The sequence below is a fragment of the Oncorhynchus tshawytscha genome, linkage group LG33 (genome assembly GCF_018296145.1).
Source record: "Oncorhynchus tshawytscha isolate Ot180627B linkage group LG33, Otsh_v2.0, whole genome shotgun sequence".
NCBI classification, from domain to species: domain Eukaryota; kingdom Metazoa; phylum Chordata; class Actinopteri; order Salmoniformes; family Salmonidae; genus Oncorhynchus; species Oncorhynchus tshawytscha.
In genome coordinates, this window is record NC_056461.1 from 14,830,731 (window position 1) to 14,892,575 (window position 61,845).

At 42.0% G+C, this 61,845-nt stretch overlaps 2 protein-coding genes across 4 annotated transcripts; one reads left to right on the plus strand and one right to left on the minus strand.

Annotated features, from left to right (window-relative positions):
• Positions 1–6,124: 6,124 nt before the first annotated feature.
• LOC112214242 (podocalyxin) lies at positions 6,125–21,829 on the plus strand. The gene is made up of 8 exons (XM_024372849.2): positions 6,125–6,601; positions 17,578–18,123; positions 18,331–18,527; positions 18,630–18,656; positions 19,611–19,743; positions 19,954–19,997; positions 20,130–20,249; positions 20,410–21,829. Exons 1-8 carry the CDS (start codon positions 6,559–6,561, stop codon positions 20,602–20,604), a joined length of 1,305 nt encoding a protein of 434 aa, XP_024228617.1. The 5' UTR covers positions 6,125–6,558; the 3' UTR covers positions 20,605–21,829.
• A 1,974-nt stretch (positions 21,830–23,803) lies between these two features.
• LOC112215015 (muskelin) lies at positions 23,804–60,715 on the minus strand. 3 transcript variants are annotated; one of them, XM_042311139.1, is made up of 18 exons: positions 60,613–60,715; positions 52,754–52,823; positions 50,965–51,107; positions 50,784–50,872; positions 50,501–50,610; positions 49,663–49,855; positions 49,193–49,270; positions 48,875–48,940; positions 45,471–45,583; positions 44,872–45,084; positions 44,268–44,489; positions 43,720–43,849; positions 30,296–30,443; positions 29,387–29,501; positions 27,682–27,821; positions 27,225–27,327; positions 26,922–26,976; positions 23,804–26,570 (listed from the first exon to the last, which is right to left on the minus strand). In XM_042311139.1, the coding sequence occupies exons 1-18, from the start codon at positions 60,690–60,692 to the stop codon at positions 26,449–26,451; spliced, it is 2,190 nt and encodes a 729-aa protein (XP_042167073.1). In that variant the 5' UTR covers positions 60,693–60,715; the 3' UTR covers positions 23,804–26,448. The 3 variants fall into 3 exon arrangements, with proteins under 3 accessions (XP_042167073.1, XP_042167072.1, XP_042167071.1); XM_042311138.1 differs by having other exon boundaries at positions 49,154–49,270; XM_042311137.1 differs by having other exon boundaries at positions 49,136–49,270.
• Positions 60,716–61,845: the final 1,130 nt, after the last annotated feature.

Genomic DNA, 61,845 nt, shown 5'->3' on the forward strand with positions numbered 1-61,845 from the left:
AAGCTGGGACCAAGAGACTGAAAAACAGCTTCTATCTCAAGGCCATCAGAATGTTAAACAGCCACCACTAACATTGAGTGGCTGCTGCCAACATACTGACTCATCTCTAGCCACTTTAATAATGAAAAATTGATGTGATAAATGTATCACTAGCCACTTTAAACAATGCCACTTTATATAATGTTTACATACCCTACATTACTCATCTCATCTCATGTATATACTGTACTCTATACCATCAACTGCGTCTTGCCTATGCCGTTCGGCCAACGCTCATTCATATATTTTTATGTACATATTCTTATTCATTCCTTTACACTTGTGTGCATAAGGTAGTTGTTGTGAAATTGTTAGCTTTGATTACTTGTTAGATATTACTGCACTGTCGGAACTAGAAGCACAAGCATTTCGCTACACTCGCATTAACATCTGCTAACCATGTGTATGTGACAAATAACATTTGATTTGATTTGTCTAACAGAACACAGAGGGTGTTCTTAAATGGAAGCCTCTCAAATATAATCCAGGTAGAATCATGAATTCCCCAGGGTAGCTGTTTAGGCCCCTTGCTTTTTTCAATCTTCACTAACAACATGCCATTGACTTTGAGTAAAGCCAGGGTGTCTATGTATGCGGATGACTCAACACTATACACATCAGCTACTACAGCAACTGAAATGACTGCAACACTCAACAAAGAGCTACAGTTGGCTTCAGAGTGGGTGGCAAGGAATAAGTTATCCCTAAATATTTCTAAAACCAAAAGCATTATATTTGGAACAAAACAATCACTGAACCCTAAACTTCAACTAAATATTGTAATAAATAATGTGGAAATTGATCAAGTTGAGATGACTAAACTGCTTGGAGTAACCCTGGATTGTAAACTGTCATGGTCAAAACATATTGATGAAGTAGTAGCTAAGATGGGGAGAGGTCTGTCTATAATAAAGTGATGCTCTGCCTTCTTAACAGTACAATCAACAAGGCAGGCCCTACAGGCCCTAGTTTTGTTGCACCTTGACTACTGCCACAAGAGGTCTCTTCACAGTCCCCAAGTCCAGAACAGACGATGGGAGGCACACAGTACTACACAGAGCCATGACTACATGGAACTCTATTCCACATCAAGTAACTGACGCAAGCAGTAAATTTAGATTTAAAAAACAGGTAAAAAACAATCTTATGGAACAGCGGGGACTGTGAAGTAACACAAACATTGGAAAAGACACATACACACACACACATACACGATAACATACGCACTTTACATACACTTGGATTTAGTACTGTAGATACAGTATGTGGTTGTGGTGGAGGAGGGGCCTGAGGGCACACAGTGTGTTGTGAAATCTGTGAATGTATTGTAATGTTTTTAAAATGGTATAAACTGCCTTAAATGTTGCTGAACCCGAGGAAGAGTAGCTGCTGCTTTGGCAGCAGTTAATGGGGATCCATAATAAATACAAACACACACACACACTTTAACTGAAACTATCAAGATGTCGCCTACAGACACGGCTGCCCTGTTTCTATTTCAGAAACGTTGATTTGGAGAATACCGTGTGTAAGTAAAGAAGGTGACTTCCCTTCAATTATATTTGTGAAATGTCCCTTTCTTCATTTACCTAGTTTAAATTGCATGCAATCCGTCAGCTACAGTGGGGCAAAAAAGTATTTAGTCAGCCACCAATTGTGCAAGTTCTCCTACATAAAAAGATGAGAGAGGCCTGTAATTTTCATCATAGGTACACTTCAACTATGACAGACAAAATGAGGGAAGAAAATCCAGAAAATCACATTGTAGGATTTGGTGGAAAATAAGTATTTGGTCACCTACAAACAAGCAAGATTTCTGGCTCTCACAGACCTGTAACTTCTTCTTTAAGAGGCTCCTCTGTCCTCCACTCGTTACCTGTATTAATGGCACCTGTTTGAACTTGTTTTCAGTATAAAAGACACCTGTCCACAACCTCAAACAGTCACACTCCAAACTCCACTATGGCCAAGACCAAAGAGCTGTCAAAGGACACCAGAAACAAAATTGTAGACCTGCACCAGGCTGGGAAGACTGAATCTGCAATAGGTAAGCAGCTTGATTTGAAGAAATCAACTGTGAGAGCAATTATTAGGAAATGGAAGACATACAAGACCACTGATAATCTCCCTCGATCTGGGGCTCCATGCAAGATCTCACCCCGTGGGGTCAAAATGATCACTAGAACGGTGAGCAAAAATCCCAGAACCACACGGGGGGACCTAGTGAATGACCTGCAGAGAGCTGGGAGCAAAGTAACAAAGCCTACCATCAGTAACACACTATGCCGCCAGGGACTCAAATCCTGCAGTGCCAGGTTGATACCTACATGTCCCCCTGCTTAAGCCAGTACATGTCCAGGCCCTTCTGAATTTTGCTAGAGAGCATTTGGATGATCCAGAAGAAGATTGGGAGAATGTCATATGGTCAGATGAAACCAAAATAGAACTTTTTGGTAAAAACTCAACTCGTTGTGTTTGGAGGACAAAGAATGCTGAGTTGCATCCAAAGAACACCATACCTACTGTGAAGCATGGGGGTGGAAACATCATGCTTTGGGGCTGTTTTTCTGCAAAGGGACCAGGACGACTGATCCGTGTAAAGGAAAGAATGAATGGGGCCATGTATCGTGAGATTTTGAGTGAAAACCTCCTTCCATCAGCAAGGGCATTGAAGATGAAACGTGGCTGGGTCTTTCAGCATGACAATGATCCCAAACACACCGCCCGGGCAACGAAGGAGTGGCTTCGTATGAAGCATTTCAAGCTCCTGGAGTGGCCTAGCCAGTCTCCAGAGCTCAACCCCATAGAAAATCTTTGGAGGCAGTTGAAAGTCCGTGTTGCCCAGCAACAGCCCCAAAACATCACTGCTCTAGAGGAGATCTGCATGGAGGAATGGGCCAAAATACCAGCAACAGTGTGTGAAAACCTTGTGAAGATTTACAGAGAACGTTTGACCTCTGTCATTGCCAACAAAGGGTATATATATATATATATATATAGTATTCAGATAAACTTTTGTTATTGATCAAATACTTATTTTCCACCATAATTTGCAAATAAATTCATAAAAAATCCTACAATGTGATTTTCTGGATTTTTTTTCTCATTTTGTCTATCATAGTGGAAGTGTACCTATGATGAAAATTACAGAGAACTTGCACAATTGGTGGCTGACTAAATACTTTTTTGCCCCACTGTATATGTAAAGTAAATATGTAAAACCTCTTGGATGCTGCACCAGCAGCTTTTTATACTTAGAAAGGCAGATACACACAGAAGAGTTACTCAATGTGTTTTATCCAAAAAGGATGTGTTTTCTGGTTCCAAGGGTGTGTGTTGTATAAAAGGTTGTGTTTGATATGTTGCGGATATTTTAACAAATCGTTACATTCTTGTGTGTCAGGGTGTCTCCCCCTCCATACCAACCCAGCTCTCCCCCTGACCTGCTCAGGCAGGGTGCAGTGGAGGTGGAATATTTTTTGGAGTACGTAGGCCTCAGATGCTGTCCCCCAACAGGGCTCTGGGATTCATCTACCCATGGAAAGGGGGGCAAAAATCCAAGAGTGAATGATGTACTAAAGCAAAACTTCTTCCTACACATACCTCAGTCTCCCTGATGTTACCGCAGCAGAGGACACATTGCCCAATTACAGACTAAAATTCCTGTACTTGAAGTCTTCATCAAGTCTGATTGTTTGATCACCTTCTTTGTTTTCTGGATGTAAATCAGGGGGGAGTTCCATCACTTTAGGATTGGAGACGTCCTAATGGAGATTGAATAGGGAAACATGTTGATGGAGAAGCTACCAAAAGAATCCATTGTTGTTAAGCACCTGTTGCACAATCTAATCCCGGTCAGTGTTTTAAAATGATCTCATTTTATGGGCTGATTCATTTCATTTCTATCACCAGTGGATACTCTGTGTTAGTCGGTAACTGAATCAATGTTTTGTTTACTTAGTAAACCTGGGCAACAGTGTCCACCACAGCAGCCCATATTCACATGGTCTAGGAAGATGGGGGGGGGATGAGGAGGAACGTAGTGGGATGTAGGTGTAAGTCGGACTTAGGGACTTGTAGGGGCGTTTGGGGTGCAAGGAAGGAAGGATCAAAAGGAGGTGTAGGGGTACAGGTGGAGGAAAGGACTGATGGGGGTGGATGGGATGTAAAGGGGGAGGAGTACCGAATTGAGAAGGGTTGTTGGAAAGGTGAGAGGGAGAGTGAGAGGAGAGAACCCGCGCACACATTCCAGGCATGCCCGCTCCATTGTAGGAGGCTAATGAGGCGAGTGAGTGCTGCTCCGGGGCGAGAGAGACAAAACCCTCCGGCACAGTAAAGTGAGCTAACGGGAGAGGAATTCCAAACACTGGACATAGGAAAGCATGGCTCAGAGCCAGCAGATCGCTCTCTCACACAGACACACAACTCATTGTGGTTAAGTAATCATGTCTTTAGAATGTGTATGAGTTCACATCAACTGGGTGGACACTATCCCTGGGTCGACTTCCCCTTTGTGACATAGAGACAGATGTTGGTACCAACAATCACATACATCACTTGGGACAGACACACAGTCACATGGCTAATCTGCCAAACTGACAATGATCTTTGAGGAGTTTTACAACGTAGCTTTTTTCATTTAAATCTAGTTTTAGAATGAGTTATAGTATTTCTATAATTCACCATCAATAGGAGTGGCCAAATGAAACAGATTAATAGATAATGACAGCTTTAATAAACAAAGACTAATTAAATGTACTAAATGTCCATAGGTGCTCACAGTCCTGGGCAACTTGGCACTGAAGGGAGCTGAGAGACAAAAATGACAGTTCATGGTTACATGACAGCTCAGACAGCAGCCCCACCGTGATACCCCTCCCAGCCCTGTGTCTGGCCAGCCTGGTGATGTGATGTGCAGCATCAGCCCTCAGTCAGATGATGGTACTGGAAGGTGTAACGTTTGAGGAGTTTAGAGGATCCCTAACACCAACACAGCATTTCTCTGACCAGCTGCTGGTATTAGGGACGATTGGTGGCAGTCACACACCAGCTCGCTCGCTCACACACACATGCACAAGCTCCATAGATTCGTACAGGTGTAAAAACACTTGTCGACTCTCTCTGCCACACGCACACACAGTCAGTCACCAACGAACAAGGGCACACACAGCGTGTATGTACACCACTCCACACTCATAAACTACACTAAACTCTTAAGTGTTCTTTCAATCAAATAAGTTGTATATTGTTGAAGGTAAATGTATAACCCAGACTGACATGGACCATGGGAGGGAGTACCATTATCATAGCTTTGAAAGCTCCACATCTAAACAGCTTAATAATGACCGACTATTTCAGTCCATAGAAACGCCCAGGAAAACCTCCACACCCCTGATCTTATCTCCACTATTTTCCCCCTAATTTCCCATCACCAGAGCAGCCACTGGATCTTATATCAGACACCATGTATTACAAGTAGGGTTTGATGTCGAAGTTATTCAATATATTAATTAAACATTGTCTAACACATGAAGCTGCCAGTTGAGGCAAATCAAGTATTTTTGCAAAAAAATAAAAAATAAAATCACATTAACTTGTGGATCCAGATGTCTTTGACTGACTGATCTTTGAAGAGGGCATATCAAAAGCGCTTTCGAAGCAATTCCAAAGAAAGCCTCTGAATACCCGTTGTCATGGCTTCTGAGTGGAATTAACTCAGCTCTCTCCTTAGGGTCAAACAGCCTGGCTTGGATTCCCAAATCCAAAAAACAAACATCACACCTGCTGGTTATATGCCACTTTCCCAAGCAAATTAATCTATCCTTGTTGGCTAATATGGTGAATGAATGGAGGACTATAGATATGAATGATTTGGGAAACATGTATTACCATGGTGTGTATCTGAAAGACGCAGCAAGCTAAGAATCGTCAGTTATTTATTTTCATTGACCATTATTGGAATAAGGCAAACTGAAGGAACATAAGTCTTTGGGAGTCGTTTCCTTTGTTATTCAAAGTGTTGGTCAGTTTGAGAGTCCACCCAAAACGCTTTCTATTGGATCTCCCCTGGCCTCGCATGACAAGCTGGAATGGGCAGTGCCATGGGCCTGTGAGTAACAGCTGAACACTTGTAAAGAAGACTGGGGTCTGGACTGGCCACGGGGCTTGCGCTTTGAAGGCACAATACGTTTTCAAGCCACTCCGGGAGAGGGAGCCAGCAACGACAACACAATCAGCGCAGCCAAGGAGACCGGTTAAAAACTTTCCTCCAAATTCCCGACTCAGAGAGGGGTAGAAAAGAAGGGGAGAAGCGCCAAACAAAAGCATTCTTAGCTTCCAGCAAAACAATAACTTTGGGAAAATAATTTACTTCAAATACAAATTCAATGAGATAGGCGTAACGGAACGCGTCTCCAGCAAGAATCCGCTACTTTTATTCAACATTCTGAATACTTAAAACCACGGATTGAGTGCTGCAGCAACACTGAATGAAACAAAGTTTCGTTAAAAAAAAACAGAATGGAAACGAAAATGCGAATCACGTGGGCACTTCTTCCACTTGGTAAGTGGCTATTCTTTGTATTTTATATATTTTATTTAATTTGATCAAAGTTGGTTTTATTTTTGGGGACCCACAAGACCCCATCACCACCTTTCCGTTATTTGAGCAATTGAAGACATTCAATGAGAGAAGTTAACATAGGAGATCACATTTGGTATCATAATTTATCAATTAATAATAAAAGAAAAACAACAAAATAAAACAATGTTGATTATGAGAGTTGTCTGTGTTTCTCCTCAGCAACAGGTGCGCACATCAATAGCCTACAGTTAATGGTGCACGGAAGTTTGTAGCCTAATCAGTAAATCTGTAAAACAAAATGGAATGTAATTTCCATTAAAAATTAAATCGTTTTCGTTATATTCCGTCTATATGATTGACATATTGTTGCTTGGAAGTAATAAAAAAATAACAAATATATAATTCCTATTAAACCGTTATCTTATTAGCCCTCTATCCCACCAATACTAGTGAGAGTCTATACCAGCTGAGCGCTTTCACAACATGCTGCTCTAATTTCGGTATCGAGGAGTGAGTGAGGGGGAGTTGCACTGTAAGTGCGAGGCAGAGACTGGCACCTGAGGGAGTGGCACCGGGGAGTCAGTGCCAGGGCCGCGCAGCTGAAACATCTGCCCCCTCTTCACGCCCGGGTCCTCTCCTCTCATACTGTGCTCAATAGCCGGGAGGCTGTGAGGGAGACAACGGGACCGCATAATGAAGTGCCCCCGTGACCCGCTCGAGACGACCCTCATGCCTAATGGTGAGGCAGAGTGTTATTCTTTAATTACGCGCAGGTCGCACCTGCCTCTTTCCACTGTAAATTAATGAAAAGTAGAGGCTTTTGTTTTTTTGTCGCGGAGCAAAAACAGACTGGATGTTCACGGTCAGCCCTTTTTCCCCAAACTTTTTTAGACCACATAATGAGTTAGGCCTAAAACTAACTTGACAAGCATTATTACCAAGCATTTAGGCACTAATAAAAAAAATGTCCTCCTTGGATACAAATCAACCTCCATTACCATTTGATAGAACATAAACCATTCATTTATGATATAATAAAACATTTTCAATCTGCAAACTAACCATAGTGCTATTAAAAGAAAAGGTTGAAAAAAGGTTAAAAGAAAAGGTTGAATATACCAGACCATATCCGTCCAGAGCCTACCCCACACACACCACTACCCAGTCCTTTTCATCCTCCATTTGGGCTCATGAAGGTCATGTCATGTGTTTTCCTAAAAGGTAAACCCAGCCAGGATCTCTGTTATGATCGGGACGCGGCTTGGCAGCCACGGCTATCCTCCCTATGCCCAGCTTATGGGAGAGTGCTAGTGGAGAACAATAGATAGGAAAAACCCTTTAACAACATCCCTGTTCCAAAGGAAGGTGTGGCACCAGATTCCCATCCTGAGAGGAGTCGGCCGTGAGCTCCCACCGTCTCCTCACACGCACACACAGCTTGGTTCACTCAAATGCAAGGACAGGGAGACGGAGTCCTCACTCCTTCACTCCCCTGGAAATTCACCTAATAAAAGTGTGGAGAAACAGGACAATAAACAGGCTTAGCGTCTGAAATGTCACTCCATTACCTCTATAGGCCACTACTTTTTGACCTGAGCCCTATGGGCCGTCCATAAGTAATACATTGTAATGTGTTCAGGGCCCATTACAGTGCTGGTCAAAAGTAATGCATTGTAATGTGTTCAGGGCCCATTACAGTGCTGGTCAAAAGTAATACATTGTAATGTGGTCAGGGCCCATTACAGCGCTGGTCAAAAGTAATGCATTGTAATGTGGTCAGGGCCCATTACAGCGCTGGTCAAAAGTAATGCATTGTAATGTGGTCAGGGCCCATTACAGCGCTGGTCAAAAGTAATGCATTGTAATGTGGTCAGGGTCCATTACAGTGCTGGTCAAAAGTAATGCATTGTAATGTGGTCAGGGCCCATTACAGCGCTGGTCAAAAGTAATGCATTGTAATGTGGTCAGAGCCCATTACAGCGCTGGTCAAAAGTAATGCATTGTAATGTGGTCAGGGCCCATTACAGCGCTGGTCAAAAGTAATGCATTGTAATGTGATCAGTGTCCATTACAGCGCTGGTCAAAAGTAATGCATTGTAATGTGGTCAGAGCCCATTACAGCGCTTGTCAAAAGTAATGCATTGTAATGTGGTCAGGGCCCATTACAGCGCTGGTCAAAAGTAGTACATTGTAATGTGGTCAGAGCCCATTACAGCGCTGGTCAAAAGTAATGCATTGTAATGGCCGGTGCCATTTCAGAGGCAGACAGGGGATTTACATCCACTATCGACATTCAGGGGATTGGGGTTTTAAACAGCAGCGTTGGGGAACAGTACAGGAGAGGGAGGCTTCCCGTTCCTCTAGGGAGTAAGTGTAGTAAAGCCTTGTGATTCATCACTGTCTGATGTGGATGATAAAGCTCCACCTCTATCTTCACCCCAGAGCAGCCTACACTCCTACATGTCCAGGCCAGGTGGACATTAATCAGGCCAGTGGCTGGCACCATGCATCACAGACCTTCACTCAGCTCCCCTCCTCCCTTCTACCGCCTCCCTGCTTCATGTCTCTCATATCACACATACAGGAACACACATGTACAAGGTCTCTCCCTCCCACTTTCACTCTCTCCTCACACTCCTTTCTCTGCCATGGCTGGCAACTCCCTTCTACTTTGCCTCTAAGAAAACAGAGAGCGGATGTTTCTTAATAAGAGCCAGGAAAACAAAACATGTGTGTATGTGTGTGTGTGTGTGTGTGTGTGTGTGTGTGTGTGTGTGTGTGTGTGTGTGTGTGTGTGTGTGTGTGTGTGTGTGTGTGTGTGTGTGAGTCAAAGAGTTGGCCTTAAGTGAAGTGTCGGTGACCACTATATCACTCCAACCTGTTCCATGATGTCAACTATTCCACACTGTTGTCTACCAACATTCCTCGCCTAATGTATTTACTGACAATAGATTAATAGCATACTACATAGCTTAGTTTAGCTCAAAGCCAGCCAACACACAGGACTAAAGACAATAGACGGGTCGTTCCACGAAATGAGTTCCTTTGATATTTTAAGTAGTAAAAACCTGTTATATTAAAATAGAACTTCTGGAAGATTTGCATACTTTTTACCCAGTAGTTCTGAAAGTAGCGCACAAGAGCAAAAATGGGTCCCCGAAAATGGTATACTACATCATATGTGCCTCATTGGATAACGCTGGGCAGGCCTGGGACAGCCTTATTTCACTGTGTAACTTGTGGGCTGGCCAATCTTGCAGCACTCAAAATGGTGCCACACAGCTTCCAGAAGCTTTCTAACTAGGGATTTCATGGCTAATTGAGATATAACAGTAATTCTGCTAATAGATTATGCATGCGTGAACTACACATTGGCACATCCAGCCCAAGGTGAGAGGTTTAAAAAAAGACTTAGGTAGTCAACAAAGTTCCAGATGTCTCTTTAAATGTAGTGCCTGTTAATATAGACCACATGGAACATTCAATGAATTTGATTTTTATTATGAATAAAGATTTGCTAAAGTACCAACATTTTGCATTTTGACATGTCCCTCAAGATTTTAACCCACTTAACCCCAACATTTTTCCAAGCTTGGTAAGACTTTATTTGCATAGTCCATCTGTAACATTTCAACTATCTACTAACCTTTAACCCTTAATAACCCCTATCCTAACCCTTATTCTAAAGCTAACCCTCACCTAAACAAGCAGTTGCAAACCAACAGATGGTTTGCTGATAGTATGATAGTATTTATTCATGTGATTAGTGAATCATTTTAAAGGGGGGGGGGAATTGTCCCTCATTTCAAGGTCATCCCTGTTACGTGAACTAAACTCTCGTTTTAATATGGTGAAACTATTCCTTTGTAAATATTTTCGAAATTAACATTTGTAAAATCATAGTGTATTTTCTAGTGGAAAAGCGTGTTGAGCATAACATGTCTACCCTGTTACCCGTAGATAGACAGGATAGAACTGTTTCAACAACCCTGTCATGGGGATTTATGGCTGATTTATGACTAAATCGTCAACCCTGTTCATTTATTTGTCACTTAGTAGGCGCTTATTATATATATATATATATATATATATATTTTTTTTTTTTATTATTTAATCTCGATTAAAACATTTATTAAATTGCTGTTCATGACAGAATGTTAGATTAGGTGAAATCAAACTCTTTGTCATTCACTAAGTTACACTACCAAAAAGGGACTCATTTTGTGGAACGACCCAGACCTCTATAGACTAAAGTCCTGTACAAGTGCTGGACCATATGTGCACACCACAGCTCAACATAGACACAAACTAACCCATCACCCTGGCATCACAGGACTAGAAATGTGTCTGTGTTTGGGTGTGTGGACCCACGCCGTGTGGCAACTAATAATCTTCATCATGTCAGTTATGCTGTGGAGTCACAGACAGTTAAATAAAGGTGAAACAAAATAAAAAATACAATTTACACCATCAGACAGAGACCAACACCCCTTTTCCACCCTCACTCTCCTCTACCCACCTCCCCTATTCCCCATTCCTGCTTTCTCCCTTTTATTCATACAGTGATTTTACATTCACAGCCCCTCTCCTTAACGGAGGAGCCTATTGGATAAGTACTGTGTAAAGACGGCCTCCCTCCTTTTCTCTTCCCTTCATCTCCCTTCCCTCCCCCAGTTCCAATTCTGAATTACCCCTCTCAATGGGACACCCCAGGAAGGCGGGGGACTACTGGGTTCCTAAAAAGCCTGGGCCGCAGCAGGGGGCCGGGGTTGAGGGAGTAACCCCCTCCTGGCAGAGCCGAACGCGGGGCGAGCCAGGCTTTTGTGTGGGCCGTCACCCACTTAACAGGGTGGCTTTGTGCGTCCGGGGCTGGGGAGGGATAGCTACATTTATTTATTTACTCTCCTGCCACTGGCAGCGCATGGTGGATGTTCACGCTCAGACGCACATAAATCTGGCCTTATTATGGGATGGCCTGGCTGGCACACATACAGGGACAGAGATGAATACACACACAGCTAGACAGGATCACATACCCATGCCAGAACACAAGTGGACCTGCAGACACACACCCTTAGTACAGCATAAAGAAAGGCTCTTTATATTTTTAAGATGTCCACTGCTGGTGCCCAGGCTGGTCGCCATAAGCCTCTGCTCCCATCCCTCTACCAGTAGTCTGTGTGGGGCCTGGGGCCCAGAGGTTATTTTTACAATATGGCTGTCAGGAAGGCAGGACAATTCAACAAGTCTCCACCCTCCAGGCCGATTGTCATTCTGCTTTAACTGTGTATGGATGGAGGCTCTCACACTAAACATGATTGTGCTTGACGCCCGCCGGGACCCAACAACAGGACCCCCTGTGGGGAGGGCAGGGGAGAGGGAGACACACCTCTGACCCCATTACTGACTCGTTAGTCATAGTGGGACAGGCCAAGCCGTAACACTGTCGCAGGCATGAGTTAGGAACACAAACTCTGGGGAAGTTGGAGAACTCAACCCTATGGTAAATGGCATTTAGAGGTCTTATCATCATCTTGTTGCATTTTCATCTTGAAGATCTGGAAGTAACTGACTGTATTTTACTAGGTTTCTGTCTGTGTCTCTGTTAGTCTTGAGTCAGAGCAGGGTGTGTGTAGAGTGTTTCCTGCTCTCTGTGTTTAAGTCATGCACACACGTGAAGGATGTCACGCTGCTTGCTTAGCGTGTACCACTTCATCCTGATTCGGCTCACACCGAGGCTCGAATCCACGACCTCTGCCTTGCTAGCACACGTGACCAACCTCCTGAAGCGTCTTACCAGTTGGCGCCATGCAAAAGCTAGGTATTTGTGGCTTAAGTAGGGAAACTTCAGGCTGAGGAGGGAGTTTCACACATTTACATTTTAGTCATTTAGCAGACGCTCTTAACCAGAGCGAGTGTTTGCTTTTATTCGTACTGGTCCCCCATGGGATTCAAACCCACAACCCTGGTGTTGCAAGCTTCACGCTCTACCAACTGAGCCACACATCCCCATGTGCTACACACACACACACACACACACACACAGTGAGAGAGCAAAGAAGCCCATAACTTATTGCATAACAGAGTCAACAGGAAGAACCCTGGGGTCGGTTCTCACACCCTCTGACTACCGTCTGGCCCTGAGAGGGTCCGGGACACCGGGTCCCACCCCGTGGGAGAGAGACAGGCGACTGTAGTAGCAGACCCAACAGGACGTAACCGGACCCAATGACCTAGCGATCCATCTTAATAATAGCCTGGTGGAGGAAGAGGCTAATAAGACCTGGCTGCAGGTCAGTCTGTGTTGGCCCAGTTATGCTGTGTAGTAGTCACAGACAGACATCCAATACTTATGGGGATAGTAATGTAATCCTACTGTGGTATACAGGAACCTGCTCTGGTGTGCTCTATGAGTTACAACAAGGGAGCCTATGGCCGAGGAAAGGGAAGCTATGGAGATGGAACTTTCCATTCCATCTCCTGCCCCCCCCTCCTTTCTCTGGGAGGGGGGGGGGTTCATCATAAGGAATTCATGTTTTTGAGAGACTATAGGTGCCATCCTGGTGGGATGTGTGTGTGTGTGCTTGTGTGTGTCAGACTCAGGGGTGCTGCTGTCACCTGTTAAGAAACAGACACCCGGGTGACAGATGGGGTCAAAGAGGGTCACTCCAAAATATGACACCACAGCTAGAGGAGGTAGAGGAGGGGAGATAGTGGTGCAGACAGATAGAGACACACGTCTCACAACAACACAGAGTCTCAGAGGCAGAACACTGTGTGGAAATCACAGGAGCAGTTCACCAGTCCCAGGTCAAATGCATACTGTACATGGAATATCATGATCAGTACAGATGTTTAGAACAGTCCACTCCCAAGACATTGCATAGTGTATGTCAGAAATGAACTGTATCACTCCTGACTTACACATTTTCAAAAGCTGTCAAAAAATGTAGCAAAGAAATACTGTCTGTAAAACACATTTTTTCATTGTCTTTCAGTCCTGCTGGGATACTTCCACCTGTTAGACTACAATGTTGAAGCAGCCTCCTTTCTCGAGCTACCCAGCCTGGTCTCATAGACTAGACGTAACATTGTAAATATAAATCTGGGACACTGAAATTAGTCTGATATGTTACATTTGGTATGGTTACATAAGAGAGAAGGTTACTTATTAAAGCAAAAATGAGCGGAGGGTGGTTGGTCGTTTTAGCATTTTAGCTAATTAGCAAATGTAGCAAACTACTTACTACTTTTTAGCTACTTTCCAACCACTTAGCATGTTCGTTAACCCTGCCCTAACCATTTTATCTAACTTTTATCCTAACATATTGTACGTTCCGCTAATTCGTAACATTTATGATTCATAATTCGTAACATTTATGATTCATAATTCGTAACATATCAAAATTAATGTAGTGTCTTGTATTTACGTAAAGAATAATACGAAATGCTCTGAGACCAGGTTGAACCACAAGGGGGCATTACCAATGCTGAAGCAACCTCCTTTCACTAGCTACCAGGGGACATTACCAATGCTGAAGCAGCCCCCTTTCTCTAGCTGCCAGGGGACATTACCAGGAGTGTAAAAAACAGGCTGGGCCAGGGGGGAGGATTCAGAGTTTCCCCCTCCTATAGAGCTGTCCGTGTCTCTGGGTTCTCTCCTCATAGTGACTACTAAGCTGCTTAATGGAGCTTGATAACAATTGGCGTGTCTGCAGTTTAGGATGGCAGCCACAGTTTAGGCTGCCTGTCAAAAGGAAGAGATGGAGACAACAAGGTTTTACCTCTCCCTTCCTCCACCACCCCTCTAAAACAGCCTCTTATCAGACACAGATAAGAGGCTGTTTTAGACAATGTCTCCGTTGCCCCCGACAACCACGATTAATCACCATGACAACCCACCATGTCGGGATTTACATCTTTACATCCTATTTTCAGGTCTCTCATTTACATAAGTATTCATACCCTTTAATCAGTACTTTGTTGAAGCATCTTTGGCAGCGATTACAGCCTCGAGTCTTCTTGGATATGACGCTACAAGCTTGGCACACCTGTATTTGGGGAGTTTCTCCCATTCTTCTCTGCAGATCCTCTCAAGCTCTGTCAGGTTAGATGAGGAGTGTCACTGTACAGCTATTTTCAGGTCTCTCCGGAGATGTTTGATTGGGTTCAAGTCAGGGCTCTGGCTGGGCCACTCAAGGTCATTCAGGGACTTGTCCCGAAGCCACTCCTGCATTGTCTTGGGTGCGTACTTAGGGTCGTTGTCCTGTTGGAAGGTGAACCTTTGCCCCAGTCTGAGATCCTGAGCGCTCTGGAGCAGGTTTTCATCAAGGATCTCTCTGTATGCTCCGTTCATCTTTCCCTTGATCCTGACTAGTCTCCTAGTCCCTACCCCTGCTAAACATCCACACAGCATGATGCTGCCACCACCATGCTTCATCGTAGGGATGGTGCCAGGTTTCCTCCAGAAGCGACACATGGTTTCATCAGACCAGAGAATCTTGTTTCTCATGACCTGAGAGTCTTTTTGGTGCCTTTTGGCAAACTCCAAGAAGGCTGTCATGTGCATTTTACTGAGGAGTGGCTTCCGTCTGGCCCCTCTACCATAAAGGCCTGATTGGTGGAGTGCTGCAGAGATGGTTGTCCTTCTGGAAGGCTTTCCCATCTCCACAGAGGAACTCTAGAGCTCTGTCAGAGTTACCCTTGGGTTCTTGGTCACATCCCTGACCAAGGCCCCTCTCCCCTGATTGCTTAATTCGGCCGGGAGGCCAGCTCTAGTAAGAGTCTTGGTGGTTCCTAACTTCTTCCATTTAAGAATGATGGAGCCCACTGTGTTCTTGGGGACCTTTAATGCTGCAGAAATGTTTTGGTACCCCTCCCCAGATCTGTGCCATGACACAATCCTGTCTCTGAGCTCTACGGACAATTCCTTCGACCTCATGGCTTGATTTTTGCTCCAACATTCACTGTAAAATGTGGGACCTTACATAGAAAGGTGTGTTCCTTTCCAAATCATGTCCAATCAATTGAATTTACCACAGGTGGACTCCAATCAAGTTGTAGAAACATCTCAAGGATGATCAATGGAAAAAGGATGCACCTGAGGTCAATTTGGATTCTTATAGCAAAGGGTCTGAATACTTAAGTATCTGTTTTTTATTTGTAATAAATTTGCAACAATTTCTATAAACCTGCTTTTACTTTGTCATTATGGGGTATATTGTGTGTAGATTGATGGAGAAAAAAATATTTAATCCATTTTAGAATAAGGCTATAACATAACAAAATGTGGAAAAGGGGAAGGAGTCTGAATACTTTCCGAATGCACTGTATTTCTATGACAACAGGCGCAACTCCAATATTATCGTTTTTGGGTAAGTTGCCGAAATGCCACATATATCAGTGCAGTAGACATAGCACAAAAAATGAAAGGAAAATTCTTGAAAATCTGTTGAAGTTACATAAAAACACTTTTCTGACAATTAGAGGAGTTTAGAAAAAAGTAACAATGCATATAAACAAATTATTTTCTTTGAGAGCCGATAAAAACTAGTCTCTAGAGCGAAATGGAGAAAATGAACCGGCAGTTAAGCAAATCGGTCTCATCAGTTGCTCGTTCTATCTATTGTCTATCTAGACATTGACTGTCTCACTCTGTCAACCTAACCATTATGGAACTTCTATTCGGTCAAATAAGCCTCACGTATCACATTACCAATTGCATTTTTGTTGACCAAATTCGACACACTCTCATTGACCTCCATAAAATAATTACTCACGTCGTGGGCTTATTTTCGTGGACAGATTTTGGGTGGAGTAAAACTGCTTTGACCTCTTACTCTCTGATGACACTAAGCATGATGGGTTGTTAATCGCTTAATTAACTCAGGAACCACACCTGTGTGGAAGCACCTGCTTTACATATACTTTCTGTCATTTACTCAAGTGTTTCCTTTATTTTGGCAGTTACCTGTAGATGAAAACACTTGGGTGAACTGTTGGAATCCTAGAAACAGAATGATTTATATTAAAAAGCAAAAAAGTGTCATTGTTGTTGTTTGGAACAATCTGTTGACTGCATTTGACCTAACAGAACAGCATGCAAACTTATAGTGAATCTAAATAGGAGGAGGAGCTGCGCTGCTTGATGGGGCGGGGCTTGTGTGAGTGGGAAGCCACACATGGCTGAGCGGTGTTTCAAAAATATTGCATGCGATATGAATCTTCTTGCGACATGAATATTGCACCACAGTATTGCAATTTCGATGTGAATTCGATTAATTATGCAGCCCTATATGAAGTGACAGGGTTTTCTGCCTTTGAAATGTATGCTATTTAGTGTGCAGTGTGTTGGTAACGTAGGTACACGTCCTTATATACAGTATGAACATGCAAGATAAGAGAGGTATGAGTGTTTTTAGTGTGTGACTGTCCACCCAGGTATGCGTATGACTGAGTATGAGGAAGCAAGTAGTCATCCTAATGCTATGGTGTTACGTGTGTGTGGGTTGAGGATCCTATAGAAGCCATTGTTCTAAATCCCTAGGGTCCCAGCCTAAGAACGTGGTCCAGGATTGTTTACGGTGTGCTAGGGCAAGCCCATAGGTTGGGTGTGGTACTTCCTAGGTTATTGTGTGGAGCATCCTGTCCTGTTTACTATAAATAGAGAAACAAAGAGAACGACTACTGTACAGCTGTCTGGAGAGAAGGAAATAAACCACAACAGGTTTACACAGAGTTCACCACAGAGGCTCCTCAATATCTCATTGCTGATATTCTCTTGGAAATACAAAATATGTATAAAACTGTATGCAGCCCACATGGACGATGGACCATGTTCTAGAGATGGCTCAATTTAAATGGAAAAAATGGCAAGTAGATTACATTTAGTTAGGCATATGTAATATTTGTTTTAGATGAAACCGTTAATTCTGTTTTATATCTGTTCACTCCAGGTTTTCTACTTCACTGTACTCATGCGGATCCAACTCTCTTCAAGTCTACAACTTCAAAGGTCAACATAGCCACTATCCACACCCCTGTTTCTGATCCAGTCACCAACTCCACACAAAATGACATTTCCACCCATACAGTTACCTCCTCCAGTCTAATCAATGGGACCGGGACTACACGAGCCACCATGATTACTGCTGGACTGGACTCCACTAGCTCCACCGGAACCCACACACAGACCACCACTAGCTCCACCGGAACCGACGCCCAGACCACCACTAGCTCCACCGGAACCGACGCACAGACCACCACTAGTTCCACCGAAACCCACACCACCGCGCAATTCACTAGCTCCTCAGGAACCCTCACCCAGACCACCACTATCTCCACCGGAACCGACGCCCAGACCACCACTAGCTCCACCGGAACCGACACACAGACCACCACTAGCTCCACCGAAACCCACACCACCGCGCAATTCGCTAGCTCCTCAGGAACCCTCACCCAGACCACCACTAGCTCCGCCGGAACGCCTCACTCCACTGCAGGTGAGTCTCTACCTCCACCACCATTTCACCTCAAAACACCTATCACTCACCCAGCATAGAGTTTGGCTGTAGTCTAAAAGCTGAACAGTTCTTATAACATGCACCTCATACATGTTCATATGCGGTCATGTGTGATTACATGATGGAAGTGAAAGAATATTCCACTGACAAAATTGTCCATTCTCTTATTTATGCTTCTTGAAACAGTCACACCGGTGGGTGGGCGACATACTCCAATCCTTACAACCCCATGGTCAAGGTCGTCCTCTCCATCCCAGCAACCTTCCACATCCAGCCCTGTGAGTTCAGGAAGCAGTTTTGCTATCACCACAACCCGTGCACAGGGAGGAATGGTGTTAACAACCACGACGGCCACTACCACAAGTCCTCCCAAGAGCTTTATGGTAGGACAGAAAGACTTCTACTTAAAGAGACTTGTCAGGCTGGTTCAAAAAACCACAACACAAATATGACCTTAACTTTGTGATTGTTTCTGCTTTTTACAGTTTGTCATGTCCAAAAGAAATGAAGAGGTAAGTTTTTCTCCCTTCTACTGTCGTCCTAGATTTGCTTACGAGTTTAGGCCTGCGTTTACATTCGATGTCAAAAGACAAATGTAATGACAAATCTTCAGCTGCAGTTAGATCCATCTTAGAGCGCACCGTTAGCTGACAATGATGTGCATGCATCAACGGGACAGAAGTCAGTGTGTTGTGGTTCTGGATGGCCAGATGGCTAGCAACAATGACAAGAAGCTGCCATGTGGGGAATCGTAGGTGGTGCGTTTCAGCTCGTTGTATCTTATTGATACCATGTCTTGAAGTATTTTGACTGATATCATTTCTATTCTAATATGGCAAATATTCACTTGCTAGCAAACCAACAACTGTTCATTGTGCAAATATATTTATGTTTTCAATAAACATTTGGACAGAGTTGACATGTTGTCAACAATCTAAGCAAACCGTCTGTTTTGACCCATAAACAACCAACCCGTCTATTCTCAACACAGAACACAGAACGACACTTCTGTTTCCAAAGTCAGGACAGGAAGTAGTGCATCATGTCATAAAAAAGGATTCTGCAGGCATTGGGTGGAAAAAGTCTTAGTGGGAAACCTTCCTGACATTTCGCTAGATTCTATCTTTCCCACACCTCTCTCGCGTTCTCCCTCGCTTTCTGACTATGAACAGCTGCTCTACTTCAGAAAGGCCAAGAATAACTAACACCTCACTGCACGGGAAACGCTGACGTCCCACCTTTGACCTTTCCCTCGACTCACCACAACCAGCATTGTAGTGATGGCTGTAATGATGTCATGGTGAAATTACATCAGCTAGATAGATTGAGATTCACTAAACAAGGCATGTTGATTGTTTTTTGTCCTGTTCATAAACTATGAAAACATTTGCCGCAATCTACTAGAAAAAGTTGAAAACTAATGAAAAGCTTGATGGAGTCTTACAAACGTGTTTGTTTTCTCTCAGAATCATGAGAAGAAGGACCTGGAGGCGCTGTGTCGACACCTGATGTCTCAAATGCACGACGCTAACTGTACTCTGGCTGCGAGAGAGAACAATGGACAAACCACCGTTGACAGTGTGGTAATTACCGGCAAAGGTATGTAAACTACCCAGTCACCACTATTCATACGCTTCCAAGGCAATTAAATAGATCACACCTAATGTACCCCATTTCCTAATGCTAGTCTTGGTTGTATGAGTTGTGTTTTTGAATACATACTATTTGAGAGGGTTTGAGCCAATTGCTGTCAAGGTCAAGTACCAGAAGTGAACAGTTGTAAATTAAAGTTTCCTCTGATTCTTTTAGTGGACAACGCTGTCGTCCAGCAATACTATGAGAAAATCACCAGAGTAAGTCTAACATTGTGTACATATCTCCCTGAATGTCATCATAAACGTGCTACTGGAGAACATGTAAAGGTTGTATTTGGAGGGAGGCGTGTCAGAGTGGGTCTTTATTTACTTTTTCATCTATTCTGTCAGAAACAAAGTGACAACATGACCCTGATTGCCATTTTGGCATCCTGCGGAGCTCTGCTGGCCATGATTGTAGGCTTCGCCCTTTACGCCGCATACCACCGCAAGTCCTATCGGAAGAACCAAGTAATCCATTAGAAAATCAAACCTGAAAATCTAACTACTCTACAATCAATAATGTCTGTCCGTGATATGTCCACATTCTTCCTAAAATACTTACTAATAATAGTTGAGCTATGCTTTCGAAGGGTCCTCACCAAAATCTCCCCTTATCTTCTTTCAACAGCAACACCTGACAGAGGAGATGCAGACGGTGGAGAACGGTTACCACGACAACCCCACATTGGAGGTGATGGAGGTGCAGCAGGAGATGCAGGAGAAGAAGGTGGCCCTGAATGGAGAGTTCAACGACAGCTGGATTGTCCCCATCGACAACCTGCTCAAAGAAGACATGCCAGATGAGGAGGACACTCACCTGTAGAGGGGGACCGGAACAGACAGGGATGCTACTATATTCCCTCGACCAACTGACTCTCCCTTCCCTGCACCGTTACAAGGGCCCTGTTTAGTAGAGGGTTCTAGCTCCAAACGTTGCAGGTAGAAATGTATTCTATATAGAATGTATACAACCTTAAATAATGGGATTTGAGAAATTGCACAATTGTGACAGTTCTATGCAATGCATTTCTATCCGCAACACTTTTAATGTTCCTCCCCATTGAACCAGACCCAAGGCAACAACACACAGACACCACCTGACAAATCTGGAGAAAATAACACCCAGAGGATGACAGGTACTGGAAACCCATCCGGCCTAAACGGGTGTCTGAGTCCCATCGCTGTGGCCATGGAAAAGTAACAGGCCATTTGGAGAATACTACACCAATCAACATTGTGCCTAGTTTTAGGAGATATTCAATAAATATTTGGGAAATGTAACTCTCAAACATACACAATCCCATTTTAAGCGCCATTGAGTGTTTAAGGTACTTGATGTACCGCTACATAGTTATTGATTTAATTGGGAAAACCAAACACTCAAACCACCAATATTTCAGGGTGGAGTGTATGAACTAAAATCTGCATGTTCTTTATGCTGTAATCAATGTAATCCACAAAAGTGCATTGAATTGTACACCTGAGCACCTGTACATAGTATTTTCTTATATTTTCAGAGAAAATGGAAGCTGAAACTTTGTAATACTGTAACACTACTTGCCTTTATGGTTAAATCTCAATAGTATTGATTTAAAGAAAATGACCTCAGGATAAAGTGAAATAATCATCCTGGTGAATGAATTAAACTACTAGTGAATCTCAGCTCTGACGACCTGGCAGTGGCTGCTGTATAGAAGCCATATACTGGTGAAACAACGGGGTCCCTGGAGACACTGCTGGGACAGGAGCTTCTACAGATATAAAGGGGAAAAACACTGTAAATAGTCATTTGAAAGTTCTAAAGAATTTTACCTAGGGCCGGTTTCCTGGACATAGATAAAGCCTAGCCTTGGACTTTAGAGCCCTTTCAACTAGGCTTTTTAGTCTAGGACTGGGGTTACTCTATCAGGGAGGCTGGACCCTAAAGATACAGTTGAAGTCGGAAGTTTACATACACTCAGGTTGGAGTCATTAAAACTCATTTTTCAACCACTTCACAAATGTCTTGTTAACAAACTATAGTTTTGGCAAGTCGGTTAGGACATCTACTTTGTGCATGACACAAGTCATTTTTCCAACAATTGTTTAGACAGATAATTTCACTGTATCACAATTCCAGTGGGTCAGAAGTTAACAAAATTCCAGAATTGTGTCATGGCATTAGAAGCTTCTGATAGGCTAATTGACATCATTGGAGTCAATTGAAGGTGTACCTCTGGATGTATTTCATAGTCTAGAAACTCAGTGCCTCTTTGCTTGACATCATGGGGGAAATCAAAAGAAATCAGCCACAAGTCTGGTTCATCCTTGGGAGCAATTTCCAAATGCCTGAAGGTACCACATTCATCTGTACAAACAATAGTACACAAGTATAAACACCATGGGACCACGCAGCCGTCATACCACTCAGGAAGGAGACGCGTTGTCTCCTAGAGATGAACGTACTTTGGTGCGAAAATTATATCTACAGTAAAACAAGTCCAATATCGACATAACCTGAAAGGCCACTCAGCAAGGAAGAAGCCACTGCTCCAAAACCACCATAAAAAAAAGCCAGACTACAGTTTGCAACTGCACATGGGGACAAAGATCATACTTTTTGGAGAAATGTCCTCTGGTCTGATGAAATAAAAATAGAACTGTTTGGCCATAATGACCATTGTTATGTTTGGAGGAAAAAGAGGCTTGCAAGCCAAAGAACACCATCCCAACCGTGAAGCACGGGGGTGGCAGCATCATGTTGTGGGGGTGCTTTGCTGCAGGAGGGTCTGGTGCACTTCACAAAATAGATGGCATCACGAGGGAAAATGTTGTGGATATATTGATGCAACATCTCAAGACATCAGTCAGGAAGTTAACGCTTGGTCGTAAATGGATCTTCCAAATGGACAATGACCCCGAACATACTTCCAAAGTTGTGGCAAAATGGCTTAAGGACAACAAAGTCAAGGTATTGGTCATCACAAAGCCCCGATCTCAATCCCATAGAAAACTTGTGGGCAGAACTGAAAAAGCATGTGCGAGCAAGGTCTACATCCTGACTCAGTTACACCAGCTCTGTCAGGAGGAATGGGCCAAATTCACCCAACTTATTGTGGGAAGCTTGTGGAAGGCTACCCAAAACATTTGACCCAAGTCAAACAATTTAAAGGCAATGCTACCAAACACTAATTGAGTGTATGTAAACTTCTGACCCACTGGGAATGTGATGAAAGAAATAAAAGCTGAAATAAATCATTCTCTACTATTATTGACATTTCACATTCTTAAAATAAAGTGGTGATCCTAACTTAGCTAAGGCAGGGAATTTTTTACTACGATTGTATGTCAGGAATTGTGGAAAACTGAGTTTAAATGTATTTGGCTATGGTGTATGTAAAATTCTGACTTCAACTGTACATATTTTATTGTTTGCTGATGTTAACGTTGTGTGGTAATTTGTTAAACACCAGGGATGACTTGTTACATAGGCCTCTGCACATTTTCATTTTTGTTTGTTACCATTTTGTTGTCAAATCAACTGAATAGAAATGTATTTAAATATCCAATATGTGATTCTGGCAAAACATATTCAAATTCATGTAGAATTCACATGGACACAATAATTCAATTATATTTAAGCTGTAAAATCAACCAACACCAAAACAATCCACCACTTATTCTACACATTCCTATGTACTGTTTGTCATTAGTTATTGTGTACAGTCACTCACTCGTATTAGATATCTTTAACTTTTACACCAAAGTATTTAGCAGTTATTGTATATATTTATGGTTTGTTTGCTGATGAAGCCAAACAACAGGGGGTCTGACACACTGGAAGCTGTGCCTCATCTATCATGACCAGGGCAGCCATGTTTTCTTATACCAATAAAGATTTGCCAATAAAAACACTTATTTCAAACATGTGTTGTATTTTTTATAACTTTTCACCAATGGTAAATTGATGAAACAATCAAAATGCAAAATGTATAGTTGCATCCCAACTGGTTACAAACAAATCAAAAGACCGGAGTCATTTATTTATGAAAACCTGAACAAAATACAATCTTTATTCGTTATGTACATTACATACAATGCAATTCTACAATAGGCTCTCTACAGATTCACGTTATCCACAGAGTAGTGCTCATTCACGCACTCTAGAGTACTCCACATACTCCTGAGTCCCAGTTGGGGAGAAAAGGGGGCAGATGAAGAAAATAACATTCCATCATTTTCTGAAAATTATAATTTCCTTCCCCTCCCCAAAATAAGAAAAATAATTACTTGGCATTGTGTTATATATATATATATATAAATTCTTTTCTTCCAGAGGTGCCTCTTTATTTCATGTTTTCTTAAGTGTATTTTTTCTGACAAAGAAACTAATGCAAACATCGCAAAAGTCTGTGATAATGACCATAAACGAGTCCTTCCTAAATAACGGGTTTTACTACAAAGCTATGATGGTAAGTATGACACTCCTTTCTCTCTGGATCTCAGGTCAGAGAGCTAATATTTATTTTAGGTTAATATGATGGCAGCAGAAGACATACAATAGCAAACAGACACAAACAAGCACACAAACTAGTTAAGCTCACACACTGTAAGCAGACAGGTGTGTGCACCGTGCACACAAGCAGCAAACGCACACAGCACTGACGGATTCAAATTAAGCCAATACTGATTACTGAGGATATGAGTGCAAATGAACAGAGAAATCGGATCTGATCACTCATCTTCTAACAATTAGAGCAGATGTCTTCATGTGTATGCCTGTATGAAGAAACCAGATGTAATGAATCTATTGGGACGTAGTGTACAATCTGCCAATTTGATTAGGATTTTGATCAAGGAATTATAAGGATCTAACAAGAAAAAATCTCTAAAGTTTGACTACCACCCTTGACAGGAGTCAAGCACTAAGTGTTTGTCTCCTTGAATGTGAATAGTCCCTCCATCTCTGGTTATCTGATAGTGGAGTTGATTGATCTCAAAACAAAGGGGATGGATATTTCACAGACTCCATAGGCCTTTGCCTAGAGTGTACTCTGCATACTGTACAGCTGTCTCAGAAAAATGCTAAATATATAGACAATACACACAATGTAATGGAAGACTAGGCTGCTACTATTCTTGAGAAGGAGGGGAAAGGGGATCACTTCAATCATCTCTCCTACTGAGATTAATGGAAGAACAATATGAGGCAAATGTTTGTATTATGTTACACAGGTGGACTAGACAAAATACCCTGGCGATCTGAGACAAACACACATATTGACGGACACACACGCCAGCTATATTAAAGGGCATCCTCAGTTCCAGCATAATGATTATGAACCAATCAAAAACATTTCTTGTACATCAAAACTTTGGCTGGAGCCACAAGACAGATACCATTTGCTAACTTGGTGTTTAGAGATCACTTGTGAATGCTCCTATCGCCTTATTCTGAGTAAGAATGAAATCTAGTGTTCTGTATTTCTTTAGGTTAGAATTGAAGAATGTCTAGTCATCACTGTTTGCATAAGAAACAGAGAGAACACAGTAATCAGGCCATAGCTGCAGGGGGAGACTGGGCGCTCTCTCAATGAAAGCAATCATTCATTCTTCCTTTACCCATAAAATAAACTCCCATCGTCAAAGGAAGATACATCCCAGTCAATGAGATCATGCGAGTATAGATGTGTGTTTGTACATACAAAAATCTCCCTCTGATACAGCAGGAACATCATTTTGCAGTTCTTACAAGATGGAGTTTTGAGTTTAAAAATAATAACGTTCATACTTGGAAACTACATTTCCCAACATGCCTCAGTGACAGATCCATGATTACATCACACTAAAGCTACAGTAGCCATTACCAGAATCACAAGCTTTTGACAACTTGACAATGTTTTCCCCCAAACCCATGATTGATTTTTTTTTTTACATCGATAGGATTTAAATTGACATATATATTGTCTCTTAGGATCATTATTCTATTGTTTCTATATAACAAAATTAACATTTTGACACGTAGTGTGTAACAGCATGGCCGTCATAATTATAAATATGGGGTATATAATATGGCACCAATAATACAGGCAGAGCAAGCAAAAATCATGAGCTTGGTTGAAGGTATATTCAGCGTACAATGTGCTAACAGGGTGTCATTAAGTAACACAACTACTTTCACAAGCAGGTTTGTGTGCGTGAGTGTCAGAGAGAGACAGATGCAAGGCAGAGTGGAAAATAAGAGGAAGAGAGACTCCTCCTTGATCTAACAGGCTACTAATGCCAAACAAACTCAAAACGCAGCACGTAAAAGCATCATGTGAACCTCACAAATCAAATGAGTTGACACAGAAGATATGTTTGGCAGAGTTCTGGGTTATTTTAAACTGATAAATCAGTTTATTCAGCAAAGACCATCAGGCCCGGGGGAGTTTGTTTTTTATTTTATTTTTCCACACAGTGACATTCAGTATCAACCCCTTTAAATCGCAAGTGGTCTGACCCTCATTTCCCCTTTTAGTTCAGTTCCGCTGTTGAAGAACCAACGTCCTAAAGAGGGGGTCAGTCCGCGAGCAGAGCACCCCTGAATTTGGAAGGGTCAAGTGTAGAAAAATATGAAGTTTGGCTTTGGGCCAGCCAATCAGTCTTATTGGCATATGGTGGTGGTGCGTAGGGTTCTGGGGCGGGGCTAGAGTGTGATGAGGTCAACGAGGTTACCCTTGGGCGGGGTCATGCTGTCCGGGAAGAAGTTGACGAGCGTGTCAAAGAGCTGCGTGCGCTGGGCATACGTCTGGTCCACGTCTGAGAAACCTGAGAGAAGGAGGGGGAGATGAGCGTGGGAGGGAGTGTGACAGAAGGGAAGAACGGAGAGGGGAAGAGGGATGGAAAGGAATAAAGAGAGCGGGAAAGAAGGACAAGAGAAGGTGAAGGGGGAGAGAGTGGGAGGAAGAAAAGACTCACTTCAATTGCTCCACAGGAAGTCATATGAGCTCATAAAGGTCACATACGCGCTCAAAACGTTCATGTGGGAGGATCAAAATGAAAGTACGTCAGAAAGAATGGCTGAAGGGGGAAAAAGGAGGAGAGAATAATCCTTCCGTTCATTGGTTTTCATCTACTGTGTGTCCAGTGAAGTATGCAGATAACACAGCAGGCTCTTACCCAGAGGGATGAAGTCAGAGCTGGACTTGAAGAGAGCCGAGGGCAGGAGCTGGAACTGAACAGTCACATCGGAACACAACCTCTCAGTCACTGAACACTAACGCAACACCGCCAACAAATACACTGCCATTTCACTCCTGAGTAACTATGGTAATAATATCAAAACAATGAACATCAACAGACAGGCTTTGCATGTTACATTCTCAAATCATTTAATCCGTTTACTTGATCTAAAAGCAGTTTAATAAATAAAACTGCACAACGTGCAGGTACCCCTCTCCCCATCAGTCAACCCTCCCTCACCTCTTTGGTCTCGTCAGGGTTGGTGTGGTCCACGGTCAGAGAGAGGTCGTTCTGCAGGTACTTCAGAGCATTCAGAGGCTCCGACTGGGCCTTCTCCTCAAACCTAAAAAAAACAACACAAAAAAAAAACAAAACACACACACACACACACACACACACACACAAACAGATCTTCAGGAATACCTACAGAGAGCTAGAGGAAATCGTTTAGCCTAACCTACAGAAACTCTGTACCACACAAGGTGAAAAGATCACTGCAAAGACTGCAAAATGAGCGAGGGGAAAACCCTTCCCTACAATGGCAAGACATGGCCACTAGGTGGAATCAGTGTCAAAGCAGAACCCAAAACTAGAATTGTGTCATAACTCCTATACATTTGTATCCACCGTTTTGCTATATGGTACACAGAGGTTACGGTTCAGTTCCAGGTGTATAGTCCATTCTCTGGTTGTGTACCTGTACTTCCTGATTAGGTATCTGCAGTGTCGGAGCAGGTACTCCTTGGAGGGGCGACACAGCTTGAGGGACCAGAAGTCATCCAGACGCATCTTAGGAGAGCACGACTTCCCTGGGTTCCCTCCAAACAGGTAGTGTACCTGGACACAAAGAGGATATATTCGATATTATCCATCAATACCCTCAAAACTGCAGCTGGTCTCAGATCATAATGATATCCTGAAACAGTATTTAATTAAGACTTTTGTGCCCTTATGCTTATAGCATTTTGTAGAAGTGTGTGTGTGTGTCCATGTTCTTCACTGACATGCTGCTTGTTATATTGATGTACAGTGGGACAAAAAAGTATTTAGTCAGCCACCAATTGTGCAAGTTCTCCCACTTAAAAAAATGAGACCTGTAATTTTCATCATAGGTACACTTCAACTATGACAGACAAAATGAGAAGAAAAAAAATCCAGAAAATCACATTGTAGGATTCTTAATGAATTTATTTGCAAATTATGGTGTAAAATAAGTATTTGGTCACCTACAAACAAGCAAGATCTGGCTCTCAGACCTGTAACTTCTTCTTTAAGAGGCTCCTCTGTCCTCCACTCGTTACCTGTATTAATGGCACCTGTTTGAACTTGTTATCAGTATAAAAGACACCTGTCCACAACCTCAAACAGTCACACTCCAAACTCCACTATGGCCAAGACCAAAGAGCTATCAAAGGACACCAGAAACAAAATTGTAGACCTGCACCAGGCTGGGAAGACTGAATCTGCAATAGGTAAGCAGCTTGGTTTGAAGAAATCAACTGTGGGAGCAATTATTAGGAAATGGAAGACCTACAAGACCACTGATAATCTCCCTCGATCTGGGGCTCCACGCAAGATCTCACCCCGTGGGGTCAAAATGATCACAAGAACGGTGAGCAAAAACCCCAGAACCACACGGGGGGACCTAGTGAATGACCTGCAGAGAGCTGGGACCAAATTAACAAATCCTACCATCAGCAAGGGCATTGAAGATGAAACGTGGCTGGGTCTTTCAGCATGACAATGATCCCAAACACACCGCCCGGGCAACGAAGGAGTGGCTTCGTAAGAAGCATTTCAAGGTCCTGGAGTGGCCTAGCCAGTCTCCAGATCTCAACCCCAAAGAAAATCTTTGGAGGGAGTTGAAAGTCCGTGTTGCCCAGCAACAGCCCCAAAACAAATCACTGCTCTAGAGGAGATCTGCATGGAGGAATGGGCCAAAATACCAGCAACAGTGTGTGAAAACCTTGTGAAGATTTACAGAAAACATTTGACCTCGGTCATTGCCAATAAAGGGTATATAACAAAGTATTGAGATAAACTTTTGTTTTTGACCAAATACTTATTTTCCACCATAATTTGCAAATAAATTAATTAAAAATCCTACAATGTGATTTTCTTTTCTCATTTTGCCTGTCATAGTTGAAGTGTACCTATGATGAAAATGACAGGCCTCTCATCTTTTTAAGTGGGAGAACTTGCACAATTGGTGGCTGACTAAATACTTTTTTGCCCCACTATCTTGGTCTGGTTGATGTCATGTGTCTGTCTGAAACTGATGTGTTGATGCTGCTGTCTTCGTTCAGGTCTCTCTTGAAAAATAAATGTTCTCAACCAGACTAATCTGGTTAAATAAAGGTCCACATTTTTTTTTTAAGCATGTGTGCGCGCGTGTGTGTGACCTTGTGCATTTCATCATAGACCAGCTGGTGTGCGAAGCGTGGACAGGGCTCCTCCTCCTGCAGAGCCTTACTGGGGTTCTCCTTCACCGCCTGGTCATTCTTATACACACACGACCTGCAGCGTGCAGGGGCGGGCGGGCGGGCGGGCGCACACACACACACACACACAGTACAACAAGTTAGTACGCACATAGCCTTAACCCTGAAGAGGAACATCCATTGTGTTTCTGTACCTTAAAAAGGAAACACGCCCACACACCCTGAAGCAAATATTGGAACACACTTCTAGACAGCCTCCTACGGAGAAACACACACACAGCTTGAGCCGTTACATTGACTTAATTTACTGAACACTCAGTAAAAAGAAGGACTGGAGAAAGCAGTGTACCGGAAACAGCAGCAGGCAGCACTGACAGCCTGTTCTCTCACAAGCACTGTTTCAACTGACCAAATTAGCTAGGCCAGAACAAAGACTTTCTCCATGAAGGTGCAGAGGTACAACACACACACCCTCTGAAACACACCCTCTGAAAGAACATTTAGTTCTCTTTTGAAGGGCAGAGAGATTATGAAACTCACTTTCAGGTCAGGAAAGCCTTTGAAATAGGATGTTACTGGTTGACGATTGTATCAAAGTGTCTTACTGTGTGCGTTTGCTGGTGTGTGGGCGTGTTCAACTACACTTGTGGGGACCAAAAGTCTCCACAAGAACAGTAAACAAACATTTTGTTTGTCCCCACAAGATCAAATGCTATTTCTAGGGGGTTTTGGGTTAAGGTTAGAATTAGGTTTAGGAGCTAGGGTTAGTTTTAGGGTTAGGAGCTAGGGTTAGGGAAAATATGTGAATGGGACTGCAATGTGTGTGTCCAAATGGTTAGTTATACAAGACTGTGTGTGTGTGATTCGTACCAGTTGTTGCGTGCGATGTCGTAGATCCAGAATGAGTTACGGACGTTCTCTTCTCGTTTGTCCTTGTCCTTGCTGAGGCCAGACAGGACGTGGATCTCATTCAGCTCTGGGTCTATGGTGGCCCTTTGGGTAAAGCCCGTCATCGGCACTGTGGGACAAACACACATCAGAGAGAGGTTTAAAACATAGATTGATGCTTCTGAGAACACCGAGAGATAATAGCAGGCTACATTGAGATAACACACACACACACAGAGAGAGAATAGCAGGCTACATTGAGATAACACACACACACAGAGAGAGAATAGCAGGCTACATTGAGATAACACACACACAGAGAGAGAATAGCAGGCTACATTGAGATAACACACACACACAGAGAGAGAATAGCAGGCTACATTGAGATAACACACACACAGAGAGAGAATAGCAGGCTACATTGAGATAACACACACCGAGAGATAATAGCAGGCTACATTGAGATAACACACACACACAGAGAGAGAATAGCAGGCTACATTGAGATAACACACACACAGAGAGAGAATAGCAGGCTACATTGAGATAACACACACACCGAGAGATAATAGCAGGCTACATTGAGATAACACACACACCGAGAGATAATAGCAGGCTACATTGAGATAACACACACACAGAGAGAGAATAGCAGGCTACATTGAGATAACACACACACCGAGAGATAATAGCAGGCTACATTGAGATAACACAGAGAGAGAATGGCAGGGATTCAGCATTTTTCCTGGTCACAGAATTCTGGGCTCTATGGTTATTTAACGCTATCGCACATTTTTTCCATCAGAGGCCACGATTAAAAGACTTGAGAGAAATGGGATAGACCACAAAAGCAAAAGACTGCTCACATGGCAACGAAATTCTCTGGAAACAAACAGGACACAATGCAAATGTATGTTTGTTTTTCTACGGATTTGCATTACTGACAGAACAGGATGTGTTTGCGGTCACAGTGTAAAACAGTATGCAACTATCCATATGCATGTTGTTTTACCCCGATTTACGTACATTGCTTGTCTAAAGCAATCCCCTGATTGCACATGATGCGTTTGTGGTCATGACACGTCACAGTGTATACAGTATGCTCCTATTCATATGTATAGCGCACATATAGGCCAAGTACTTCTGTTTGTGGTCATCGGCTGCTTATTCGTCACGTGTTTCAGTACTTGTAAGTAAGAAGCAGGTATAAGCTTTCGCAATGACTTCATAGTGTATCAAATCTATGTGGGTCGTTACCCTGGCAATGATAGTAAGAACAGTGTCAAAACAAAGAAGAGGTGTTGTGCTGGGAGGACATTTTTTAAATCACTTAGTACTTGAACGAATACATTTTTATGGAACCCACCATATGCTTTCAAGGAAAATTAGGACCATTTCTCAAACAAGGTCCATAGACAGTTTGCCAAACAGCACACAACATGAATTATGCGACAACGTCCTGTTCCAAGACATTAAGCTAGGCATTAACTTTTGGATAAATAACACAGGCCCCTAGGTCAACCAGCCTGTGTAACTTGAGTAGAGATTAGACTGTTTTAGAGAATCAACAAAACAAAGAAGTTTATTTGAATAACAAGAAAAAATCCACCAGAAGGACAGAGCCACTAGACTGTGCTCTGCCCTTCAGACATAGGGTGCTATTTGGGATGAAAGCTAACACATATGCAGTGTACTACTTTAGACCAGGGCCCATGTGAGTCCCAAATGGCACCCTAACCCATATGCAGTGCACTACTTTTGACCAGGGCCCATGTGAATCCCAAATGGCACCCTAACACATATGCAGTGCACTACTTTTGACCAAAAGCTATGGGCCCTGTTCAATAGTACACAATATAGGGAATAGGGTGCCATTTGGGATAGATATAGAGCTTATTAGAGCACAGTTCTAAAATGGAAATGAACAGGAAGATGTTTCTGTGGTACTGGAGCAGAACACAGAGCAGTTGTGGCAGCGATAAACATTAGAGAATGATTACAAGAGCACTGTTTGGGCTTGCTACTTCCTTCCTGCCAAAATACATTCTGTTCTTTCTCGCTCCATCTCTCCTGTTCTTTTGCTCTCGCTTGCTCATTCTGCATCTTTCGGCTTCTCCCTTACTCGCTCTCCCTTTCGGCCTCTTCGCTCCCTCTCTTTCTACTTCTGCCTCCCTCCAACTTCCCTCCCCATCTCTCGTTCTTGCAGGATGACACAGATGCGAGAGGCACACAGACAGAGGTCCTATTAATACTCTGCCATCATCACGCCAGTCCAGTCCAGCTCTGCCCATCCAGAGATCTTAGACAATCTGTTTCAGGACAACAAGCATCTCTTTCTCTCTCTGCTGCCCTGTGCCTTTTAATGAGCTGCACTGAAAAGTCTGTCACGTCACTTTAATAGAGGAACCATGAGATGGTATCTCCTACAGCCATCTACTGCATCTGAAACCCCAGATTCTATTAAGATTCTTTAGTGTAAGGGTAGATGAAGATATGTGATGGGGAGTTCCGTAAAGGTAGTATCACTGAGTCACCATCTTGAGGGGAAAAAGACAGATTAGGCTACACACAAAGCATCAGCTGATAGCGACTAAACGGAGTGCAACGTTGCGATTTGCTCAGGTTAGCATACAGACTGCGTGTGTGTGTGTGTGTGTGTGTGTGTGTGTGTAGGGTTGCAAAGGGAGGGTACATTACTGGAAACTTTCTAAGTTCACCAGCAAACTACCAGAATTTTGTTATCTTTCAAGGATGTAATTTATCACAAGACATGTACAGGCCCTTTTGAGTACTTCAGATTATCACAGGTGTCTAATCATCTCTGGCCCCCTGTGCGGCCTTTTATCACATGTAAAATATATGAAATAATGAACAAGATGATTTTTACAAAAACTATTGAATGACAAAGCTGTAAAACAATCCTAAATATAAACTTAGTGAATACCATTGGTGTTTAATTTGTATGTGTGAACAAAAACACACAAACAAAGCTCTGAAAGAAATTAAGAAACCACTGCAAAATTATCAGTTTCTCTAGTTTTACTAATTATAGGTATGTGTTTGGGTAAAATGAACATTTTTGTTCTATTCTATAAAACTACTGACATTTTTCCCAAATAAAAAAATGGTAATTTAGAGCATTTATTTGCAGAAAATAACTGGTCAAAATAACAAAAAAGACGCAGTGTTGTCAGACCTCGAATGATCAGGGGGTGCTTCAGCAAGGCTGGAATCGGTCAGATGTGTCTTTGTGAAGGATGCATGAATCAAGCCACGTACCAGGTTGTCCTAGAAGAAAACGTGCTTCCTTCTGATCTTACAATGTTCCCCATCTCTGAGGATTGTTTTTTTTCCAGCAGGACAATGCTCCATGGCACACAGCCAGGTCAATCAAGGTGTGGATGGAGGACCACCAGATCAAGACCCTGTCATGGCCAGCCCAGTCTCCAGACCTGAACCCCATTGAAAACCTCTGGAATGTGATCAAGATGGATGGTCACAAGCCATCAAAAAAAGCAGAGCTGATTGAATTTTTGCTCCAGGAGTGGCATAAAGTCACCCAACATCAATGTGAAAGACTGGTGGAGAGCATGCCAAGACGCATGAAAGCTGTGAATGAAAATCAGGGTTATTCCATCAAATGTTGATTTTCTAAAACATTGAGTATTGTGTTTAAAAATGAATATGAACTTATTTTCTTTGCATTATTTGAGGTCTGACAACACTGCATCTTTTTTGTTATTTTGACCAGTTGTCATTTTCAGCAAATAAATGCTCTAAATGTCAATAGTTTATAAAACAAAAACGTTCATTTTACCCAAACACATGCCTATAAATAGTAAAATCAGAGAAACTAATAATTTTGCAGTGGTCTCTTAATTTTTCCCAGAGCTTTAGGAACAACAGTTCAAACGTTTGGGGTCACTTAGAAATGTCAATTTTTTATACATTAAAATAACAAAATGACAAAGGACAAAATGGCACCGTAGAGAGAACACGGTGTTTCACGAGCTCTCGTGGCATTCGTAAATTTATATTCTTACATTAATCTCCTAGCTTGAAAAAGTGGTAGAATTGGCTAAATAAGTTACCATATAATGAGTCTTGACGACTATTTCGCAAAAATCTCCGACAACATGCCCAATAGAACTACTAAGAAGTCGACCAAAACCACCACCCCTGTGGATGTGCATGAGGAGCTAGCTAACGTTAGCGAAGCTAACACCATTGCGGATCCAGGCACAATGGACCTGATGATTCAAAAGATGACTGATAACATTACTAAAGTGATCGATGCTAAGATAAGAACGGTCTTGGAAGCAATAGCAGGCCATTCAGCTGAAATACAGAGGGTTGTGAAACGTGTTGGTGAGGCGGAAGGAAGAATTGCTGCAGTGGAAACTTCAACTACATCTATGGACGCTAAGATAAAAGCACTTGAGAAACAGGTGCGCGAAATGGCGGAGCACATTGACGACTTGGATAATTGAGGACGCAGATGCAATATTCGTGTTGTGGGACTTCCGGAAAATTCTGAAGGGACACGTTCAGTAAAATTCTTTGAGGAATGGATCCCTGGCTTCCTACAAATGGACACTAAGGCTGGTCGTGTGAAGCTGGACAGAGCCCATCGCTCTCAAGCACCGATACCCGGTCCCAATCAGCGCCCACAGCCGGTGGTTATAAAGTTCCACAACTTCACCGACAAGCAGCGCGTCATGGATGCGGCTAGAAAAATCGTCTCTGATGGTAGTCAACATAAAGGTCCAAAGGTCTCGTTCTTCAATGATTATTCCACAGCGGTTGTACGAAGACGCAAAGCGTTTGATGAGGCGAAGGCTCGACTCAGGAGAATGAAGATGGACTACGCACTGTTGTACCCGGCCACATTGAAGATTATGGTCAACGGATCACCTAACAAGCTCTACACACCTGAAGAGGCTGCTGCGTTTATTGACTCTCGGGTAAATAACTTTAAGCTGCACCTCCACAGCATTGGATAACTTTGTTTATTTTTGGTTGAATCTGATCATGAAACAGTGGTGTGAGTCCTCACGTACTCCGGCTCAGTAATATTCGTATATTTATGATTTTTCTTGCTAAAGTAATAGCCGCTATACAGTGCCTTGCGAAAGTATTCGGCCCCCTTGAACTTTGCGACCTTTTGCCACATTTCAGGCTTCAAACATAAAGATATAAAACTGTATTTTTTTTGTGAAGAATCAACAACAAGTGGGACACAATCATGAAGTGGAACGACATTTATTGGATATTTCAAACTTTTTTAACAAATCAAAAACTGAAAAATTGGGCGTGTAAAATTATTCAGCCCCTTTACTTTCAGTACAGCAAACTCTCTCCAGAAGTTCAGTGAGGATCTCTGAATGATCCAATGTTGACCTAAATGACTAATGATGATAAATACAATCCACCTGTGTGTAATCAAGTCTCCGTATAAATGCACCTGCACTGTGATAGTCTCAGAGGTCCGTTAAAAGCGCAGAGAGCATCATGAAGAACAAGGAACACACCAGGCAGGTCCGAGATACTGTTGTGAAGAAGTTTAAAGCCGGATTTGGATACAAAAAGATTTCCCAAGCTTTAAACATCCCAAGGAGCACTGTGCAAGCGATAATATTGAAATGGAAGGAGTATCAGACCACTGCAAATCTACCAAGACCTGGCCGTCCCTCTAAACTTTCAGCTCATACAAGGAGAAGACTGATCAGAGATGTAGCCAAGAGGCCCATGATCACTCTGGATGAACTGCAGAGATCTACAGCTGAGGTGGGAGACTCTGTCCATAGGACAACAATCAGTCGTATATTGCACAAATCTGGCCTTTATGGAAGAGTGGCAAGAAGAAAGCCATTTCTTAAAGATATCCATAAAAAGTGTTGTTTAAAGTTTGCCACAAGCCACCTGGGAGACACACCAAACATGTGGAAGAAGGTGCTCTGGTCAGATGAAACCAAAATGGAACTTTTTGGCAACAATGCAAAACGTTATGTTTGGCGTAAAAGCAACACAGCTCATCACCCTGAACACACCATCCCCACTGTCAAACATGGTGGTGGCAGCATCATGGTTTGGGCCTGCTTTTCTTCAGCAGGGACAGGGAAGATGGTTAAAATTGATGGTAAGATGGATGGAGCCAAATACAGGACCATTCTGGAAGAAAACCTGATGGAGTCTGCAAAAGACCTGAGACTGGGACGGAGATTTGTCTTCCAACAAGACAATGATCCAAAACATAAAGCAAAATCTACAATGGAATGGTTCAAAAATAAACATATCCAGGTGTTAGAATGGCCAAGTCAAAGTCCAGACCTGAATCCAATCGAGAATCTGTGGAAAGAACTGAAAACTGCTGTTCACAAATGCTCTCCACCCAACCTCACTGAGCTCGAGCTGTTTTGCAAGGAGGAATGGGAAAAAATGTCAGTCTCTCGATGTGCAAAACTGATAGAGACATACCCCAAGCGACTTACAGCTGTAATCGCAGCAAAAGGTGGCGCTACAAAGTATTAACTTAAGGGGGCTGAATAATTTTGCACGCCCAATTTTTCAGTTTTTGATTTGTTAAAGTTTGAAATATCCAATAAATGTCGTTCCACTTCATGATTGTGTCCCACTTGTTGTTGATTCTTCACAAAAAAATACAGTTTTATATCTTTATGTTTGAAGCCTGAAATGTGGCAAAAGGTCGCAAAGTTCAAGGGGGCCGAATACTTTCGCAGGGCACTGTAGCTCAGGCTGAGATATGTGTGAATCCACATTGGTGCCCGGGCTTGGTTTTAGGTGGAAGAGCCTCAATCTTCTTCTATTGATTTTATTTTCCATACATATAAAGGATGAGGCTATTGAGCGGCAATGCGGACTTAAGAGTCTACATTGGAGAGTTGAAATCCCCTGCATGTTAGCTAGTGGGAAAACCCCCTTTTGGATCTTTACATGTTTAATTTTTGGGTTTAGTATAGTTCGAGTTCAGGGTTCATATCGTTTATTTATGCTCAGTGAGATAGAGGAGAGTTCAACACATGGAAAAAGGTACCACCCCACTTTTACAGTAGGATCCAGTCTGGATATTGAATGGTCAAGATGCAATGGCAGGTAACAGACCGTGTATGTACATGGAACATTAGAGGGAGCCATAACCCCATTAAAAGGAAGAAGGTACTGTCTTTTTTGAATAAAGAAAATATTGATATTGCCCTGTTGCAAGAAACTCATTTGGATGATAAGGAGCACCTGAAATTACAACAAGGGGGGGGGTTTGGTCAAGTGTTTGTCTCATCATTTACATCCAGAAGTAGAGGTGTAGCAATTCTGGTGAAAAAGAACTTACTACTTAAGGTCTTGAATTGTGTGAAAGATAATTTTGGTCGCTTTGTTATAATTAATGGTACTTTACAAGGGCAGAACATTTCCATAATGAATATTTCCCCTAATCACCCCCCTGATTTCCTAACTAAGGTATTTCTAGACTTTTCAGAATTAAACTCGGACACTGCAGTGGTTGGAGGAGATTTTAACTGCTTGTTGAACCCCCTTATTGATAAGTTTCTCAGCGGTATAGCTTCACTCTCTCCTCAAGCTAAGTCACTTAAAGCTATTTGTGATGATCTGGGGTATGCGGATGTCTGGAGAGCTTTTCATCCCTCCAACAGAGAGTTCACTTTTTTCTCTGCACCTCATGAATGTCAGACTAGAATAGATTATGCCCAGGACGTCATATCTGCCCTGGACGTTGCAGTCGGTTTTATCCACTAGGATAGGAAGCATAGTCATATCTGATCATGCTGAGGTGATCCTGGACATAAAACTCAATGGGGAATTCAATCGGTCAAGACATTGGAGGGTGAACACAACCATTCTTAAAGACCATACATTCACATCATATTTTATTACAGAGTTTAAAGCATTTTTCTCTATTAACTCTCAATCAACAGATAACCCCTCGCTCCTTTGGGAGACCTGTAAAGCGTATGCCAGGGGTCTGATTATGTCATACACAGCTACTAAGAGACGGAAAAAGCGGGAAAAGCAAAAAATGTTAGAGGGTGAATTAGGAACTAAAGAGAAGGACTACATTAAACGCCCACTCCTGCCCTATTAATGGAAATATCAGTCATTAGATCAACGTTAGACTCTCTCCTAACACAGGACGCTGAAAAGAAAATAAGATTTGTCAGGCAAAAGCTATATGAACATGGCGATAAGCCAGGAAAGTACTTGGCATACCTAGCTAAAAAGAGGGCTGACTCTCAGTTAATTGCTACTATTACTGATTCTGATGGTAATCATTTATATGAAAATAAATTGATAAGTGACTCATTTAAGAAATTTTATACAAACCTTTATGACTCAGAACTGCCAAAGGATGCACCCAAATTAATGGAGAACTTCTTTTGGAAGATTGAGCTCCCTACTATCTCACTATCTCAATGCCCCTATTCCCAAGGAAGAGATAATGTTCGCAATTAAGAATCTGCAAAATGGTAAGGCCCCAGGACCAGACGGGTTTTGTAGTGAGTTCTATAAAGAGTTCCATGGCCTGATCCTTGAGCCATTGCGTGATATGTTTAACCACTCATTTTCAAATGACCAACTCCCTCAAACGCTGAGAGAAGCCAACATTTCACTTATTCTCAAAAAGGGAAAATGTCCAGAGTCTTGTTCCTCGTACAGACCAATTTCCCTTCTGAATGTGGATAGAAAATTGCTTTCTAAAATTCTAGCCACAAGATTAGAGGACTCACTGCCACTAATTGTGAAAGGAGACCAAACTGGCTTCGTTAGGGGCCGTAAGTCATGCAACAAAGTCAGGCGGCTTCTTAATGTAATTCAAGCCTACCAACAAAGTGCTGTGGATGGTCTTGTGCTCTCCCTAGATGCTGAGAAAGCATTTGATCGTGTGGAGTGGTCTTACCTATTATTTGCTCTAAATACATTTGGTCTGGGGGACAACTTTATAAAATGGGTGAAAGTTTTATATGATGATCCTCAGGCTGCTGTCCTTACTAATGGGCTAAGGTCAAATAGCTTCTCTATACACAGAGGTACCAGACAGGGCTGTCCTTTATCCCCCCTCTTTGCACTCGTTATGGAACCACTGGCCGAGGCCATCAGGGTAACGCCTGCTATACAGGGGCTGCTCATTGGTGATGTTCACCATAAAATAAGCTTGTATGCTGATGATGTCCTGATATTCATCTCTAGTCCCGAGACTTCAATTACATCTCTTATTAATATTATTGAATTATTCAGCAAATTCTCAGGCTACAAGATTAACCTTACTAAGTCAGAGGCTATGCCACTTGGTAGCCTACACTCTGTACCTAATAATTCTCCCCCTTCCCTTTTAAATGGTCTCCCTCAGGTTTCATGTATCTGGGTATATTTGTAACTCCTAAATTCCAGCTAATGTACAAAGCCAATTTTGTTCCCTTGTTTGATACAATAAGACAGGATCTGGAGCGCTGGAACTCTCTCCCGATTTCTTGGTTGGGTAGAATATCCCTCTTGAAAATTAACATTTTACCTAGACTACTTTACCCAATCCAAATGATCCTAGTATTACTCTCCAATAAGGTAATAAAGGATGTAAATGGATGGCTAAGTTCCTTTATATGGAGTAAACGCAAGCCAAGACTTAAGATAGCAATATTGCAGCTGCCAAGTTCTATGGGCGGCTTGGACCTGCCCAATATCAGGTTCTATCAATGGTGTGCCCACCTTTGTTATATTTCTGACTGGATCACAAATGATGACTCCTCTATTTGGTTAGACATTGAGACTTCTCTTTCAAAATACCCCTTACAGGATCTTTTATTTTTCAGAAGTTTCAAGTCTGTAGAAGATCACTGCAATAATCCCGTTACACTTAACACACTCAAAGTATGGAGGTCAGTTCAACGCTTCCTGGGAAGGTCCAAACTAACCTCTGCTCTTACCCCAATTCTTAACAACCCAGATTTCAGTCCAGGATTGCTGGATGATGGCTTTAACTTATGGCTTAATAAGGGCATACGCAGGCTAAATGACTTATTTGCAGATAAGATTTTGTTGTCATTTGAGCAGATGGTCGAGAAATATCGACTCCCAAAGCAGGACTTTTCCCGCTTCCTACAAGTAAGACATTATGTTCTGAAGAGCACCACCTTAATTGGTAACCTAGATGTGTGTCATTGAAAGAATGCTTTTTTTCCCACAAAGGAAAATGTCTAAGTCTGTTTTATGATACTTTAAGGTCCTTTTCTGCTGTCAACACACAGAGGGTGAAACAAGTGTGGGAGAAAGAATTGTCTGTTACTATTGACGAAGAGATGTGGGAGGACATTTGGAGATATGCAAAAACAATATCTATATGTAACCGTACTAGAGCAATCCAATTAAGAATAATACACAGATTGCATATATCCCCAAATCGCAGACATGCTTTTAGCCCCACTTCCTCTCAGTGTCTTAAATGCAAAACTGATACAGGCACCCTAACACATTGTTTATGGTCATGTACCAAAATACAAAGATACTGGTCTGGTGTTCTGCAAGAAATTGAAAAGATCCTAGGGGTTGATCTAGAATTGGACCCAGTTTCTTTACTGTTAGGTCTCCCTAGTAGGCATGTTACTTCTGTGGGTAAAAGGAGGCTTTACAACATCCTTACCTTCGCAGCGAGGAAAAACATCCTTTTACAGTGGATTAGTGATAAGGTTCCTTCTATTAAAGATTGGCATAAGATACTATTTGAATGGGTGCCTCTGGAATATCTGACATGTACATTGCATTCTAAAACAGACCAGTTCTACAAAGTATGGGAACCTTATCGAAATTACCTAGAACCTGAGGTATCAGCGATTATGCTGCAAGGATTCTCTTAGAATGGCGGGGATCTATGCATTTCAGAACTACACTGTACGTTCCATGTGTGGAACCTAACCTCTTGGTTTAAACTGAGCTTTTTTGTTTAATTTCTGTTTGTAAGTTTGTTTAAAATGTATGTATGTATTGAGAGACGCAATGATGGTGATGGGGTGAGAGAAGCACTGAGCGGGAAGAGGAAAATGGTGTACGTATGTATGAGTGTGTATGTGTGTGTGTGCGTGCGCGTATGTATTCGTATATATGCATGGGTATATGTATGTGTGTGTATGTTTGTATGTGTATATATATATATATATGCACGTTGATGTGTAAGTGGGTGCTGTTTTTCTTGTTTTTGTTCTGTGTGCTTTGTCTCTGTTGTTGTATCTCTTAATATGGGTGAAAATTGTGAAATTCCAATAAAAATACTGTTACAAAAAAAATTACATCAAATTGATACATACAGTGTAGACACTGAATGTTGTAAATTACTTTTGTAGCTGGAAATGGCAGATTTTTTTAATGGAATATCTACATAGGCGTACAGAGGCCCATTATCATCAACCATCACTCCTGTGTTCCAATGGCAAGTTATATTAGCGAATCCAAGTTTACATTTTAAAAAGGCTAATTGATCATTAAAAAAAACTTTTGCAATTACGTTAGCACAGCTGAAAACTGTTGTTCTCATTAAAGAAGCAATAAAAAAAAAAGTCCTTCTTTAGACTAGTTGAGTATCTGGAGCATCAGCATTTCTGGGTTCGATTACAGGCTCAAAATGGCCAGAAACAAAGAACTGTCTTCTGAAACTCGTCAGTCTATTCTTGTTCTGAGAAATGAAAGCTATTCCATGCGAGAAATTGCCAAGAAACTGAAGATCTGGTCAGCTCTATTGAGCTGTTGTGGGAGCAGCTTGACTGTATGGTAAATAAGAAGTGCCCATCAAGCCAATCCCAATTTATGGGAGGTGCTTCACGAAGCATGGGGTGAAATCTCTTCAGATTACCTCAACAAACTAACAACCAGAACGCCAAAGGTCTATAAGGCTGTAATTGCTGCAAATGGAGGATTCTTTGACGAAAGCAAAGTTTGAAGAACACAATCATTATTTCAATTTTTAAAAAGTTACATAACCTTGTCAATGTCTTGACAAAACTCAGCAAAAAAAGAAACGTCCCTTTTTCAGGACCCTGTCTTTCAAAGATTCTTTGTAAAAATCCAAATAACTTCACAGATCTTCATTGTAAAGGGTTTAAACACTGTTTCCCATGCTTGTTCAATGAACCATAAACAATTAATGAACATGCACCTGTGGAATGGTCATTAAGACACTAACAGTTTACAGATGGTAGGCAATTAAGGTCAATTGGTGGAAGAGTGGGGTAAGACTCACAGCAAGAACTGGCAAATCTGGTGCAGTCCATGAGGAGGAGATGCACTGCAGTACTTAATGCAGCTGGTAGCCACACCAGATACTGACTGTTACTTTTGATTTTGACCCCCCCCTTTGTTCAGGGACACATTATTCCATTTCTGTTAGTCACATGTCTGTGGAACTTGTTCAGTTTATGTCTCAGTTGTTGAATCTTGTTATGTTCATACAAATATTTACACAAGTTTGCTGAAAATAAACGCAGTTGACAGTGAGAGGACGTTTCCTTTTTTGCTGAGCTGATATGATAACTTTGGTAATTTATGTTTGAATATATATTTATTTATTTAGACAGACAGTATCAGTCAAAAGTTTGGACAAACCTACTCAAAGGTTTTTCTTTATTTATTTTTTTAAATAAAATTTTCTACATTGTAGAATAATAGTGACGACATCAAAACTATGAAATATCACATATGGAATCATGTAGTAACCAAAAAAGTAAAAGATCCTGAAAAAGGGACATTTCTTTTTTTGCTGAGTTTGTTATCTTTTCTGTTAATTATCAAAATTACTGAAGGTTCCAGTAACTTTAGTGAAATACCAGTAGCTTTGCAACCCTGTGTGTGTAATAGAAAAAGTAGAGGATGAAAGAGTGTGGTTCTGTGAGAGAGTGAGAATAAAACCTAAAGAGAAAGTGAATTGTGAGAGATTGAAACAGTGTGTGTGTGTGTGTGTGTGGTGTGAGAGCGCAATCTAATTAAATGTTCCTGTGGTTTTGCTAAATACCACAATAATACGGGGGTGGGAATTTCTAAGAACCCCATTTGCACATGACAAAAATACTATTCTCAGAAGCTGATGACATCAACTGCTCACTTTCTAATCACAGCAAGCAATTATGAATTCCAACTTTGTAAAGAAACGCACTACGGCCGCGCTACTGGATTCTCTGTTGCCCTGCAGAATGGTCGGAACCCAGGGTGCAAGTGCATCGTGCTGAAAGCAGTAAAGGGGACTTCTACATGAAAACCTAAATAAGTTTAGCCTTGCAACACCCTTGGCATTAGACCTGCCAATCTGACATCTGACCAGATCCATTTGGAACAAAATGTTGGCACTAAACAATTAAGTTGCCGGTTGTACTATACTAAGCGGACAGTCTTACCCATGCCGGAGTCCTTCTTGGTTCCGTCTGAGATGATCTCCACATGGTCCCCGTCCACGTCGTAGCTGAAGAAGTCATTCAGGTACGTCTTTGACCTCTGACCTCCGAACACATACAGACAACGATTCCTCTGGAGAAAGGAAGGGTGGGATGAGAGAAGAGCAAAATCTAGTTCATAGTTCATGCCAAAACTGAATGGTTTACATTCTTCTGTGAAACAAGATAATAGTCTGAACAATTTTGCTTGGCTTCATAAATGTCCTGAGAGTAAAATTGGTGCATATTTGTTCTGTTATGTCTTTTGCTTTCTCTAAAAACACAAAACAGAAAGCAGTGAATTCTGAATGCTTCAGTCATGATTGTGTGGGTATTGATTTGTTTCGGTCAATAAATCATTCTGGTGTTTGTGCTGAATTCTATAAAGAATGTCACTGCAATGTTGCCACATTGTGTGTTGATATGTGTGAGTGTATGAGCACAGTTCAGTAACATCCAGGCAACATTACCCTAACATCAACACCAGTCATGGTACTACTCCCATAACTCACAGTGTGGAAGAGCATGCAGTGTCCGATGCGTGACTGGACATCCTCAGGCCCAGCGTTGCAGGAGTCTTCTCTGAGCAGGCTCCAGGTTCCAGCCTGGCAGTGGAAGGCATACAGCCCACTGAACTGGGGTTCGGACGTCCTGCTGTCCTCCACACTGCCGTTACACATCAGAATCCGACCACCAAACGTATAGATCATGTGCTTCTCCGAGTCCATACACATCTATAAGGAGAGGAAGGATGAGAGAAAGGGAGAGAAAGATTGGGTACGAAGAGAGAGTCATGAGATTCAACATTTGGATTTCAGTGTTGGGCTTAGAGCAGTGGAAAAAATATGCAAAAATCCTTGGCATTTACAGATCAATTTTTAGCTTAAAAAGTGGGACAGGAGGAAAATATGTCAAGACTATAGCCGGCTAAGCCTTCATCATCAGTCCCCTGTCTCACCTCCAGATGGCTGAGTGGACCAATTATTTAACCAACAAAAACTCTGTAACCCATTTTGAATGAGGCCCAAAGTGTTTAAATTCACTCCTAGCCAGTTTGGTCCAGTTTGGACTTGTGTGTGTGATACAGCTGTGTGAGGGGCGAGATAATGGGGTAACCTGGTGGTCAAAGACGAGCTTGGGCCCGCCGTCGGCTGACGTGTCCTCGCTGAGCAGTGTCCAGGTGTTGGCATCGACGTCGTAGCGGTAGAAGTCACTCTTCAGAGACTTGCTGTTCCTGACGCTGGAGTCTAGGTAGCGGCCGAGTGTGTAGATCTGCCGCCGCTGGCTGTCGATGCACATCTTGTGACAGGACCGCGCACTGGGACCACTCTGGGAGAGGACAAGGGGGGGGTAAGCCATCACACCAGCTATCTATAAAATAGGAGAATGAGACGACTCGGCCCCCTGCTCCCATGTGGTGACAGCATTGCTACCATTTACTGAACTTGGTTGATATCCAGGTCCTAATCAGAAACATTACGCCTTTGTTATATTTTCCTATAGTGAAACTTTCAACTATTATCTTCATTATAATCATCCGTTAGATAGACATTACCTTCACCTTGACCATCATGATCATTTCTATAAACAATTTAGTGTTCTGCACATTAAGCAGCTGTAACAATCAGTATGGACCATTTAACAGTGTTGTTCTGTGTCACCATAACTCCTCTTTTCCACCATCCTTCTGTCTTTCATACATCTTGCTCTCTCACCTCCTTCTCTGTGTCTCTGGAGATGCAGACCCACTGGTTCTCCTGAACACTGTAGGCCCAGAAGTCAGCCAGGTCCTGTGTGCCGTCCCAGCCCCCAAAAAGATACACCGTCTCTGTAGGAAACAGGGAGCCAACGCTGGTCAACACCTGGGATGCATTCAACATGACTGAACTACTCTGGTGCCTATACTGAAACACCAAGAAGACTACCACAAAGCAAAATGGTCCTGAAACTATCCCCTCACACTCAAACCTGTATACTGGTTGAAAATGGCCGATTTGGTCACTGATAAGCACTATTGGAATGCAGTGGCTACACAGTAACATGCTGTACAAGACGTCAGAACTCAGGGTCTCCACTACAGAGCTGCATGGGATTCAACTGACAGGCGTTGTAAACAGCCGTTATAAGCGCAACAAGAAGATACACCCGCCCCTCTCGCTAATTGGGCTACTTTTGCACATATTTAATCAGAGGGGAATATTGTAGATCAAGAGGACTTGATTTGTTTTGAAAGATGAGACATTGATTATAAATACTGCTTTGATGTCATACAAGCCAACCACACACCCACAAGTCCAAATGTGCGCTTTGCTTTTCCATATGACGAAACTCAAGTCCTTTACATTATCAACATTTATGATCGCTATATTTGATGTACAGTTACAAGGATGACATGGCATCATACCCTGGGTCATTTTTATCAGAAGGAGCCCGTTTGTCACATTGTGAAGAAAATTAGCAGCAGAACACGCACCTGAATGTACTCAATAATCCATTCTATGCACACCAAAATTACTATCCTTTTCTCTGAAAAGTGCCGTATGAAAGCCTAACACGAAGATAGTGTTTTATAACTTAGCTAGTCATGTTGGCAAGAGAATAAGCTTTCAAAATTGTGCCAATCTGACACAGAATGCAATTTATAAATGGACAATTCTGGATTGCGAAAACAATAATTGTGTGATGGGGATGGAGGGCCGTGCTTGCTTCAATTCTTCAACGGTACAGCTAGGAGAGCTAAAAATCACACCTAATAGTTGAAAACTCTTTCCTTGAGCCATAAAAGTGAATTGAAATGATTTAGTAACTGTGCACACTTCGGAGAGCTGTGTGGCCACTTCCATACACCAGTTAGACGTCTTAATCTAACGCTTGACTGCTGTGTCCTCACTTTTGGCCCGATAATTTCCCCTTTCAATTGCTACCATGAGTGTAAAGGGTTAAGGAGTAGAAAAAGGCTATTCAAGAAACACTTAGACTACATACTGCCATACTGAGTGCAATCATGAGAATTTTGGGAGGAAATCATCACTTCAAACTGTAGTAAACAGAGAGTTACATTCCATTCCAGAAGTCCTGAAGAACCCCTGAATTGAGTAGCTTGAGTGCATAATTAACACAGCGGTGCATAGGTTCAATGGGCCGTAACCATGGCAAATCAGCAGAGCAGCACACAGGGGTAATGTTTGCATGGCGTGCAGACTGTGTGGAGGTTTTTGTAGGTTGGGGGGGGGGGTTACTCTAGGTCATCTGGATTGGCCAAAAACACAGTACTCAGTGTCTGGGGGCCTGAGAGACAGACCAGTGAGATGCAAGGCTTCTCACAGCCTGTATACACATGTGCACAATACAAGCCTTTGTCTTTACAAACCCCTACAGGCAAATAAGTCACCAAAACATTACCGAGCACTAAAATAACCACTGTGTCTTCTACAAAACAGCTTTAAAAAGGCAATAATATGTCTTGTACGCCCACAGCAGTAGAAATCCACTTTTTTCGAGTTGAAAGACGATTGCAAGAGCTTACCTACGACGTTGGACAACACAAAGTCAATAAGTCATTGTTTTAATCAAAGTAGAAAAAGTATGAAATGACGTGCACACGTTTCATTTCAGGGCTGGGTTTTACATCAAAATGGTACCACCCACCAGCATGGCATTGTTTATTAAATCAGAAACACCTGCAAAGTTTGCAAGTCGTAACTAAGCTGAGCAATATAGAGAATATTTGGCTACAGCAAAGACGGCGGATAGGCTGTTTCCATTTTAAAACATTGTCAGTTCCGGTCTAGTTAATGGGTTGGGTCTCCCACAGACACCAATGCAACAGCAGCTGGGTCTGGTCTACTTACTTCATTGACTTTTATTGAACCAGAAAGAAAGAAAAACAGTGAGTGAGGTGTCTCGCGTCCTCTTCCTTCTCTGGCTACAGCTTTTAACCATAGGCAGTCAAGTGTAGGCTGAGCCATGTCACAAATTAAAATAGGGGGTACAAATTTATGTTTTTGCACCTCCACTTCTTTACCAAAATTCATTGGATAAATTGTCAACTTGCACTTATTTAAAATTGCATTTTGGAATCACGCTCCCTGCAAGATGAATGGTTTTGAACACACTCCACTGCTTTGATTGGTGCTGCTAGAAATCAAATGTCAACAAACTTGTTTATCTAGCTTGTGCTGTTGTTACATCAAGTATTAGTGTTTTGTGTTCGATGCGCTCAGGGTGTTGTTACTTATCATTTGCGGCACGCAGTCATTGTAGCCTATTATTTCACCTCCACTAGCTGTGAGAACTATGGCAAGAGCCTACCAAAGGTTTCCCCGTGTCCATTACAATGTAGAAAAATGTGTCTCTAGTCCACACCGTTCAATAGTTGGCAGGAACGCAACTTTGGTCTTAACCAGTTGGATAAACACTCCAAACAGCCTACTCGACCGCTCGGAGGCATCCGCATGGTCCTAAAGCACACCGTTGCCTCGTTTTGTATCACATTCTAATGATAAAACTGGAGGAGACAAAAATAGGTGGGGGGGGCATCCCCAGTGAAAGTTGCACCCCTGATAGTTAGGCTACCCATATTACCAGAGCGTCATCTTATTCTTTCCAGATTCCCAGCCACAATTTATGAACAATGACAAACCTTTGGAGATACAATAGATTGCAAAGACACTGCTTTACCCTATCCACCTGTGGCAAAGTTTTCCCTACATTCTTATGACAAATCCAACTCCAGAACCAACCATAGCCTAGCTGCCTAATCTTTTGAATGCAGTGTAGCAACAGATAACATTAGTTACCCGGACAAGGTTAGCATGCTAGCTAGCTACACTGACAGCTGTTGGTGCCCTACTTGTTGTTATTTGTCCACTCCATGTGGAAAGCACCCACGGCATTCCCACCCCCAATTCTTGAATATGTATTGTCAGCCTGCGTCATTCTGCAGAGGTGGAACCTAAACGTCAATTTCTGCTAAAGGACAAGAATGACATCGCCCTCTGGTGGGGGCCTTTAAGGCCAGTTTGTAAAACGCATTTGGAAGAGGAAGAATTCCAGTTGAAGTAATCGGCGACATTATAGGGGGTGTTGTCTAGGTGTGGTTTTAGCCAGCATGCCTCACCTGTCTGAACATCGATGACCATCTGATGACCTCCCCTCATCCCTGGTCTGTTGTCATCCTCATTACCTGGAGAGAGCGATGGGAGCGGTAGAAAGGGGTTGAGGGAAAGGAGGGAATAAAATGTAGGAGAGGGATGGAGTGTTGAAGGAAAATGGAGGCGCAGAAGAGAAAGGGAGACGGGGGGAAAAAATGGATTAATCGCTATAGACCGGTAGTGTACAGCATACCATAGCATTTTGTTAATGAGAACACATTTCCTACTTGAGTAGTTTGTCTCACTGTTCATGTCATCTGGGCTTGGCTCTTGGGCGGTTGTACCTTTGTTACTCTTGGGGATGATCTGACTCCATCTTGGCTTGTACTCTTGCTGGCTGATGTACTGGTTAAATAAACCATCTACAGAGGAAAAGGTCAAACACGGGAAGATTGTCCAGATTATTTTAGCCAGGAGATAGAAGTGAATAGTTTTGTTACCTTTTCAACCTCAAAAAGAAAGTATGATGTCAGGATGACATTGCCACGCCCTGTGGTTTCAAATCAATCTGATCAAATGAAAAGGTAATGTATAGATACATGGGTCTATAGTGTAAATAATGAATCACTATGGTATCCACTGAATTTATGAGCTAAATATAAGCCGAGCTAGGTTTCAAGATCGCAGTCATGGGATGGTAGAGGTCTGTAGTTAGTATGATGATTGAGGTCATGTAATTGTATTGAAGTTGATGTGTACAGGGCAGTAGGTCCAGCCCCCATCGGTCTTTCTGAGGAGGTGTGGGTGTCAGGACCTTTGACGGCTTTGTCGATGAGCTCCTCACAGGCATCAAAGTCTCCCCGGAGTACCAGACGGTCGTGGAGGTGTGTCAGCATTTGGTGTTCCAACGCGATGCGTGTCTTCTTCTGCAGCGACTCAAAGGCCTCTGTGTAGTTATGCTGCCGGAAGTGCTTCAGGCACAGGCGGATCGCTTCCTGTTCCCGGTACTAGAGGAATACAGGGGAGGGGCCAAGGGGGTGGGAGGGAACACACTCACTGTAATATTGGCTCCATCTTTGTTCAATGTTTTTCATTACAAATGTTATACTTCATATTATAAACTGGGTGGTTCGAGCCCTGAATGCTGATTGGCTGAAAGCTGTGGTATATCAGACCGTATACCACGGGTATGACAAAAAAAAAATGTTTTACTGTTCTAAATACGTTGGTAACCAGTTTATAACAGCATTTAGGCACCTCGGGGGCAATCAGAGTTGCATCGTACCTAAGAACAGCCTATAGCCATGGTATATTGGCCATATACCGCACCTCATCGGGCCTTATTGCTTAATTATAAACTGGGTGGTTCGAGTCCTGAATGCGGATTGGCTGACAGCCATGGTATATCAGACCGTATAACATAGGTATGACAAAATATAGTTACTGCTCGAATTACGTTGGTAACCAGTTTATAATATCAATAAGGCATCTCTGGAGTTTGTAGTATATGGCCAATATACCATGGCTAAGGGCTGTATCCAGACACTCTGCAAATACCACACCCTCTCTGGCCTTATTGCTTAAGTAACACACTCAGACTGATTCTCTCCCTTAACCAACTGTGTATGTGAGCGTCTCAGAGGCAGGCTCACCTTGCTGTACCAGTTAAGGCAGGGCTGCACTACATCAGGTTCCTCTATGCCATGCAGCTCAATGTACCAGATACTGAAGTTAAAACTGGGCCCCCAAGACATCAGCGGCACTGAGAGAGACAAAGAGAACGGTCTATAATTTAAGTCATCAACTATTTCACCAGTTTGACTTATTTCCATCTCCAGCCGTGTAGCATCCCTTCACTACAACCATTTTCAAGCTGGACTGAGTCTGTACAACACGTAGGCCCAAGCCTTGGGCCCATTCCATTTCGAAACTCACCTATTTTAACAAATCTGCAGGGAAACATCTGTTCGTCGATCTTGTGTTTCAAGGTGAAGGTCTCCTTGTTGTAGTCATTCTTCAGGCCACTGCAGAGGAATAAATATGGTACAGACAGGAAGGTAGGTTATTTATACAGTAAAGAATAACACTTCACTGTCCCACTGCCCTCGCCCATTACCTGGACAGGAGTTCTGTCATGTTCTCTTCGCTCATCCCACCAAACACTTTGAACTTCTTCAGGTTGCACACGTGAGTCTTCTCATACTTCCCAAAGGTGATGCTTTGAACGATTGCTGGCCTTTCCATTTTCAACATTAAGTACTGGAGGGAAAATAGAGGGGAGAATCTGATCAGCGGTCTCTCACAATAACTCATATCGCAGTGTCCGATCTATATTATCAACACATGACACTGCAGTTTTCATTCTACTGCTCTCCGAACATGTTTCACAACACTGCAGATGGCACAGACCGCAGAGGAGAGCTGCTGTTCACAGGTCATTGGAGTGGTAACTAGCCTGGGCATATCTGCTACCGACAGGACAGGGCACTGGCCTGAGCCCTCTGGGAGAGACAGAGGGGATAGAGCAGCACAGATGGAGCATCGATTAAATCTGCTTTCCCGGAAACCAGGCAACCCACAATCCCTGGAGACCCATGTTTCTACAAATCCTGTAGGTTTAAATGGCTGTGTGAGTGAGCAATAACCATCCACTACCAGAGTGCATCTGCTGGGCTTACAAATGGGTCCTCTGATACGGTTCCATCTTCAACCGTTTTCATCAATAATAAGGCAGATATATTGCATCTCATTAGGTTATCGCCTAGGGTACATTTAACACAGAGGGATAACTCCTAGGCTTGGGTATATCGATCTTTCTTTTCCAAAACAGTCCTGTCCCGTCACCTAAAAACATGGCACACTTGATAATGAAAAGACCCGTATCTCAATGATTTGTCGTTTCTTGTTGCCACAGAAACCATTATAAAATATTTAAATGAAAAGACTCCGTCTTCATTTATTGAATAAAGAAAATAAGCTTTGCGATGGGGTATAGCTTTATCATTTGTTCAGTATAATTATTTTAATGGCTTTGCCTCTCCACAACCTCTCGCTCTCTTTGAAAGGATAAAAGGGGTTGATGAGAGTTCAACATCTTTATTGTGTGAAATGTATTTGACTTAAACAGATGCAGTGGAGTTTTGCCTCTGCCACACTTGAATGTCTAGCTTAGGTGGTTAAGACGGACATGCTTAGTTTCTTCTTCCTGCAAAAACAAACTTTCAATTTCCTCTGCCCGTAACCACAACACAGTCAAACACGCTATGCTGGGCAACATCCTATTCCCAAAAGTGCAAATGCAAGATGCATACTGAAGATGCGTGCGTTGTCAGCTAACACTTCAAATGGGGCAGAAGTCCGTGGATTTTATAACTGGATGGCCAGATAGCTAACAACAATGACAAACTGCTATGTGGGGAATCGTAAGTGACTCGTTTCAACTAGTTTAATCTTTTTTCTTGGACTATACCATGTCTTGTTTTGAGGTGTTTTGCCTGATTTCATGTCAATGCTAAAAAGGCTCAAATTCACGAGCTAGCTATCCAACAAGTGTAACAATGTATTGGAGAGGCAACATGTGCACATTGTGCAAACGTATTTATGTTTTCAATAAATGCTGGAGACTAAATATAGTTTACATGTCGTCAATCTAAGCCAACACAGTCTGTTTTGCCCCATAGTTGAATGCTTTTGTTGCTAGACAACCAATCCGTCTATTAGGCGCTACTATTTTGCAGCCACCAGTGAATTGAGAACACGGATGTTGTATGCAACTGGGCACAGACCCTCTACTGAAGAGCCCCATCCCAAGACAGGTAATGCACAAGGCATGGAAGGTGTGTGAGTGACAGGTAGGCTTGAGTATGAGACAGGTGTCTATGTGGGCGGGGCACAGCAGACGTTACCTGTGGAGGGTAGTTGCTCTCAGACGACCACCTGGAGGACTGGTCATTGGGTTTGTCCACCAAGATGTTTCTACACACAGAAAGGGAAAGATGGGAGAAAGGACATGTTTCAGCCAACATGCAACCATTTGTTGTGAGCAAAGGGGTATGGTAATATCCATGTAAAAAGGACCCATGAGCACCACATGTGCAGGGAGTTCATAGCAGCATATCAAATTGGGAGTCAAAAAAAGCTAAGTGTGTATATTTTGGGGAAATGAAGGCATAGATACATTTTCAACCATTTTCCATCTTAAAAATTAGGCATAAATACTGGCTTTGATTTCTGGTCAAACAGAAGGAAAATGGGTCTTAGATGAATTCTCTGGTACTTTCGTATAGGCAAAAGTGGTCCCTGAATATTGCATACTACGTCACATGTATGTGCAACGTGTCACTGCTCTCTCACTCGCTCTGCCGTGCGGGTATCTTGTGTATCTTGCTAGCTGTCGCATATGGCGAGGGGCTGAAGCTCATTGGTTGAACACAAATTGCTAGGGGGCAGATCCACTTGGGGGAAAATAGCGCAGCACAGCTTCCAGAAAAACAGTTCCTTTCGAACTAGGAATTTCGTGGTTAATTGAAGTGAGACAGTGATTCTGCATGTATGAACTAACCATTGACACATCTAGCCCAAAGTGGGAGGTTTAAGTAGTTGCCAAAGTACCGGAACATGTCTTTAAAAAGGTATTAGAAATACATCAAAATACAATAATATTATTGAAGTTAAGAACTTATATCAACACACATTTAGTTTAGGAGAAATTAAGCTTAAGAAACATTGCCTTGTAATTCTGTTACCAAAAACCCACATATCTTTAAGATAGCTTCTAATTTCTCTCCTGGGCTTGACAGTAACATTTTTTTTTGTATTTTTTTTTTTTTTTTAACTTGTCTGAAAGCTCAAGACCCCAAATCCCCCCCCATTCATTATCACTGGTATTGACAATGGAAGGATGCTGCTCTCTGATCCCATGTATAATACAGTAAACTGGCAACCTGTCATTCGGGGCACGTGGTGCAGAGCCTGCTTTGAGCCCCACATTTTTTGCATGTTATTGTGTCACATATCAGTTTGCAAACAATGTAGAAAAAAATAATAATAATAATAAAACCGCATACTTAAGGCAGCTCCAAAATGCAGGTGTTCATCCTAGTTCAGTGCTTTCTGTGGTGGTGGGGCAAGCCAGCAGAAAATATGGAGTGTTGCACCGTGATTGGCTCAGTGTTCTGTCACTCATGGGGACACTACGTCACCGCCAAGTCTAAGAGTAGAGCTAGAAAATTCAAGCCCACCTGGGTGCTGCCATGGAGTTACATTTGAAGTGCCCATCCAAGAAGGCTCAAGGTCATTGGCCACAGATAAAATAACATCAAACCACATCTTATCTACAGTAGCTTTGACTGGACTGATTATGTCAACATAATACTTTCAAAATCTTAGCTGGCAATCATCATCATGAATCAAGTTGTCAATCTACTGGCAAATCCTTTTTAATCCTTGTCATATGAAGAGAAATAATGAAGAGAAATTATAGGTAAAACGTATCGGTGCTCCTCGGCTATTGGACAAACATTACACAACAAGTTGGAAATCGCAAATTCAACAATGAATGGTTTAGAAGGAATCAGTGGCTAACTGCTAGAGGTCGACCGATTATGATTTTTCAACGCCGATACCGATTATTGGAGGACCAAAAAGTCGATACCGATTAATTGGGGCGTTTTTTAAAATGTTATTTGTAATAATGACAATTACAACAATAATGAATGAACACTTATTTTAACTTAATATAATACATCACTAAAATCAATTTAGCCTCAAATAAATAATGAAACATGTTCAATTTGGTTTAAATAATGCAAAAACAAAGTGTTGGAGAAGAAAGTAAAAGTGCAATATATGCCATTGTAAGAAAGCTAACGTTTCAGTTCCTTGCTCAGAACATGAGAACATATGGTGGTTCCTTTTAACATGAGTCTTCAATATTCCCAGGTAAGAAGTTTTAGGTTGAGGTTATTATAGGAATTATAGGACTATTTCCGTCTATACCATTTGTATTTCATTAACCTTTGACTATTGGATGTTCTTATATGCACTTTAGTATTGCCAGTGTAACAGTATAGCTTCCGTCCCTCTCCTCGCTCCTCCCTGGGCTCGAACCAGGAACACAACAGCCACCCTCGAAGCAGCGTTACCCATGCAGAGCAAGGGGAACAACTACTCCAAGGCTCAGAACGAGTGACGTTTGAAACACTATTAGCACGCACCCCGCTAACCATTTCACTTCGGTTACACCAGCCTCATCTCGGGAGTTGATAGGCTTGAAGTCATAAACAGTGCAATGCTTGACGCACAACGAAGAGCTGCTGGCAAAACACACGAAAGTGCTGTTTGAATGAATGCTTACGAGCCTGCTGCTGCCTACCACCGCTCAGTCAGATACTTGTATGCTCAGTCAGATTATATGCAACGCAGGACACGCTAGATAAACTAGTAATATCATCAACCATATGTAGTTAACTAGTGATTATGATTGATTGATTGTTTTTTATAAGATAAGTTTAATGCTAGCTAGCAACTTGGCCTACTGCATTCGCGTGACAGGCAGTCTCCTTGTGGAGTGCAACGAGGCAGGTGGTTATAGCGTTGGACTAGTTAACTGTAAGGTTGCAAGGTGAGATCCCCTGAGCGGACACGGTGAAAATCTGTCGTTCTGCCCCTGAACGAAGCAGTTAACCCACCGTTCCTAGGCTGTCATTGAAAATAAGAATGTGTTCGTAACTGACTTGCCTAGTTAAATAAAGGTGTTAAAAAAACACACAAAAAAAACAACATTTTTTATCGGCCAAATTGGTGTCCAAAAATACAGATTTCAGATTGTTATGAAAACCGGCCATTCCGATTAATCGGTCGACCTCTACTAACTGCAAGCCTTGCAAAGCAATCATTATCCTGCTATTCAGTGGAGTGGCAGTGGGTCCCAAGTCCAAGATTAAGAGTCTCTTTACCTAGTTTAAAATGATAAACATTCAACATTGGCCATGCTGTTAATGAAACATGATTTATGCTGCGCCCAAAACAACTGTTAACCCAGAACTGCAAAATCTGACTACAGTGAGTTCAAGACAACTGGAAACTCTGGAAAAACGAGCGACGACTGGGAAGAAACGTTTTGATCTTTCATCCAACTCGGAATTGTGAAATTCGGAACTCGGGCCTCTTTCTAGAGCGACGACTTGAAGATCACTGACGCCGTCATGATTCACAACCCCCCCCCTTATGCAAACTATGGCATAAGGGGACATGTCGGTTGTCAGTAGATAACACATTTGTTTAAGCAAGTTTGCCATATGAGCTGTTTTTTTTAAAAGGGCAGTAAATGAGGCTGAATGAACTGTTTTCGCTGCCAGACAAGCCTCCACTGATAGCCAGATGTAGCAGTGGTAAGGTGTTGGGACTGCTGTTGCAACTGCTTTATGTAGGTCCTAACAGTTTGTGGACACTGTCACCGTTAAAATTTATGTATTGTTTAGTGTTGCGTCTTTGCTGGCATGTATCCCTCGTTATTTTTTTTCCCCCCACCAAGATTTACATGCTAAAACCGCCACTGATATAGCATCTCTTGCCATTGTGGCCTTAACCAAGGCACTTGCATCTTGAGCTGGCCTGAATGGCCACGTACTCTTATAATCTCCAACTGGCACAGCCAGGTGAGGACTGACTGCCCCTCAGAGCCCGGATCCTCCCTAGGTTTCTTCCTAGGTTCCTGCCTTCTAGGGAGTTTTCCAAGCCATCTTGGCTTGGAAAATCATAGCCATCATAGCTGGCCAGTTGGGGTTTTAGGCTGGGTTTCTATAAAAACACTTTGTGACATCTGCTGATTAGAAAGGCTTTTTAAAATAAATTGTATTTAATTTGATTGACTTACCCCCCCCAAAGTAAAATACTGCACCGATAGGCTCATGTATAAAACATGTGGTCTGTGGTTCACAGAAGTAACAAGTAAAGGTAGACCTACCAATTAGGTTAGTTGGTGTTTTTCCTGATATACATTTCAGTTTATGAATTATTAACGGATTAAAACTTGTAATACTGTTACTAAGTCAGAGTAGTCACAAACTACAGTTGGGTCACCTACTGTCCTCCCTTATGTTCAGCTCATTTGTTTTCTTTTTCTGTCATCTGGTTGTCAAATCAAGAGGGTGAAAACAGTCTGGACAACAAAAGGTTGAGTAACGTAGAGCACACTAGAGTAAGGTATAATGTACTGTACTATATGACACTACTGTACTGTAATTTGATGTGTAAACTTGTGAAACATAGACGTCCATGATTAGATCAGATTTAGTTCAGTCCGTACCAACCAAATTTGGTCATGCTTGGGAGCGGAGCTCATTAGAATAATAGCCAGTGTGTCAAATAATACCTATATATGCAAAGGATGATATTGCATATTTCTACCTTTGTGTAGAACTATGCATTTCTATGTAGTACAGATCAGAGACCAATGATCAGGGTTCAGCGGTATCCAGATTTCCATACCATGCCTGTGCCATTCTGGGATAGACTGTATTACGGTAGTGCACACAAGTTAGGATTTAATTTTTTCAAATGTAAAAAAAAAGCCCCAAAGAAAGTACTTGTTAGCAATCTGGTAAGTACAAAGAAATTCTCATAGCAGATGCTAGGTAAATGCTAACAACTGCATGCAAATATTTACTACTTGGACAGACAACTCAGCTCAAAGTTATGAAAGTATCTTAAAACGCAGTTTGCAGCATGCACAAAACAAATATTAGGCAGCAGGGGATTCTCTGCTGCTGCTACCAAGAAGCTTGATCTTGCAAGCTTAGTTAACATGAGCTATTTAGCAACATTCACAAGTTATGTAGCAAAACCCAGCTGAAGAGAATTTATTTGGTATATCTAAAATTAGTTCACTTAAAACTTCTTTGGGATAGGGGGCAGCATTTTCACTTTTGGATGAATAGCGTGCCCAGAGTGAAATGCCTCCTACTCAGCCCCAGATGCTAATATATGCATATTATTATTAGTATTGGATATAAAACACTCTGAAGTTTCTAAAACTGTTTGAACGATGTCTGTGAGTATAACAGAACTCATATGGCAGGCAAAAAACCTGAGAAAAAATCCAAACAGGAAGTGGGAAATCTGAGGTTTGTAGTTTTTGAACTCACCCCGATTGAATACACAGTGGGATATTGGTTATGTTGCACTTCCTAAGGCTTCCACTAGATGTCAACTGTCTTTCGAACTTTGTTTCAGGCTTCTCATGTGATGAGGGACCGGATGGGAGCTCTTTGAGTCAGTGGTCTGCCTACAGCCTCGTTCTCAGTCACGAGCTTTCACTTGAGAGGTAGCTGTCGTTCCATTGTTTTTCAACAGACAATGGAATTTTCCGGTTGGAACATTATTGAACTTTTATGATAAAAACATCCTAAAGATTGATTGTATACTTAGTTTGACAAGTTTCTTCGACCTGTAATATAACTTTTTGAACGTTTCGTCTGAATGGAGATCAAAGGTAAGTGAATATTTCTAATGCTATTTATGAATAATGTTGACTACCCAACATGGCGGATATTTCTCTGGCTGGTTTAGCCCTGAGCGCCGTTCTCAGATTATGCTTTTTCTGTAACGTTTAAAAAAAATCTGACACAGCAGTTGCATTAAGGAGAAGTGTATCTATATTTCCATGTCTAATTTTTTTTATTTTCATCAACATTTATAATGAGTATTTCTGTGAATTCATGTGGCTCTCTGCAATATCACTGCATGTTTTGGAACATGTAACACGCCAATGTAAAATAAGATTTTTGGATATAAATATGAACTTTACCGAACAAAACATACATGTATTGTGTAACATGAAGTCCTATGAGTGTCATCTGATGAAGATCATCAAAAGGTTAGTGATTAATTATATCTCTATTTGTGCTTTTTGTGACTCCTCTCTTTGGCTGGAAAAATGGCTGGGTTTTTCTGTGAGTTGGTGGTGACCTAACATAATCGTTTATGGAGCTTTCACTGTAAAAGCATTTTTGAAATCAGACACTGTGGCTGGATTAACGAGAATTTTAGCTATAAAATGGTGCCTAATACTTGTATGTTTGAGAAATTTGATTTCTGTTGATTTGTATTTGGCACCCTGCAATTTCATTGGCTGTTGGCGAGGGGTTCCGCTAGCAGAACAGGTTAATAGCTATAAGGTATATAGCTGGAAAACATTAGTAGTGAATTTCATACAAGTGTAACTTGATCACCACACTTAAGTTGAGCTGCAGGAGTGACTCACCATGCAAAGCTCCTATTTTACTGTTGTGCTTCTTTAAAAACAAAACACACATGACTGCCTCAAACCACTGTTTTGCAAAACTAGTACTGGTAAGCTTTATAATTAAAAATTATCTAACATGCGAAATGATGAATGCAATCTGCATTATCCATTGCTAGGGCTGGACGGTATACCGGTATTGATGCATGGACCAGTTTGGGTTTTTACTTCACCTTCTATAACGGCATTTGAATGTTTTTGTTTGTTAAATGTGATACGCAGTGTGTAACATTCATTTTTATAGTTTACTTCGCTACTTGAGTCATCTTTCACCACTGTCACTCTCCATACACTTTCCACACAGACCAACATTTGCTGTCCCTTGACCACGAGACACTTGCGTTCAGTCTGAATGGTCCATGTAGCATATGCAACAATGTTGATGACAATGATGCAGTTGTCACTTTGCTTCTTAATATAAATCTACTATAATTTTGTAATTACACTATTAGCTTGTGTTTCTTACATCTGAAAACTAAATGGACTGTGACCTGAATGGCATTCCTAATTTGTTCCGGCATTGGCCAGAGCAAATTAGGCCTACTGATGATGACCTCTCACATCCCTCATCATCATCAAACATGGAATGGTATTGTGACAGAGGCAGTGGTACTACTGTCTTCAAGGCTGCAATTACAAAGGCAGACCAAATCTGGTATTTTTTTCCACTAATGGGTCTTTTGACCAATCAGATCAGCTTTGAAAAATATTTATGGTTAAGGACAAAATACCCATTAGTGGATTTTTATTTAATTTTTTATAATTGGGCTGCCTGTGTAAACGCAGCCCAAGACACATGTTCAGCCTGTTCCAAGCTAATTCGTGCTGAAAATTGCAATTGCACGCGTTAAAAGAGCGGGATAATAAGTTCCATAAATAGCTGACTGCACAGACATTTCCTATGGTGTAAGGTTACCCAAGCAATGCCATAGAGACATACTAACGTTAGCTAGTTCTCCCTTTGGCTTTGCACGAACGGGTACAGAACAGCCAGACTAAACATGCCTACAAAAAGTGTAGGTGAAAAAAGTAGCTATCTAGTATGATTAGTTAACTATTTAGCTAACTAGCTAATATAAAAAGTAATGAGTGGTTTTGGCTACTAACTTAGTGGTGGTGGCATGCTCGTCTAGTTTGCGAGCTCGCTAACTTAACTAGCTAGCTTTTTTTTGCCAACTCGTTAGTATAGCTGTTAGATAGTTAACAATATTGGCTTTACATTGCACGACAAAACGTCACACAGTACACAAAAATAATCAATTTAGCTGGCTATGCGTGCATTTTGTTTCCTCAAGTAAATCTAACTAGCTAACGTTATCCCCGTTGCCTAACGGTGGAGTAGTTAGCTCGCAGTCAAGCTAGGCCATGGAGAGACGATTCGATGCACTGTGGCAGTTAATGAGACCTGCAGCCACGAAAACAAATACATACATGTGGTCAACGTATGTGTGCATTACTCACTCTGGTAAATATGTAGAGGAATAAGAGCTCCATTTAAAAACACTGAAGGAGAGGACCCTGTTCTCTGGAACGACCGCCATCTTGTTGCAGAAAATGACAAGCAGCAAAGGCTCGAGTGACAGCTCTTAAAGAGACAATACACTTTAATTCGATTAATGCTTTTGGTTACATCGGTCAAGTTCAATAATAGACAAAACTGTTCCAAATATTTATGAGGACATGATAATGATTAGTGACCCTGGAAATGTGCAGGGAACACTTGGACCAAGTTATTTCAACCAGACTGCTTCCATTTGGCTTAGTGTTCGTGTGTTTGTGTGTGTGTGTGTGTGTGTGTGTGTGTGTGTGTGTGTGTGTGTGTGTGTGTGTGTGTGTGTGTGTGTGTGTGTGTTATCATCGCAATAGGTTTTTCCTGACACCTATTTTACCTGCAGATATAATATAGTTTAGAAACTTTTAGAAACTATTCAGTATAGGCTTGTCTCATATTTGTTGCACGTTGAGACACTGAACAGCATCAATAGAATTTAGAATATGTTTGAAATACTGTATCTCTCATAGATATGCAACCGGTATTACCTTACACAAGCAGGACTGATGTTTCCTCCTGTGTTTGGTTTTCCTTATTCATTTTTAACATAAGCCCATATCTTTTAGTTCCCAATGTGTTTCCTACCAAACTCCCGATGATGAGGATATCACAGGATAATAGAGTCACTGCTTCATGTTTATGTCATCTTCCCTGATGATCTCAGTTCCAGCCTGAAAGTCACAGGGCACATGAATCCTCATCACCCTTTCCAGTCAGCATGAGATAATAACTGCCCCCCCCACCCCCCCCACCCTCACACACACACACACACACCTCTCTCTTTCTCTCTTTCTCTCTCCGTGACTGTCCAACCTATGGGGCAATTACTGCACTGATTCGATCTTGATTTCTTGTTTCTAGTTTCTGATTATTTGTGTGGTTGTTTGACATTTTTCTGCACTGTTAGGAGCTAGTAAGACAAGCATTTTGCTGCACACGCTATAACATCTGGATAACTGTGTATGCAGAACAGTAAACTATTTAGTGGTTTACTATTAGGCTATTATATTATTGCAACAACAATAATCGTATTATAAATAAAGCCTAATATAATTGTACATCAATTACTGAAAACAATAATAGCCATGACTTTCCGAGCGTCAACCAGGCTTTGATCATCCCATTTTTCGAAAGGACCATCT

Excerpts from the sequence above, each read along its gene's own strand:
- LOC112215015 (XM_042311137.1), bottom strand. The coding sequence starts at position 60,692 with ATGGCGGTCGTTCCAGAGAACAGGGTCCTCTCCTTCAGTGTTTTTAAA. Across the intron at positions 48,941-49,135 it reads CAGTGAGACAAACTACTCAA|GTAATGAGGATGACAACAGA; the intron begins GTAGGAAATGTG and ends CGCTCTCTCCAG. Across the intron at positions 26,571-26,921 it reads CTCTGACTTCATCCCTCTGG|GTTTCTCAGACGTGGACCAG; the intron begins GTAAGAGCCTGC and ends TCCTTCTCTCAG.
- LOC112214242 (XM_024372849.2), top strand. The coding sequence starts at position 6,559 with ATGGAAACGAAAATGCGAATCACGTGGGCACTTCTTCCACTTG. Across the intron at positions 18,528-18,629 it reads GTCCTCCCAAGAGCTTTATG|TTTGTCATGTCCAAAAGAAA; the intron begins GTAGGACAGAAA and ends TGCTTTTTACAG. Across the intron at positions 19,744-19,953 it reads TGTGGTAATTACCGGCAAAG|TGGACAACGCTGTCGTCCAG; the intron begins GTATGTAAACTA and ends TGATTCTTTTAG.